Source organism: Sceloporus occidentalis, unplaced genomic scaffold (genome assembly GCF_023333645.1).
Source record: "Sceloporus occidentalis isolate IW3139 unplaced genomic scaffold, rSceOcc1.0.p SCAF_9, whole genome shotgun sequence".
NCBI classification, from domain to species: domain Eukaryota; kingdom Metazoa; phylum Chordata; class Lepidosauria; order Squamata; family Phrynosomatidae; genus Sceloporus; species Sceloporus occidentalis.
The window spans coordinates 10,652,361-10,715,500 of record NW_028316989.1 but is presented as its reverse complement, the minus strand read 5'-3'; the positions used below and the strand labels follow the sequence as shown (position 1 = coordinate 10,715,500).

The following is a 63,140-nucleotide window of genomic DNA, read 5'->3' as shown; positions in this document are numbered from 1 at the left end:
AGTTCCATGAGGTGGGACTTCTGGCAAGGAATGGGTTGCACTTGCACCTCACACCAGCTTGCAGAAACATTTTTGCCAGTAGTCTCCAAAATTTGATCAGGAGGGCTTTAAACTGAGTTATGTGGGGGAGGGAGACAGTATTTTGGAAGGCAGGAGTACATCAAGGGCTGGAGATAATAGTCAAACTGTTATACAGGGAAGAAGACAAATAGTGCAAGGACCCAGCAGTGGGAGGGAAAAAAACTTTACACAGGCAGCAAGTGGGGAGGACCTATGGTCTTAGATGTCTCTACACTAATGCACAGAGCATGGGAAATAAGCAAGATCAACTTGAACTTCTAGCACAACAAAGCAAATATGATAAAATAGGTATAACTGGAATCTGGTAGGATGAGTCTCATGATTGGGATGTAGGAATAGAAAGGTATACATTTTTAAAGCAAAACTGGCCAAACAGGAAAGGAGGAGGAATAGCATTATATGCCAGTGATGTATATACCTGCAGGGATGCAGGACTTTAATCCTGGAAACTAGGTGGAGAGCATCTGGGTAACAATTAAAGGGGAGGGAAACAACAGGGATGTTATTGTGGGAGTCTACTACAGACCCCCAAGTCAGACTGAGGAACTGGATGGTGCCTTTCTAGAACAGATGACCACACATTCAGAAAGGAGAGATGTAGTAGTGATGGGTGACTTCAACTATCCTGATATTTGCTCAGAATTGAACTCAGCCAAGATCTAGCAAATTCCTCACTTGCCTGGAAGACAATTTTGTTATCCAAAAGGTGGAAGAGGCAACAATGAGATGAGCTATTTTAGATCTGATCCTAAACAGCAGGGATGACCTGGGTAATGGGGTGCAAGTGATGAGATCCATAGGTGGGAGTGACCATGTTCTCCTGGAGTTTGTTATATAGTGGAAGGGAGAAGCCAGGCATAGTTGGGCATGCATTCTAGACTTTAAGAAAGTTGGTTTCAGTAAATTTAGGGAAATACTGGGGGTGATCCTATGGTCAGGGATACTGAAAATGAAGGGAGTTCAGGACAGATGGGAGTTTCTCAAAAGGGAGATACTGAAGGCACAATTTCAGACTGTTTCAGTGAGGAGGAACAATGGGAAGCGTCTCACGAATCCAGGTGGATGACTAAAGAATGTTTAACTGAGCTAAGTTTTAAACGGAACATGTATAAGAAATGGAAAAAGGAGGAATCACCAAAGAATAATTCAAACAAATAGATAGCTAGCATGAGTAGGGGTAAAATCAGAAAAGCTAAAGTGCAAAATGATCTTAGGCTTGCTGCAGATGTTAAGAACAATAAAAACAACTTTTGGGGGTATGTCCGCAGCAAAAGGAAGGATATGGTAGGTTCACTGCATGGCAAAGATGGAGAAATGCTAACAAGGGACAGAGAAAAGGCAGAACTACTCAACACCTTCTTCAGTCTTCTCAGAAAAGAAAAAAGGGTGCTCAATCTGAGGAAAATGAAACAGAGGACACAACAGGGGAAACACCGCACAGAGTAAGTAAAGAGGTAGTACAGGGATATCTGTTTAATCTAAATGAATTTAAGTCTCCTGGACCAGATGGACTACATCCAAGAGTATTAAAAGAACTGGCGAATGTAATATTGGAGCCATTGGCAATAATCTTTGAGAACTCCTGGAGAACAGGAGAAGTCCCAGCAGACTGGAGGAGGGCAAACATTGTCACCATCTTCAAAAAGGAAAAAAAAGAGGATCCCAACAATTATCGTCCAGTTAGTCTGACATCAATACCAGGAAAGATTCTAGAGCAGATCATTAAACAGAGAGTCCGTGAACATTTAGAAGGGAATGCATAATTGTTAGCATAATAAAATGTTGGGGTGTGGAGTTCCTACATGAGCTCAAACTGACCTCCCAGGTGGGTCCGCCATTATTGGTAGGCGAGGAGACCAGGTAGGCAGCCTGGACCCCATGGCATCATCCTCACAGGACCCCTGAAAACAACAACCTCGGATTTTCCCGAAAGGTGGTTTGAGAGTTGCTAATAGGAGAGCCATCACTGCCAAAGCTAAGACAATACAAAATGTTTGTCCATGGTCCCACACTTGATGGGCCGGTGACCAACTCAACGACCCACCCATCTACCTGTTTCTCTCCCCTGCCCCCCGATTGTTTCAGACCCAACTGTATTGACAATGCGGCCACCCTATACCTCTCAGCTTAACAATGCCCAGGCAATCAAACACCTTTGTCTAGGCTTCGGCCAAGCAATTAAGCATCTCCCCAGAGGCTAGATTTCGCCTATAAGAACCTTTGGATTTGCTCAAGTGTGCTACTTTCGGAATGTAGTTGGCTTCACGCCACTCTGAACCCTTGATTTTAGCTCCAGCCCTGCCATTCCCTTTTCCCACTCAGGCGGCCGTGTCTCATCCAGCACCTCACCCATCTACATTGGATCCTGGAGAAGCCTACTGGAGTAAGTATACCATTAGTCCTGCTTCTCATCTTTTCCCATTTTCCCCTCCTTTATTTCCTTCAAGTCTCGAGTGTGTGCGTGCGCGCATGCATGTGTGCATATCGCTGTGTGTTTTCCCCCTTTTAATAAAACTCAGACCTTAATTGAAAAAGGCCGTCTCTGCGATATTTCTTAAGGGATTCATTTGGTCCTTCCGTAAATAATTTGGGAATCGATCTCTAGGAGTCCTTGGGAGGCCCCTCTCATTAATTTGAGCTAATTAAAAATTCCCTTAATTAGAAACTTCCTAACATGATGCATGATCACTAAAAGTCAACATGGGCTTCTCAAAAACAAGTCATGCCAGTCTAATCTTATTTCTTTTTTTGATAAAATGACCAGCTCAGTAGATGAAGGAAATGCTGTGGACATAGCATATCTTCATTTCAGTAATGCCTTTGGCAAGGTTTCCCATGACATTTGAAGGGGTGTCATACTGAGGATAGAGCAAGCTTGTTTTGGACCTCTCCAGAGAATAGGACCCTGAACAATGGATGCAAGCTACAGGAAAAGAGGTTCCACCTAAATGTTAGGAGGAACTTCGTTTCAGTAATTGCTTTTCGACAGTGGAACACACTCCCTTGGAGTGTAAAGTCTCCTCCTTTGGAGGTTTTTAAACAGAGGCTTGATGGCCATTTCTTGCAGGTGCTTTTTCAATCCCTGCATGGCAGGCGTTGGACTAAATGGCCCTTGTGGTCTCTTCCAACTCTACGATCAACAGCCACTGCATTTGTGAGGATCTGTGTAATTCCAGTTTAATCATCTATTAGTGTAGGCTTTTCAGGCAGATCATTCCTGATAATTTCCACGTTTGGTCACTGTTTCCTTTAAAGTAAGGCTCCAAGTTGTCCCTGGTTTGCACAGAATGTCCCTTTCAAAGAACATGGTGCCCCCTCAAGATAGGCACAGCTGCTCCATTACTGTGTGTCCGATCTTTGACACGTGGCTGCGGCTGCCTTATTTAGTCTTAAACACCCCTTCCGTTTTCTTAAAAGATACTATATAATTTAATTTCTCAATTGCTCACTGGAGACTTGAATCAAAGAGCACCATGTTATGCAGAATGGCTACGCTGTTCTTTCTCTTGGGACTCCTCCTTGCATCCTGGCCAGAGTTGCAGGATATCCCTCGCTGGAAAGTTGAAGGTGAGAGTTTTGTTTTAACCATCGCTCCTGTTCCTATGCTGATGCCGACGACTGGATTGCAAGTATCTATTCTTCTGTAGGGACTGAAGATTTCTTTCAGAAGATCAACCAACATTTTGTGGGGGTATATGCACTTTTAAGACAATCTTTTCAAGCCATAATGTGAAAGAAGTTGCACAGAGGGGCAAAACAAGGCTCTTGGCTTCAAGTTGTGTTGTTTTCTGTATGTTTCTCTACTTGTCCATAACTCAGTTTCTCCCATGAATCTTGAGGCACTGGAGTAAATATGGGTGAAAGGAATGTTGTATTTCTTGTTCAAATAACTATTTAATCTCTGCCTATATTTTCAAAGAGAGGATGAAAATAAAAAGGTTTTGAAGACTGAGATCTTACATTGAGGAAGCCCTTCTATATATTCAGTTGGAATCTCATCCCTTTTACAGGGCTGGGGCATGAAATGCGTAAAATATTGTAGCCCTGTATCATCATCATCATCATCATCATCATCATCATCATCATCATCATCATCATCATCCTCAGTATTTTCAGTGCTGAGATGGCATAATGCAATCTAGTTTAGGTCATGTCAGCTGGCATGGTCATTTTGAATGCAACTATCCATGCAGCATTTTGAGTTGTAAGAAAAACTGAAAATCTCTGAAGGTGACACTTTCAGTCCAATTACCAAGATCCAAGGGATCTTTGATCATCTCTAACCCCTTTCAGGAATCCATTTGACTAGAATAAAGGTGAATTAAGTGGGAGATGACATCTCAGTAGGATGCTTTCCCTCTTATCTCACCAGCCTAAATACATTTAGTCCTCAGTATGACATTATAGCTAACGTAAACTGATTTTCTTTCTTGTGTTCCCCCCACCTACAAATCCAGGAGCTCTGCCTAACATTTGCATACTCCCCAAGCAAGAGGGATTTTGTAGTGGGAAAGTACCCAGGTATTACTATGACTTCAACAAAAAGGTCTGTGAAGAATTTCTTTATAGTGGCTGTCAAGGCAATTCAAATCGTTTTAAGAGTGCTGAAGAATGCACTAAGACATGCAAAGAATAACAGGTAAGAGAGCTTAATCTCAATGCAATGACGGAATATTGTTGTGAGTGTTGCAAGGCTTCTGATCAGACAGAAAGAAAATATGGTTTAGTAACACACAGTATAGTATTTTTCAAGCCATGTTAATCTCTTGCAACATAAAAAGGAGGAGGAGGGAGAAAAAAAGAAATATGTCTGTACCTTTAAGACTAACTGGTTTTATTTTAGCATGAACAGTCATTGATATAAAACCACTTCTTCAGATACAGCACTGAGTGGTATTAAGGCCTCAGGTATAAAGCATATTTTTACAGTTGTGTGTGGGACAGAATGTAATAGGATCCATAAAGATACAAATCATGTCCCTTCCCCCTGAATTTTCAAAGGGCTGGGTGAGGTGACACAGGTCTTTCAGATCTTCACAGTGATCACTGAGTGTTGATGTGTGAAAACAATAAATCTGCTTACCAAAAGTCATTTCGCCTGCGTTCAAAACCCTCTCTGAGAAAATTGCTTTTGTTATATGTGCAGTAATGAGGATTCTCGGATTAATATCTGTAATGTGAGCCACGAAGCCCATTGTCTTTGTTCGTACCTCTGCTAATGGATTGGAATCTGTGAATATTGCAACAAAATTTTAACGCTGTCAATCAAGCTGTCGTCAGTAGAGGGTTTTCTCCTGTTTCTTACAATTAACAGTTTTAGGAACACATTTGGGGATTTGAAGGGGATCCCTCAAAAATTTATCCTTAAGATTGTCTAACTCCCCACCATTGTATGTTTTCTGGCACCTTTACTGTCAGGATGTTCCCCCTAATGTTGAGGTGGAATCTCTTTTCCTGGAACAATGGATGCAAGCTATAGGAAAGGTGATTCCACCTCAACATTAGGAGGAACTTCCTTACAGTAAGAGCTATTTGACAGAGGAACACACTCCTTCCTTGGAGTGTAATGGAGTCTCCTTCCTTGGAGGTCTTTAAACAGAGGCTGGATGGCCATCTGTCAAAGGGGATGCTTTGATGGAGAGTTCCTGCATGGCAGGATGGAGTTGGATTGGATGGCCCTTGCAGTCTCTTCCAACTCTATGATTCTGTGATTCTGATTTTAAACTTTACAGTCTTTGTTTTATTGACTTTTTGGTCTTGTCTTTACAGAGAAATACCGAACCATTCAGAACCCCATTGACCTAACATTGAAACCCACTAAACATGTCACAAATCCTATGGATCAGAAGAACCAAATTAAGCAACGATTCAGCGGCATTATTCTTTCCTAGAATCATCAGCATGTATTTCAATAAACCCATTTCTTCAGCAGTATCACATGGACTATGTTTCTTTATTGGTGTTGCTATCACAAGTAGGCCCTGCAATAAAGTTACACATTTGTTATCAACCTAATACTTTGAGGAGGGTTTTTTTTCATCACTGTGGGCCTAGTTTTCCTTTTGTCTAATTACTGTATGTTGAGGTTGAGCTGATTTATATTAGCTTTCTGGTTGTTTCCATTGTCGAAATGGGTTGTGTATTATTGAAGAACATAGTTTCCCTTTGAAACAGACAAAATAACTCAAACATGTTCCTGGATAGGAGAGTTTAGGGTCAGTCCATATCATCAGATTTAACCTGACAGGATGGATTTCTTCTGTCCATATGCAATTTGAAAATCCAAAGGCATATTAATGTCTCTTATACAACTGCCCCCCTCCAATAATTGCCATATTAATCCATATGAAGCCCCCAGAGCTCAGAGTGTAGTGTGTGTGGTTAAAAGAACTACATTTCCCAGCATGCTCTCTGCAGCCCAGCCGTTGCCTTGTAGGCCTGTGAGGCCAAAGGCTCAGGGACTACATTTCCCAGAAGGCGCTTGCTCAGTGGGCCATTTAAGGACTTGTTTGTTTGTGCTTCAGAGCAAAGGGTTCTGGAGGGAAGGCCCTCCTCCTGACTCGGGTTCCAGGAGGTAAGCTTCCATAGGATTCAATCCCTGTTCGGTTTTGTTATTACACTTGTCCCTCCATATCCAAGACCCCCCTGAATACGGGGAAACTGCTGATAACAAAAGCACCATGTTTTTACCTGAGAGGACGCCTCTCTAGGAATCTCCAGGTCCTCCAGCGCAACTCTATGGTCAACGTGCGACAGACACTGACCATAGAGTCGCACCGGAGGAGCTCCAAAGGCCTAGGAGAGTAGCCTCTCTAGGAATCTCTAGGTCTTTCAGTGCAACCTTTAGTTAAGGTCGACCATAGAGTTTGCAGTGAAGGACCTAGAGATTCCTAGAGAGGACATATTAATCAAATACGTGAATAGTCAGATCCGCAAAAGTCAAAGCCGCAAATATGGAGGGATGAGGGTATATTTGTTTGGTGTTATTGTTTTAGTTTTATTGTGTGTGTCTTTTTATTCCATAGCTTTGAGTCAGACAAAGAGTTAAAGCGGGGCCAAAGCGGGCGTCTCCATGGCAACCGCAACCGCTGTTTCTTCCCTCCCTCCTCGTCCTCTTTATGGTTCTCTTTACTGCGCATGCGCCGTTTCCCTCGACGTGACGGGCGGGAGCGCGCATGCGCGTGTTCTCTCGGAAGGAGAAAGGCCCCTCAATCTGGCTCTATCTTGGAGATGCTACTTTCTTCATCGCAGTCCTGAAGGGAGGCAGGCTGCGCATGCGCAGTGGTTTCTGGGGCTGCTGCTTATTCAGCTCAGTCAGCAGCAGCCAAGGCCAGTCTGGGTCAGACTCCGAGGACCTTGGCCTGGCAAGTACACAGCCCTTTGTTGTTGTTGTGTTTGTGTGTGTCTCTGTGAGTGTGATAGAGAGGGGGGACCTCTTTCCATTGACACTTATTCTGATTCATCCTGCCTCTTTGGGATTTGGAAACCTATGCCTTCTTATGCCAGATCTGATCCCTCTGCCATATTGACAGGCCCTTTGAAACCCAATCAGGACCAAACTTTGCTCCTCCAGGAGTTTTGGACTCCATTTCCCAGAAGCCCTAGCCACCTCGGCCGACAGCCAGGAATTCTGGGAGCTGAAGTCCAAAACGTGTAGGGCCAGAGTTTGGGGATTTGGCTGCTTTAAACCTTGAGATCCCTCATTGCAAATAGTAATTGTGAGCTGCGTATCTTAGGCACTGAATGCGAATTATTTTAATACTGCAAATAGTTTAATTTAATTTTAATGCTTTCTTTTTGCATGTTTTTAATTGTATTCCTTTAAATTGTGAGCTACTTTGAGTATGATCAGTTAAACAGTTTTAACAACCGTTTGTAAACTGTGTTTTAAGCATCTTCAACGCAATACAAGCTTAAACACAAAGACACACTCCACATGGTTTTATTGCTCCTATAACTGTTTTTCCCCTTCTTTCCCTCCTACCAGACTCCACCAGTTCCCCATCTCTTCACAATGAGACGGATCTGGGTTCATATCTTCCCTTCAGCCTGTAGTTGATATTGCTAGATGTGGAGGAAATGCTGGAGTAGAGATGGCAGATAGTATCAAGATCTTCCTTAATGATCTCATCAGAGTAAGTGTTCCACCTTGTTTGGGTTCTTGCAAACTGACAAAGCACCCATCAGTTAGAATAGCCTTTAGTTTGTTACTCCAGACACAACTTGTCACAGTTGCTCATGTTGCTCAGAGGTGTATGTTGTTCTAACCTCTTGTTATACTGACTGTGCTTTTTTGGCCATTACAGAAGGAGATAGTCAACAGCTACTTGTGCAGTGACCCCTTCCCATGCAACAGGGCCTTTCAGTGCTAGATCCACTGCCACAGTCAATGAACAACAAGGGAAGGGGGTACCTTGGAAGTGTCTAGCCGCCGTTCTGCAGCTGGGAGAAAATAACAGATATCATTCTCCCATTTCTGTAGTGAGTCGTTTTGGGTTTCTGCAAATTGGTTTTGGGAGTGTACTCTGGCACTGAAAAGGTCCATTGTGTTCAGAGTAGAAGGGGAAACCCAGTGGAAGTACATTGGTAAAACTTTATGGTCCACCAGTACAAATAAGGATCTCAGTCACTGTGATCACAGTAAAGCTGAAACCGTTGACGCCTGTAAGCATACCTCTTCCATGCTGCACCAGTATAGCCTTGCTGAGTGAGGTTCTGCCTGTGCGGGGGCTGCTCCTCAGCAGCAAGGAGCAGAGTAGTTCTGTAGTTATTGCCCCGTGGCTTCAAACTGTACTGGTTTTTAGGGAACTTTATTTATTTGTTTGTTTGCTTATACCCTGCTCTTCAGCCAAGGCTATCAGAGTGGCTTACAAATTGTTAATCAGACATTTCCCTGCCCTCAGGCTTACAATCTAAAGAGACAAGAGACAAAAGAAGAAGGAAATGGCAGTGGGGAAGGGGGAAAAGTCCAGCAGATCTTCTCTCCCTCTGAGGCCTGGACTAAGGCAGATGGACTGGAGGAAGGGCCCTTCTTCTTACTCTGGTTAGGCCCAATTAGGGAAGGTGTTGGGCCTACCTTTCTCTCCCTCAGAGGCCAGGATGGAGTTGGATGCCTTCTGGGAAGGGCTCAGTTCCTTTAGGGATGGCTTAAGATGGTTTTAAATAAAATCGACACAATAAAATTAATTGATGTGTTTAAAAAAAACAACCAGGTTACTACCAGGTATGCAAACCTAGGCCCTCTTAGTATGCATGCCTTGTTTCAGGGGTTTAGGTTTTGTAGTCTTGGAACGGTGGTTCAGACACTCTCTTTCCTGTACACAATACAACTTTACTATTATAGAATTGTATAAGGAATTAAACCAAGCAGGGGAGAATCCTGTGGATAAAATAGAGAAGCATGCGGAAGAATCAATAAGCCTGGAAAAAGCGTTGTTATTCCTTTTGACTTATGTCAGTCACAATCCCCCGTAGGTGTATTGAATTTCCACTTGGTGCCCTTTTTGTGTCTATAGGGAATTAAAGATTCCATATGGGGGATTTGTACCATCTGCAAGCTGGATGCTCGGATCCAGCAGAAAAGGGAAGAGCAACGAAAAAGAAGAGCAAGCAGTGTACTTGCCCAACGAAGAGCACAGAGCGAAGAGAGGAAGCAGGAGAAGTGAGTGTGGGAGCATCTTTGCGGCCAAGTCATCCCTTTTTTCCTCTCCCCTTTTCTTTTTACCAAGATATACATTGACATTATGATTTCAACATATTTATTTGGATTTCTTTCCTCACTTGAGAGAGAATAGGGTTTAAAACTGTGAGATACCCTCATACATTTCCATTTTCCCCCCCTAGTGAACCCCGGATAGTAAGCCGAATATTTCAGTGTTGCGCATGGAATGGCGGTGTATTCTGGGTGAGTGACTTTTTGTAAATGTGTAAACACCATTGAAATGTTACACTGCTTCTTTGGATGTGACTTGCTTGCAGTACTAATCTGGGAAATGTTGCAAAAAGAGAAACAAACCAGTGAGTGCCTTAAATCTGCATGTCTAATGGGAAGAAAGATTCAAAATTAAATAGCCTGTCATTTGATATGGCCAACCGCCAATGTATTAACAACCCAAATCAGATTTTTTCTTCTTCTTTTAATTGATCCTGATTTAGTAATGACACCTGCTTAATTCTTGTTCTGCACTGTTGCCAATGCTCAATCAAGGCCAGCAGCCTGTTTGGCCATGCAGAAAATGGCTATGATTTACTGGTTGGTCTCAGTTTTTGTATTTGAGAATCATAACCTTAATAACTTTTCATCTTTGAATCTGTTTCTTAGTATTCATCAAATGCATCTATACATATAATTCTAGTTATGGTCTTGAGTTGAGCACTGCTGAGCAGAATATATTACCTGTAGCTGGTGTAATGGATGTTTCATAGCATTGATTGTTGTTGGCTCTAATCTACCCTTTACTTTGGCTACATTTAGAGGAAAATGTTGTTAGAACATTCCTACTGGTACACTGTATTTAATGTGCAGGTATTTCACATGAGCTTTATGTTGAAATGAATGCTTACTTTTCTTTGATACCATTCATGAAGAATGTCCAGATCTCAGTGTATGTAGTATGTGCCTTTCAGCATAAGCTTTTATCGCACAATATTGCTATTTTTGCTTTGTTTACAAGGAAGTACCTTCTAGATCCCATGGTTGCATGCACACTTTGTGCACAGGCAATGTAAGTGGAAGGATAATAAAGCTAGTATATAGTATCTCAGGGTTTCCAGAAAATAGTGGCACAAGAATTGAGAAAAGTCAGGTCTTCCTAGGATGGCATACATGCTATTATGCTCTGATTTTAGTGCAGACGTTGGATTTTTCAGAGAGGAAACTGTGATGTTTTGAAGATGTTTTAAGATATAATCACACATTTGGACAATTTTTGAATTAGACAATTGATATTGGCGTTTAAACTGGAAAGTATAGTGGGGCCTCATTTTCCACAGACTTGCCATCTGCAGATTTAAACATCCGTGGATGGCAAGCCTCCAGTTGTCCACAGTGGCAGTGGGTGCATTATCTATATGTTCATTAGGGACATCCCAATTGTCCTCACTGGTGGTGCACGCACATAGCAGGACTAGAGATCTTGTAAATTTGGTATCTGCGAGGGGTCTGGAACGGATCCCCTGTGGATACCAAGGTCCCACTGTATAAAGTAGATAAAGAGAGAAGATGAGGATCTAAATGTCTGTATGTTTGGTTGTTCTTTAATGGTTGGATGGCTGAGTTGATCGCCTGTTCTTACCAAAGTCAAGCTGGGTTTCAGTTTAGGGTAGAACCCCATGTGTCAGCACATGACAGTATTATTTGCTTTCTATGTTCTTTTAAATCATTATTTTTATGAATTCATATGGAGATCCATGCAAGGGACATTTTCAGTCATTTTAGTAAGGTGCACACCCATAGTGTTGTACATATTGCTATACATTTTCTTCTTGTGCGGACATCTCTATAAGGAAGGAAATAATATACATGTGAGAAGATCAGTGGATTTGTGCATGGTGGGAAAATTAACAAAATCTTCCTTGAGGTTTCAGGATTGTAGGTAAAAAGCTGTTAGAATGTGTCTTAGATTGTGTGACTACAATATATGAGCATAACTAAACTGCAGTACTTTTCTTCTTGTTTCCTCTTTTTAGCTTAGTCTGTTCTTGTTCTACCGGGTATTCATACCTGTTCTTCAGTCGGCAACAGCACATATAATTGGTAAGTTCTTAAGTGTTAAGTTGTTTAACCTCCTTTGTCAGTCAGGTGATTCCTTGGGTCTCACCTAGCTAGTTTGCAATTTTGGATTATTGGTTAGTTGTATGATTACTTCAGACTGTGAAAGGGATCTAGGAGTCCTAGTAGACCACAAGCTGAGCATGAGTCAACATTGTGATGAAGCAGCTAAAAAGACCAATGCTGTTTTAGGCTGCATCAATGGAAGTATAGTGTCTAGATCAAGGGAAGTAATAGTGCCATTCTATTCTGCCTTAGTCAGGCCTCAGCTGGAATACTGTGTCCATTTCTGGGCAGCACAATTCAAAAAGGATGCTGACAAGCTGGAGCATGTCCAGGTGAATGGCCTGGAAACCATGCCTTATGAGGAAAGACTTAGGGAGCTGGTTATGTTTAGCATGGAGAAGAGACGTTTAAGAGGCGATAGCCCTGTTTAAGTATTTTAAGCGGTGTCACATTGAGGATGGAGCAAGCCTGTTTTCTGCTGCTTCAGAGGTTAGAACAGGTATTTGATATATAATCCATAACAGGATGGTTTTTATGGAGCAGGTGGGGTTTAGTTATGTTTTTAACATTTGTATAATTTTATGTGATTTTATATTGTTTGTAGCTGATTTTAATTGTTTTATAGAGTGAAATTTCTTTTACTTTTTTGAATAGGAGTTCAGACGATCACAAGTCTAGTATGCATGTTACTAATGAAACTCTTGTCTCTGTTTGGAAGGTGACCCCTCTTTACATGGTGATGTCTGGTCATGGTTGGAGTTTATCCTCACGTCCATCTTCAGTGCCCTTTGGGTTCTTCCCCTCTTTGTTCTCAGTAAAGTGGTCAATGCCATCTGGTTTCAGGTAAGTGATCACGATAGGACAGTGTGCTTTAATCTACATTAATGCATATTAACTCACAGCTGAACTTTCTGAGCACTTTTTAAAGGCAGCCCCTCGCAGAGTGCATTACAGTAATTCATACTGGATGCAACCAAGGCATGTAGCACCGTGGCCAGATCTGACTTCTCCAGGAACGGATGCAGTTGGCATGCTAGCTTCAACTATGCAAAAGCATTTCTGGTCACCGCTGAAACCTGGGCCTCCAGGATCAGCGCTGAATCCAGATGTGCCCCCAAACTATGAAGCTGAGTTTTATCATCAGCATACACGTGACACCTTACTCCAAAACTCCGGACAACCTCTCCCAGTGTTTTTATGTAGATGTTAAAAAGCATAGGAGACAAGACTGAACACGTTGAGGGACCCCACAGGCCGATGGCCAAGGAGAAATCCTCCAGCACCACCTTCTGAGAGTGTTCCTCCAAGAAAGAAGAGAGCCACTGTAAAAGAGTATCCCCCAAGCCCCATCCCAGAGAAGCGACTCAGAATACCATGGTAGCAAAAGCTGCTGAGAGGTCCAGTAGAACCAACAGGGATACACGTCCCCATCCAGTTCCCTGCATAGGTCATCAACCAAAGTATTTTCTGTCCCATAACCAGGCCTTAAACCAGACTGACATTGATCTAGATAATCTGTTTCATCCAGGAACTCCTTGTGCTTCGAAAGCAGTCTTCAGTTTTTCATTTTTTTAAAGACTCAAAATAGCATCTTGGAAATCAGCTTTTCATAGAAAAGAACACAAGTAGCACTACTATGCCTTCCTAATGGAATGTTTTCTTTGGTGTCTGCATTTTTAACAATAGCAGGTAATTAAAAAAGAATGGTGCAAATGTGAAGCCATTCTTAATCAGTTTTGCACAATTCTTTTAGAATTATCCTGTATTTTTATCCAATATGATTTATCTTGTACGATTTGTTCCTTCTTAGACCTATATTGTGATGGCAGGGGATCTTAAATAATAAAAGAGTTAACTCTGGCTTTACAGAGGACTACTGTAACAAACACTGACTTGTATTTCAGGATATTGCCGATCTGGCATTTGAAGTGTCAGGAAGGAAGCCCCAGCCTTTCCCCAGTGTCAGTAAAATCATTGCTGATATGTTGTTTAACCTCTTACTGCAAGCTCTCTTTCTCATCCAGGTAAGAGCCATTCAGGCTACATTAAGACTTCTAAGAGTAATAGAAAATGCAATATAAAGGTCATTTACATCAGTGGCTCTTAACTCCAGATGTTTTGGACTCCAACTGTGTTGGAGTGGGACATATGTGATCTGAAGTCCAAAACAGCTAGAGGACCACTGATCTAGCCTTCTGTTTTGTGGTAAAGCAGAATTAAGCAGCCCTTTAAAGAATTTGGACTGTAGGATGTGCAAAACAGAGAGCCCTGCAGAAAGATAAAGGCAGAAAGAATAATTCCAGATGACTCAAGGGGAAGGGATCTATGCTCCATGCGTCATTAGCCAATATGACCTAGGTGGCAATTCATTTCCAATCATAAACATTATGATGATCAGCTAGCTCCTGTACTTGAATGAAAAACACTTCTGCAGAGACATTTTAAGGAAATATTAAATGCAAGCTTTGTGATATGCACAAAAGGTGGCAATAGGCCAAGTTCCATTGCTAACAAGCAGCTGATATAACGTTGGAGGGAAAATGATGACAATGAACCTGTTTCACATAGCAGTTCTGATCAAACGTTATCATTTTCCAGATAATGAGTGGTGGTTGGGAGGAATATGAGAAAACAGGAAATGTCTCTTCATCGGTCAGGCTTTTGAGACTCATAAAAAGACCCATAAGGACTAATGAATAATTTTTGTGGGTTTTTCAAGTTATGTGGCCATGTTCTGGAAGAGTTTATTTCAGAACACGGCCACATAGCCTGAAAAAACTGCCAAAAACTATGGATGTCGGCCATGAAAGCCTTTGCCTTCACATTGCTAGTGAATAGTGATTGTGATCGAAAGAAAACCGCCTTTGAGGCACAGACACACACACACACCTTAAGATGATTGTTTCTTGCTCTTCACAGGGGATGATTGTAAGTTTATTTCCCATTGACATAATTGGCCAGCTGGTCAGCCTGCTTCATATGTCGCTGCTCTACTCTCTGTATTGTTTTGAATACCGTTGGTTTAACAAAGGTTAGTGATTCTCATCCTTTCCAAGGCTTCCACATGAAGATTGCAACATATATTGAGTGTCTGGATTTTCTTCAAAGATATTGTTTTTTAAAAATTGTCTGGTCCTTACCGACTTCTGTTGTGAGATTTTTGTTTTATGTTGATTTCATCTGTGTAGCAGCATTGGGTGAATGATATGGAGAAGTCTTGACACTGCCAGGCACACTATTTCTTTTGAGCTGTGACACTGCTATGCATATTTGCTGCATAATTTTAAATCACAGATGAAATAGGGTTGTGGATAATCTGGGGGGAGCTTCCATCTCTCTGAGTATGTTACAAAGACTTGTAGAAGTATAGAATGAAATAACTCTGCTTCTGCTTGGATTCTGTTAAGGTTTGTTTTGTTTTTTTGTCTTGACAGGAATTGAAATGCATCAACGGTTATCCAACATAGAAAGGAACTGGCCCTATTACTTTGGATTTGGTTTACCACTAGCCTTTCTCACTGCAATGCAGTCTTCTTATATTATCAGGTGACTAGAGACATTATTCCCCCCCCCCCCTCCGGCCCCTTCTGTTAGATTAACAAGGAAAGGTAAGCACCACTTTAACAAAAATGCATAAGAATGTATTGAGGAGGAAGATGTGAGCTTAGTGGAAAGGAAATTATGTAAATAGTAATAAAACATGGTAAGGGAGGAATGGGAAAGAGAAAACTTCAGTTCAGGAAAAGTATAAGCAAGATTTGTTTTCCCCATGCAGCACCAGTAAAACAAAGAAAGAACACACACACACACACACACACACACACACATATATATGGGAAATGCTTTTATTTTTCCAGCTAAAAGGGTATGAAAAGGTCTGCACATTTTTGAGATCTGAAATATTACGCCCTGTTTCCAGGTGGAAAATAAGGAAGGTTAGGGAAGAATATATTCCAATTGAATATATACACAGACTGACAGAAGAAAGTTTGGAAGACATCTTGGTTCTTTCAGCATAGCTGGACTGTCTGTTTCAGCTTTGCTGGAGGTGCTGGCACCTCCTTCAGCATACAGTGCCCTAGCATCCCTGGCAGTATCATCTTCCTCTCCCAATTTGCAAAGCCCAGCTTTACCATGGTCCCTATTAATTATTCTTGGGTGAAGTAAGTTGGTGTTACTTAAGCACTTTGTTGTGGAATAAGAATCATATGTCTCAGATTATTCTTTTTTTTTAATCATTAGAAGACCTGTGGCAAAACACACAAAACAGGATTAAATTCACTTGGGTGTTAGGAAAGTAACTTAAAGTTTTTGCTAGCAATTTGTTCCTTTCTGGTGCTAGCTTTTACAATGTGGGTACTTGGTATAATGCTAATTGTTCATAGACCCTACTGTCTTGGGTGCACAGCAAGACTTACATTAGTAATTGTGTTAAAGTTGCTGTTGTATCTTGGTAGTACTCTCCGTTGTGGACATTGTGGTAATAGAATAAACTCTTATAGAACATGGCCACATAGCCTGAAAAACCCACAAAAAACTATGGATGCCGGCCATGAAAGCCTTCGACTTCACATACTCTTAGGCTGATTACATCTTCTGTTTCTTTTTAGCGGCTGCCTGTTTTCCATTCTTTTCCCTCTGTTTATCATCAGCGCCAATGAAGCAAAGACACCAGGAAAAGCATAGTATGTATTCCTCCCACTTTAATAGGGAGAATTGTGTAACATTGCATTGAAAAATAATCAGGATTAAAACAGAAGATTATGTAATAATTTTTTTTAAAGCGCAGCATGGATGAAAAATAAATGGGGGGGGGGCGGAATTAGTTGCATTATATTGCAGATTATTTCCTATTCATTTTTTTAATGGGGAGAAAAGGAAAATATAATAATCAAATAAAGGAGATGACTTAGTGGGACAAGTGGGGTTTTGGATTGATGGAGTCAAAGGTGGAAAAGAGTAAATGAAGTTAGAGAAACGAATGTGATATTCCACATTACAGGTATTGGATATTAAAATGTTTGTTTATAGTCATCGGAGGGAGATGAGAGACGGGGAAGGCGTTGAAATGTATGTGCTGTAAAAATAAAAATATTTAGTTATGATTTATTAGAAAACTCATATGGTATTATTGAGCTTAATAGTTATCTACCCATCCATCCATCCATATTAAAGTTACTCTCTTAGGTGCTACAAGATCCCTTTGCATGCACTGAGTGTTAGAATTTGTGTGGCATAAGGCTAACACACCTTTTCTGTTACTGTAGATAAAAAAAACACCTCTGAATGAGAAGCTAATAGTTGTGTTCTTTGTGTTCCAGCCACTTCCAGTTGCGTCTCTTTTCCTTGGTGGTCTTCCTTAGCAACAAACTATTTCATAAGACGGTTTATCTCCAGTCTACGCTGAGCAGCTCTTCTTCATCTGATCGACTGCCCTCACCACATTCATCACCTGCCAGACAAAAGGCTGCTTTGGTGCACTGAACCATAACCAAAGCAAGGGGGGCTGGGGGAAAGAAGGGCACCGTCCCTGGCTGTTATGTGTGTGTTCCCGTGATCCAGGGAAGGGCAGTAAGCAGTCTGCCAAAGGAACCTCTCTTCCAATCACTGTCATAAGCTCCTGTGGGACATTAATTTTGAATAACAGGACTATGTGAAGAAAAGAAATGTGGGTGGGTGGGTGGGGGGAGCAGTAGAGCCTGGGTTTTTAACATCTCTTGTCAGTTTTTAAAAGCCAGGTTCTGTGCTTGTTTTTCTAGTGTGTAATGGACCTGTGCCTGTACTGATTTTGTATACCCCTCTCCTGTGCCATTTCCCCCTGCTTCCCAGAATGAATGGTTGTGTGTTTTTTTTGTAATGCATATTTTGTCGTAGCTTTGTGATGATGCTAATGGGGTCTTTATGGTGAACTACACCACAAGTGTTGGGTTTTGTCAATGATCATAGGTTTTTTTTTTTTGTATATTTTAACTCAGGTCAGGATTTTGTAATCCCTGTTGTGTTTCAAATGAAAAGTGGCTCTAGCAGCATGGTCAAGGTACAGAATGGAGGGAACTCCATTCCTAGTATCTGGTGATATCAGTGCAGTCCTTGTTGCAACCGAAGGACCTGGCTAGGTGCCTCTTCTAGCTCTTTGTGCCAGAAGAGACCCACTTTTGATGGCTAACCATAACAACAGAATGTATGGATTTTTGTTTTTTAAACTACATCCTTGGAGCTTTTACAAAAGTTCTTTCTGAACTTTCAAAGGGAAATGAGAAAACGTACGGGTACGGTCAGGCGCCGAAGCGAAAACGTGTTGAATCTGTGTGCGGAGTTGTAAGATTTGCAGTATAACGTTTTGGTCTTGGAACAAGGAGATGAAAAATTAGTGTCTTTATAGATCCTAGTTGTGGTTGAATTAAAAACAGTTGCAGTTCCAAAGGATATCCATGGAAAAAACCAAGACAGAACTGTATTGGTTTTCTACAGGACTTCTTGCACAGAGCTTGAAAGAGGCCATTGACTTTCTGAGTCTCTGTCTAATGGATTTACCTTTGTAGCAAACAAGACTGGTTTGAGTCAAGGTTAACCAATAGCTTCAATCAGGACCTGACATGCAACTGTTGCCCTAGCCAAGTTAGAACGATGTACACCGAAGTGCTCCTCTGTGATTCTAATCGAAGCTGAAACTAACCCATCAGCACAAGATATGTGACCTTTGTGTGCGTCTGTCTGTCTGTGTGTATATGCGTGACTGTGTATGCACAAAGGGAGCATACCCCTTGGTTTTAGACAGTGTTCCTCATGCATGTCAAACTTCTGTAGGGCTGAGAACTATGAAATTTGAGGTCAGTCTACATACAACCCTTTTCTCTAGTATTTTCACACTGAAATATTAAAGTGGAAAACAAAATCCTAACAAGTTGTGCTTGTGTGACTGAGTTGTGAAGCCGGTTTTAGTCGGGGGCTAGGAGTGGGGAGGACTTAAGTTTGCCCTGGATTGTAATTAATGATGTAACTTTCTTCCACTTGTGATTCATGCCTTTGTACATTCACAGACTGCTGCCATAAGGGTGACACCTACCGCATATACTCAACTATAAGTCGCCTTCATGTATAAGTCGAGGGCATGTTTGAGGACTGAAATTATGGATTTTGCTATGGATAAGTCAATGGTAAAATTTAGGGGGCACATAGCAAAGGATCTAAAGGATGAAGCAAAGCAAAACAATGCCAAAGAGCTTACAGAATCCCCCCACACATAACTATTTGTGCTTACTCTTAAGACCGGATGGATGAGAAAGTAGAAGGGTCAATGCTTCACATGTTATACTCTTGCTTTTCTCCAGGAGACGGTTCCTTCTTATAAATAAGACTTAAGATACAGTACTTAAATGGACCCATGGATAAGTCGACTCTGGTTTTTTTTATGCGTGAGTGTATACAGTATGTGCAAGAAGGAGTTAGCGGTGAGCGACCGAACTCTGAGGTGTGCGAAAAGCCAGAATGTATTTAGTGAAAAGCAAAGCCTCAGAATGCTGCCACAAAGTGTTGACTGAATAGGAATAATACATTATAATAATACATTTTATTTATAGACCGCTATTCCGCAATGATCATAGCGGTGTACAGTACAAAAATGCAATGCAATACAATACAATACAATACAATCTCTCTCCTTCAAGATGGTGGCTGAAGGGAGGTCTTTTCTTCTTCCAGGCAGGCCTGGTGGTGCTAGCCTGCCTCTCTCTCCCTTAAGATGGTGGCTGAAGGGAAGAAGCAACAAGCCATCTGTGGTGGCAAATGGAGCAGCCAGAAAGAGAGGGAGGAAACGCAGTGGCAGGATGGCTTTTCCAGCCACTGAGAGAGGTGCCTCTCTTAGGGGCATTGGCCTAAGCTATTTAGGCACATTTATATGCAGTGCGGGAGGGAGACCCAGGTTTTAGAATCACAGAGTTGGAAGAGACCCCAAAAAAGGCCCTGATAGAGCCCAACCCCATCCTGCCATGCAGGAACTCTCCATCAAAGCATCCCTTTTGACAGAGGGCCATCCAGCCTCTGTTTAAAGCCTTCCAAGGAAGGAGACTCCATTACTCTCCAAGGGATCAAGGGTCTAAGGTTGATCTTCCCTTGACCGATGGATATTTTGGCTGGCGATGTTTCCCATTCGTTCTTAGCCATCCTGACTCTGGCCCAGTGAACGCTTCTACTGACACTTGAGACACTGAGAAGGCTGCAAACAGGGAAGTGTTCCTTCATAAACCAGTGGTCCCTCCCCAAACGGTGCCCTTTAAGAGATTGTGGGACTTCAACTCCCAGAAGCCTCAGCCATGTTGGCCAATAGTCTGGGGTTCTGGGAGCTGAAGTCCAAAGTCGTTGCCCCTTTCCCAGAGGGACCGTCTGCAGCAAAACCAGCCATTGGGCGACACGTGACGCCGCAAAGCCACGCCCCCATTCAGCCATTGGGCGCCGCGCCGTCCCACGTGACGCGCAAAGCCACGCCCCCTCTTACTGCAGCGTCTGCTCTCATTCCCCAGAGCGACACGTCACTGCTCGCTTTCTCAACCAAGCTTGACGCCTCCCTCGAGACAACCGCCCCGCGTGGTTCAACTTCCCACCAATCGAGGACGCGGAGGTGGGTCAATCGCTTGACAGGCACGACCCTCCTCCAGTAGCCTTTCGGAAACGGCTTTTTTTAAAAAAATTGACGGACGTAAAACTCCCCCAATAGTATTCCGAATAGCGGGACCGGAGTAGGCGGGCCGACGCAGCTTGAGGGAGTGGGTGCGCGTGGAGCGGATGGCTGAGGGAGCGGGGCGGAGAGCGACGTCGGAGGCCCAGGTAAGGCGGCGCGAGTGGCCCGTCCACGCTGCGGGAATAATCCGGTTTGGCACCGCTTTAACTCTTTCTGGCTCAAGGCTGTGGAATTCTGGGAGTTGGAGTTTGTTGCGGGGGCCTACAATTCCCCAATTCCCAAAGCAGTGGTTTTGGACTTCATCTCCCAGAAGCCTCAGCCACGTTGGCCAATAGCCTGGGATTCTGGGAGCTGGAGTCCAAAGCCCCCTGAAAAGAGCACGCTTTGGGGGACTCTGTTCCCTAGCAGTGAGCCATGGCAGTTAAAGCGGTGTCGATGCGGATTGTTTCTGCAGCGTGGCATCCCTGCTTCCTCCTCTGGGAGCCCCAAGTGCTGCTGAGAAGGAGTTTGTGCTGAAGGCTGTGTGATCTAAACCATCTCTTTCTTCTTTTAGGTTTCTATCCCCGCGGAGCTTTCTTCGGAGCAGGAGTGGGCAGCCGTGGCCCTCCAGACGCCGCTGGGTCGCAGCCCCTGCCTTTGCCCCTCGGTTTGTGGCCCTTCTTGGCTGTCCTCCGGCAGCATCTGCTTCAAAGGGCGAAAAAGGGCTTCCGAATGTGCTGCGCTTAGTCACTCGAAGCCTAAAGACATCGGTCCAAGACGCACGGCAGACGCAGCCCAGATTGAGAACGCTTCCACTGCCCTGGCTCAGTGCTAGGGAATTCTGGGAACTGAGATGTTTAGCCTTCTCCGTTGGAGAACTACAATTCCCAGGATTCCCTAGCCCTGAGCCATGGCAGTTACAGCGGTCCCAAGAGGGATGATTTCTGCAGTGTGTTTTGAACCTAAGATCCATGACCTACAGGACGCTGTTTCATTGCAGACAGTATAAGCAAGTCATGTTTCTCTTCTCAGAAGGACCTGCAGTGTGAAAATGGCTCCATATGCTAGATGTTGGTGTCACTATTTTCCTGAGGGGAGTCGGAAGGAAAGATAATTTAGTGGCTACCTTGCAAGAAAACACTTACTGCATATATACTCAACTATATATATGTCGAGGGCAAATTTGGGGGCCAAAATGATGGATTTTGCTATGACCCGTGGATAAGTCAAGGGTATATAGCAAAGGATCTAAAGGATGAAGCAAAGCAAAACAGTGTCAAAGAGCTTACAAAACTCCTGCAGACATAACACTTTGCGCTTACTCTTAAGGCTGGATGGATGGGAGAGTAGAGGGAGTCTGTACTTCACATATTATACTCTTGCTTTCCACCAGGAGATGGTTCCTTCTTTTAAACATGAGTTAAGAAACAGTTCTTACATTGACCCATGCATAAGTCAAGTCAGTCTTTTGGGGGTCAATTCCTAGACCTACATTTCTAGACTTATACAGGAATGTATACAGTAAGCTATGGCTGGGGATGTGGGAGCAGCTGGGTGAACAGTGACTGAGATGCTTCTCATTCATGCTCAGCAGCAAAGGCCAGTGTGGGCAAGAGGCCTCTTGGTTGCTCCTCAGCCTTTGTCGCTGCTTCAAAGGTAACTAGGTGCAAAAGGAGAAGCTTCTCCCCAGCGAGGAAGGACTCTCAATCCTCCTTTGTTGGGACAGGGAGTGGTGCAGCCAATGTCTTTGTAGGGGTTTTATAGAGGGCACATGCTCTGGACTGGAGACTGGCATGGGCAGGGAAAGGGAGAGATGTTGGCTACAGGAACCGCTCCAAGACAGACTCTTTCCAAGCATCGACTCTGTTTTGCCTGGAGAAGAGAAGGTTTAAAGGTCAACATGATAGCCACGTTTAAATGTTTCTAAGAGCTGTCATATTGAGCATAGAGCAAGCTTGCTTTCTTCTGCTCCAGAGAATAGAACATGGGGCAATGGACTCAAGCTACAAGAAAAAAAGATTCACCTCAACATTAGGAAGAAAGTCTTTAAGTGGAGCAGCATAGCTGGAAGCTGGACTAGATGGCCCTTGTGGTCTCTTCCAACTTGATGATTTGTCGATCAAGAGCTTGATTGACGGGATGAATCCTCTCTTATCAGCAAAGACATATCCTGTGTGGAAATAGCTGTTGTTACGTAATGGATATGGTTTTGAATCAAAGCTGGAAGAGACCGCTAGGGCCATCTAGTCCAACTTCCTGCCATGCAGGAATACATAAAGCACTCCCAACAGATGGCAATCCAGCCTCCGCTTAAAAATCTTCAGATGCCACTACTCTCCAAGGCAGCATGCTCCACTGTCAAGAAGTTCTTCCTAATGTTGAGGTGGGATCTTTTTTCTTGCAACTTGAGTCCATTGCTTTTGGGGTTTGGTTCCATGACCCTCCCTGGATACAAATATCTGTGGATGCTCAAATTTCATTGAGTACAGTGGCATAGTAAAATGGTGTCACTTATATAAAATGGCAAAATCAACGTTTGCTTTTGGGAATGTATATATATTTAAAATATTTTTCAAACTGTGGATGCTTGAATCTGTGGATAAAAAAAGTCTGTGGATAAGGTGGGCTGACTGTATTAGATTTCTAGAACCTTATATGGGTAGATATAAGGGGAAGTGTCATTTGAATGGCTGCCTAAAGTAGTGACATTTAGACTGGTCCTGAGCTTTTTGTGGCTTAGGTAATTATCAATTTTTGCTTGCAGTGATTTCTTGCAGTGTAATTGTAAAGACTGTGAAGATTTGGTTGCACAAGTACTGATTTTTAAAACTGCGTTTCTCCTTTTTTGTTTTCCTTCCAGGTGTTTAAGTACTGTTTGCTGAATTTACCAAAATGACCAAATTAGGCTTCCTCCGCTTGTCCTATGAAAAGCAGGACACCCTCCTTAAGCTCCTCATTCTTTCAATGGCAGCTGTGCTATGTAAGTTTAATGTCCTAGTTGTGGAGGGTTATGTATGGGTATAACTATTACCTGTAGTTCTTTTGGTTCATCTTAGATCTTGGCTCTTAGATTTTATCCCTCTACACTGAAGACTTATACAACCCTTGTATGATGACTATAACATTTTCCAGCATACTAAATTTATTTGCAGTGAGGAAAAAAACATTGGAGTCATATAATTCATGCAAGTATGTAAATATGCCTTCCTTTTTCTCTTGCAGCTTTCTCTACAAGACTCTTTTCAGTACTGAGATTTGAGAGTGTTATTCATGAATTTGATCCGTAAGTATCCCTCTTGCTTCTTTTAGCCTGATTTGATTTGAGATATCATCTATTGATGCTCTCAGGCACAGATTTTATTTTATTTAGTTTTTGCATTTATGACCCAACTTTCTACCCAAAGGGGATCCAAGGTGGCTTACAATAATTTTAAAAAGATTAAACTAAAACATTAATTTACAAAAAAAGGCAAATAAATGCCTCAAAAGATTTGATACATAAATATCCCTGAAATATTTTGTGGGGAGCTCAAGGGGGCTTTAGGGGCTACACTTAGGTATCTCATGGCCTGCACTTTGCTCACTCCTTCCTTGCAGCATGTTAAAAGATGACAAAAGAAATTATTTTCTTCTACATATATCATTGAAAACCTTCCTAGATAAATGTTTATGGGGTAATTGTCAATGGATTTGACTAGTCAGATCTATCTGAATACATTAGAGAATGTATTTTTAAATTGAAATATGATAGAAATAGTGTTTTCCAAAGTATTATAGTTTATTTCTATAGCACTGTAAATGTATTGGAGTACATCTAAAGCTGTGAGACCCGGTGGAATCACATTTTTCAAAATTAATGGTCTGCGGGAAAATGCTGAAGGGATATGTGAGGAGCTTTAGGTGTAATGTCCATTATGATATAGGGAGCATGTATAATACAATGTAGTATGTACTAGTTTGCTAAATAGTGCATAATAACTCATTGGAAATGGACAACACATCTTCTCTGCTTGTTCACAGAAAAGAGTGGATATTTAGGCAAATATTTGTTTATGATTTGGAGTGTTTGCAAAAGGATCAAATATGGATGCCATTTCCTGATCCGAAAAATTGTTTGGCAGCCAAGTTGGCGCTAATGTGTGCATTAATTTGGCAGTACTTTCACACAAGCACTTTAACAGAAGTCACAGACTGTAATATGAAGAGCTGCAAATAGTAGAGTTGAACTAAATAAGTTGTGTTTCTGTTGATATCAAAGGTATTTTAACTACCGCACAACTCGCTTCCTGGCAGAAGAGGGCTTCTACAAGTTTCACAACTGGTTTGATGATAGAGCATGGTATCCGTTGGGGAGGATCATTGGTGGAACTATTTATCCAGGTGAAATTACGCTGGCTCTTGAATGTGGAGGCACAGTATGTTGTAACACTATAAAATATGTTATATGGATGGAAGCTCCTGGATGATGGTCAGAGTGATTGAAGAATTTTTACTGTGTGGCTTCAGGTTTGATTCCCTGGTGACACAGTGGTTAAATAAATTAATAAATGCTGGTACTGCAGTCACAACACTATGAGTTTGAACCCACAGGGCTCCAGGTTGACTCAGCCTTCCATCATTTCATAGCAGTAAAATGAATACCCAGCTTGTTGGGAGCAATTGCTAACATACTGTAAACAGCTTATAGTGTGCTTAGTTCACTATTAAGTGGTATAGAAATATAAAATGCTATTGATATTTATTGAGACCCTACCATAGGGTTTTCTTGGTAAGATTTATTCAACATAGGTTTGCCATTGCTTTCCTGTAAGATCGAGAGCATGTGACTTGCCTAAGGTAACCCACTGTGTTTTCATGGTAAGGTTTTGAACTCTGTTCTCCCAGAGTTCTAGTCCAACAGTCAAAGCATATGCCATGCTGGCTGTTGGACTGAGGAGTGCTGATCTTTGTTATAAGTCATATTGCAGCCAATCAGAATGGCCATAGTCTTGCATTAAGTTCATTTACATTTTAAAAATCTATCAATATCTGAGAGCTGTAATTGAAGATGAACACTATCCCCTATCCCAGGTGGGTGAGGTTTAGCTGATGTCTGTCAAGTCAGTGGCATCACTGGGCAGATGTGCACCATACCAGGTGACACCCCAGAGGAGGGGTGATGGTGGGGTCCTTCACCTGTTGCGGTGAACATCCCTGGCCTGGCTCTGTCTCCAAAGAGGGAGCTGAGGTGACGGCAAGGGTGGCAGCGGGGTGAGAGCGCAGCTTCTACTGGCCCCACTTTGTCCCCAAGGAGGGAGGCAAAACAGCGGTGAGGGTGGCAGGTGAGCAAGGCAGCAGGAGGACAGGGTTGGAAAGCCTGCCTCAGCAGCCCCCCTCCCCCCAAATACTGCATGTCACCAAGCCTGGTTGTGCCACTGTGTCCTGTCCCACATCTGTTTAATTCTGTTGTTTTGCTTCTGGAAAATTAGTGACTTCTCAGGAATAGCAGCTCTGTTTCCCTTTATCTCAGGTTTAATGATCACATCAGCAGCGATCTATCATGTTCTACACTTCTTCCACATTACAATTGACATCAGAAATGTGTGTGTATTCCTGGCTCCCCTTTTCTCCTCCTTCACTACTATAGTAACATACCATCTCACCAAAGAGCTCAAGGTAAAAAGGAGAACAAATTTGTGCTTCACTGCAAAAAGGTTTGGACTGGTGGTGTTAATTTCTAGTCCTTGCTGTTTATTTAATCTGATGATCAGTTCTTAAACAATTTAGGAGGCAGTTAATTTTGTATATGTGGCTGTTGGGATTAATGATAAATCAGTAATGTTTCACAAAAGTTTTATCTTTTGCCACAAGAAAATCCACATTCAATTTTTGCCATTCTCTGGATGTTAAATGAATAAAGGAAAGAGCAACTGTCTGTTAGTTTGTGATGGGATAATGTCTCTTTAGTACTTTAACTACTAAGACAAGGCACATTTGGGTGGTTCAGTTAGAAAGATCATGCCCTTTCATTTTGTTGTTTGTTTGAAATTAGAAAAACAGACATGTCTTGTATCTCGGCCTTTTTGTTACTGGAAGAGGTTTTATACTTTTTGTATAAACACTCCCCCCCAGTACATGCAAACCCTTGCCACATAATACATAAAACTGAGATTAGTTGGATTATCTTACCATCGTGTCTTAAATGTGATAATATTCACATCTATGTAATGTTTATTTTTTCCTATAGATATTGGTAACAATTTGATCATTAACGTATGTCTTCTTTTTTTCTGGACAGGATGCAGGGGCAGGTCTCCTGGCAGCTGCAATGATTGCTGTGGTGCCAGGGTACATCTCTCGTTCTGTTGCTGGCTCCTATGACAATGAAGGTAAGATCATTGTTTAATGTGCCTTGCATTTTGCCAACTAGGAATTGCATGATGGTTTTTCTTCATATGGACACTGGAGTTAAAGAAGCATTAATATTTTGCGATAGTGGAGGGAAATAGGCTTGGTTGCTCTTCCCCACACATACAGGAAGGATTTTTTTACCATTATGGTTTGCCTGGAGTGCCATCTAGGTCTGGTAGAGGAACCTTCACTATACTTGTCTCAGTTCTGACTTTTTGCATACCTACTTATAGCTGGTCACTCTTCTGCTTATCCATTGATCTCTGTCCTTTTTTATTTCATCTTTCTACTGAATCTCTTCATCCACCATAGTAGGAAATCACAGTCAAAGCATCCCTGACAGATGGCCATCCAGCCTCTGTTTAAAGAGTCTCATTCTTTGGCGGTCTTTAAACAGAGGCTGGATGGCCATCTCTTAGGGGTGTTTTGTGATTTCTTGCATGGCAGGAGGTTGGACTGGATGGCCCTTATGGTCTCTTCCAACTCTATGATTCTATGATCCTTTTATTGTCCTTTTTTAAATTCAGATAGGCTTTTAAAACAAAGATTTTAAAAAACATGCTAGGAGATGCTGTACTGTTTTAATGGTGCTTTTAAGAGCTTTTTTTAAAAAATTACTCTTTTAATATGTGATGTGTTTTAGTATTGTAATAGTTTAATTCCTTTTTTAATGTTTTCTATGTTTTTATTTGTATCATTCAAGAGCAGCCATAATGGTTGTACAGGGCAGAGGGAGATATGGAAAGGGAATCAATATTACAAACAAATGGGAACACACAACATCTTTCCTGGAACAGCTCCACTGGTTGCCAGTCTGTTTCTGGGCATGATCAAAGTGCTAGTTATGACTTTTAAAGCCCCTCATGGTTCAGATTCAGGTTATTTGAAGGGCCATATCTCCCTTCTGAATCAGTCTGCGTACTGAGATCTGCTGGAGAGGCCTTTCTCTCTGTCCCTCCATCCTCACAGGTAGATATGGTAAAAACACAGAAGAGGCCTTTTCAGTGGTTACCCCCAGGCTCTAAAACCCTTTCCAGAGAAGTTAGACTGGGACTCTCCCTACTTTCATTTCACTGACAAGCAAAGACGTTTCTATTCCCACATGTATTTCATGTGTAATGATATAAGATCCGTTTTCCACAATGCTTTGGATATTGTTAATCACTGTTGGTCTGTGTCTGTGTTTTAATATATGCTTTAACCTTGTTTTAATTTTTTAAAATTCTTTTTGACTTCTGTATTTTGTAGATTTGTTGCAATACTTTTTAATTATTGAATCCCAGTCTGAGGGAAAGGCAGGCAATATATATAAATATAATAACTATAATTATAATTTTAAATTGTGACCTGCTTTGAGTTCCCAATTTTGAGGGGACCTATGGTAAAATGATATATTATAGTAGCTAGAAAGAAACAAGTGAAATTGTCAGAAGGACTTGGACATATTATGTTTTGCTTACCTATGTTAAAAACCTAGAGCATTGTAATTTATCTGTTCCAAAATATACTAAGTTTGACTCATGTAACTATTTTTTCCAGGTATTGCCATATTCTGTATGCTTCTGACTTACTACATGTGGATCAAAGCAGTGAAAACAGGCTCCATCTATTGGGCAGCCATGTGTGCACTTGCCTATTTCTACATGGTAAATAATAATTTTGGCTAGTGCCTTGAATTTCTTTATCATTTGTCAGAAGTATTAAACAGCTGATTGCCATGTCACATTAAATTTAGGCTGTAAACATCTATCAAGTCTCAATGTTTTGTACTCTTCTTACTACTGTAATGTAGCTTCACTATCACTTCTTAATCGTTTTGTAAAGGATTTTGTAAATGGTACTGTTTCAGAAATATTGTTCATAGGTTTTTGGATATAAGGATGAATTGGTGCCATGACATTCATGAACCAGGAAATCCTCATTCAGTCACAAGCAAATAAGATGGACTGAGTATCAGTATTGGTCTTTTAGTCTTAGGCCCAGAACACATGGGCCAAATAAATTGGCCTCCGGCCACTTTGGGGGTGTAGTGTTTAAATGGCGCACACTCCCACAGTGGACAGAAGGCACTCCAAGCCTTTGCTAAGGTGGCAAAAGCCAGACTTTTTAGGAGTGGATTAAATCTGCCTCTGCCAGTGGCCCGTTTGGGACCGCAGTGGCAGCCTACTTCAAGAGTAGGTTGTGCAGTTGCTGTGGTCCCAGCCCTATTGCAGTCAGAGTGGTCTCTGGCTGCTAATTCCAGGCCATCTGTTCTGGACCTTAGTTCTGTGATATTAGGTAGAGTTACTAGATATTTACCATTGGTTCAGAATGCTTTTGAGTAGTCTCTTCTATTATAAGTAGTGCAAGGTTGTATTTTAAGATGGTGGAACTTCAGTGTGATAGGGACTTCTCTGGACGTCTCAGAAGCAAAACTAGTTTGCATCATGGGATCAGCAAGCTCTTTGTGTTGGTTGCTGCCAGCATTCCCATAAATGAGATCTGGGTCTTTGTTATGTTTTGAAAAGTAAATATTTTATCTCTTTTATCATCATTCAGGTTTCTTCATGGGGAGGTTATGTGTTTTTGATTAACCTCATTCCCCTTCATGTCTTGGTGCTGATGCTCACTGGACGATTCTCCCACCGGATATATGTGGCTTATTGCACTGTCTATTGTTTAGGAACCATCTTATCAATGCAGATCTCTTTTGTTGGCTTCCAGGTGAGAAATCTGAGGTTCTGGCAGAGATTAGGGAAGGAAAGGAGGAACCAGTGGTTTTGATTTTGAGCAAATCACTTTGCTAGAAAGAAACTGTGAAAGGAAAAAAAAAAATAAGCACAGCCTTCAACTAACATTTCTCATTTAGCAGAAAAATATTATTTTATTCTAACATTCTAATAAAATGATTTTCATTTGCTAAAACAACCATATTATCTTATTATTATACTAGCCACAGAACAACATGGCCTTTCTGGGCTTTTTCAGATCCTTAGGGTTTATCTAAACCATGCAGTCCAAAATGCAGTAACAAATGGAAGAGGGGCCAGTAGATGGAACTTTGTGTTTATCAAATCTTTGTACAGGTACTTAGGGTTGAAACAGACTGCAGAAATAATCCAGTTTGAAACTTTTAACAGCCTTGGTTCAATGCTAGGGAATTATGGGAACTGTAGTTTTGTAAGACATTTAGCCTTCTCTGTTAGAGAGCTCTGGTGCCACAACAAACTACAGTTTGTTCCCTAGACCTGAGCCAGGGCAGTTAAAGCGGTTCCAAGCTCTATTATTTCTGCAGTTTGTTTCAGCTCTGCTGTCACCTGCTACTGATAATTCTTTATGGCCAAAGATTGGTTTATGTGAGACTCTTGGCCAGAGGGGAAAATGTTCAATTGTTATGAAATGCAAATTAATTATACTTACCTATTCTTTTCTGCAGCCTGTCTTGTCATCTGAACACATGGCTGCCTTGGGTGTATTTGGCCTATGTCAGATTCATGCCTTTGTAGATTATCTGCGCAGCAAACTGAACCCTCAGCAGTTTGAGATTCTCTTCAGGAGTGTGATTTCTCTAGTTGGATTTGTCCTTTTATCAATAGGAGCTGTCCTTATGCTGACAGGTATTGTGATGCTGATGCCACTAAGATGTACACTGGTTGATTTCTTTTTATTGTTTGATAGGGATATTTTGATATGATGGACTAGGAATAAACTTTCTCTTGATGGGAAAAGTTTCCTTGCTTTTGTTAAGAATCATTCATGGGATGGCACAGAGGAACAGTCTGTTACAATTGGGTTATTTCCCCATGCCAACTGGATCTGCAGGAACCCGCATTCTTTTAATTTACAACGCGGGCTCTTGCAGATCCAGTTGGCCCAATTGTAACAGATTGTTCCTCCACTAAGAAAAGCAAATTTGTGGATGATGACATTCAAAGTCATCTTCCTGGTGGCAATAACACCAGCAAGGAGAGTGTCAGATGGCTGTGTTCTCTGTTAATCCAGACTTCAGTAGGTTCAAGTACTCACTATGGAACCAACTTTTTTTCCAAAGTGCATGTTCCAAGAGTGGTTCAGAGGTTATTTATCTGCAAATTTCTGTCCAAATCCATTCTTCCTGGAGGATCAAAGATGGCATGGAAGGAGAGCAGTTAAGATTTATTTAAGAAGAACAAAACAGTTTAGGCACACAGAATCTTTATTTGTGTCCTGCAGTCCAAGGACTTTAGGCCAGAGAGCACTAAAAACAGAAATTAGTAGATGTTACAGGCTTACATTTTCCTATGCTATTACTAGGAGAAGAAACCATGGTCTAGAAATGTGTATCCTTACTCCACAAAATCAGCTTCTCCCGCACAGCTCTATGGTCAATGTCTGACAGAGTTGCACTGGAGGACCTAGAGATTCCTAGAGAGAACATATTAATCAAACCCGCAAATAATCAAATCCTCATAACTCAAAACCTCAGATGTGGAATGCCAGCTGTAATTAATTATGTAGATTGTAAATGCGACATTATGAAAATTTGGTAAGATACCCCCAAATATTTCGATTCTGCCTGTAATATCTCTTTATGAGTTTGGATTTCTTTTATCTCCCTGACAGGAAAAATTTCCCCATGGACTGGCCGCTTCTACTCACTCCTTGATCCTTCCTATGCAAAGAATAATATACCCATCATTGCTTCAGTCTCTGAGCACCAGCCTACTACATGGTCATCTTATTATTTTGATCTTCAGCTTCTTGTTTTCATGTTCCCAGGTTTGTGTATCATACTGAGTACAGTACCATAGCTGAATTTTCCTTTCCAGTAGCAGAAGCTTTATTTATAAACTTCAGGGGAAGAATGGGCTTTTTACAAAAAGACCTTCCTCTTAACCAGACAAACTGTAGCAGCTCACTCATCTCTCCTTCTCTTACAGTTGGTCTGTATTACTGTTTCAGTAATCTGTCTGATGCCCGCATTTTTATCATCATGTATGGTGTGACCAGCATGTACTTCTCTGCTGTGATGGTGAGTAATAAAGTGTTGGCTTAATATGAGATTGACTAGTTGTACAGAGTATAAAGTAAAACACAGGCATTATTGTGTTTTACCCCGTCAGATAAAAGAACATTACTTCAGAAGGACTGATACTGTTTTCTTGTGGTGGAGATCAGTAATCTACTCACACTATATATTCTGACTACTTTCTCAATTTCAGACATCATTGAATGAGAAGTATATTTAGTGCTTCATACTGAGTAAAGGAAAAATTAAGCCAGATGCATTTTCTTTAAATTGTTACCCATTTACTCAGTCTATTAAGGATAAAAACAGAGAGACTAGCATTCTAGATAAATACAGGGTAGAATGGCAAAAGTAAGTGCAGTTTGAAGGAGGTGGGCCAATTTGGATAATTTGAACCGTTCTATCTTATTACAGATTCTACTACTATAATTTTGTATTTTACATGCTAGTGGGAAGCCTGGACAAGATTTACACCATTCTTTTCTTTCACTTTTTGTTGTTATAGAATTAATTGCTGGGGGGAGGGGATATTGCTAAGTTTGCTTGATATAATGCTTTACAATTTAATAAAGTATTAAACAATTTTTAAAAAGTATATTTAATGCTGAGTGACATGGAGACTGCTGTTTGTGACTTTTCCCCCATAGACTGATTTTTACCTCCAGTTGTTATTTCTGTACACAGTGACCAAATTCTTAAAGTATTGCTATCTTACAGAAAACTTGCAGGGGTAGCTGTGTTGGGCATTTAGTAAATTCAAACAAAAATCCACTATCTTACAGGTTCGTCTCATGCTGGTACTGGCCCCTGTTATGTGTATTCTGTCTGGTATTGGAGTGTCTCAAGTGTTATCAACTTATATGAAAAATTTAGATATCAGCCGACCAGACAAGAAGTCAAAAAAGCAACAGGACTCTACTTACCCCATCAAAAATGAAGTGAGTCTCAGTGTGAGGTCAGTTGTGGTTATTAAATTATGAGTGTGGGGCTTAAATTTAGAGAAATGATTCGTTCCTATAGAACAGTGGTCCCCAAACGTGTTTGGGCTACCACCCCCTTTCCCTTAGGTGACAACTCTACCCCACCCTCCAACGTGTATTGATGTTAGGTCTACTGTACATTAAAATCAACCAGTCTTGGTTGCTGCTTCCTTTGCCACTTGATGACCATGGGAGCAACAGCCAAGTAACCTATACCGGCCTTGTGGCGGAGGTATCACTAGGTGATATGGATGGTATGGGTCACACTGAGTGACACCATAAGTGGGTGACACTATGACCACCACCCTAGCAATGCTACTATTGCTCCCTAAATGTCCTTTGGAAGATATGGGTGTAGTGTTAACATACCTTGTAAGACAAGCTCAGCAAAAGAGAGGTGCCCAGATAGTGGGGGCAAATGAGGCCTCTTCTTTCTTTGCCCACTTAGAGTCAAACATCTTCTGAGAGAAGGGGAGAAGACATGGCAAGACTTTCTGGGTTCCTTTGACCTCCTGGTGTGGCCTGATCTCATCTATGAAAGAGAGAGAAGTGGGCAGGAGAATCAGGAACTGAGTGAATGTGAGGAAGGCTGCTGTCTGCCATTGACACCAGAGCCCCCAGCTTTGGAAGGGGGTGCAGGAGGAATTTAGGGATTCTTCCTCCTTTTAACTCCCAAAGCAGAAGGCTATTGGTTAGTTCTGTGTCCTGCTTTGGTAGCTGGATCCTGCTGTCTCTCATTGACACACCAGCCTTCTACTTTGGGAATTAGGTGGAGGAGGAATCCCTGGATTTTTCCTGCATCCCACTGGCAAAGCTGGAGACTGCTGTCTCCCATTTCTATCAACAGCCTTTTGCTTTGGAAGTTAGGAGGAAGAATCCAGGGATTCCTCCTGCACCCCACAAAAGAAGCTGGAGTCTCTTGTGTGAATGGGAGACAAAAGCTCCAGCTTCAAGAGTTAGTATGATGAAGAAGTATTTTAGAAGTTATTTGTGTCACACCTATTGCCATTACATTCAGTGACAGATGGAATTATGAAGGTGCAACATTCGTACAAAGAACATTACTGATAATTCTGTATTGTCTAGTAGAGGAGGAGGTCAATAGGGATGACACCATGAGTTATTGCACCAGCTGACACCAATCCTAGTGACACCACTGCCTTCCAGCAAAGGCCAGTGTGGGTAAGGCTGCTCAGTTGCTGGTCCCAAAGTGACCAGGTGCAAAGGGAGAAACTTCTCCCTGGTGAGGAAAGACACTCAATCCTTCTTTCTCGGAGGGGATAGTGTATGTGTAGGGGATTTACAGAGGCTCTGCAGACTGGCAAGGATGGGGAAAGGGAGAGATTTTAACTACTGGAGCCGATCTATGGCAAAGGACTCTTTCCAAGAATTGACCCCAGGTACTCCTCCCACTCCTTCCCCAGATACATGCCTTCCCCACACAGCTTCAAGTGTTCACAACCCCATCCACAAATGTTGTTTTTACTGTTGCCTCTTCTCTCTGCCTGTCTGATGAAGAAAAACAGAAATAGCAGTGCAACTCTGACCTACCAGGGTCCCAAATTTGAAAGCTTTTTGCTGCCACTTCTTCCCTACTGCCGCTACTATTAATTTCCCAGCCACTCACCACTCCTTGCTGCCCCGTTTCCCTCACTGCCACCCTGGATCTTTCAACTGCCACCGGGGGGGGGGGGGGGGGCATGCCACCCACTTTGGGAATCACTCTCTAGTAAAGAAAGGTGGGAATTACAATAAAACAATCCCTGAACCAGTAGTTCCCAACCTTAGGTCCCCAGATATTGCTGCACTTCAACTCCTAGAGTGTTATTTCAACATCAGCTAGGGATCTAAATTGTTACAAATTGGATAACTACTGAATTACAGTCCTCCCTCCGTTCGCACAGTTTTGGAACCCGCGTCCCTCACTTATGTGCAAGGGACAAACGGAAGGAAAAATAATGGTGTGTGTGCCCAAGGTGCACGCATACATGCTTGAATATAGGTGAAACCCCATTTTTGTGAGGGGGTCTGGAACGGATCCCCCATGAAAAAGAAGGGGTGACTGTAATGCTAAATACTTAACCTTTAACAAGATGGAGATTTTTAGCAAAAGCAATAACTTCTATGCTAGCTTGCTTTCATGGTTATTGTTGCTTTCCTAGGTTGCCAGTGGCATGATCCTAGTCATGGCTTTTTTCTTGATCACCTACACTTTCCATTCAACTTGGGTAACCAGTGAAGCCTATTCTTCCCCCTCCATAGTGCTGTCTGCTCGTGGTGGAGATGGCAGTAGAATCATATTTGATGACTTCAGAGAGGCTTACTACTGGCTTCGTCACAATACACCAGAGGTAAATCTCTGCATAGTTGGTTACTATCACTGTACAGTGACTGAGTAGACACATATTTTACAATAGCTTTTTTGCCTTTATCATGTTCTTAATATGAAACCTAGATGTTGGCCATTATTTATATTCCTTTTCCTAAATCAGTTGGGTTTTTTTAGGTAGCTGAAAAAAAAATGACTCTACTGAAGTCAACAGTATTTAAATTAACAATTCTGTTAACATATTGTGTAGTAGCAGCAGATATAAGCAATAAAATAATTAAAGAAGGAGCCTGGTAAATGATAAGGGGAGGGTGGGGTCCCAGAAACACTGTGTTGCAACCCAAAAAGCCCTGTTTCTCATTGCCACCAATATAATTTCAGAAGACAAGAGCATTATGTTTAGAGCCTCTGAAGAAGGTCTTGATATCCAGGCATGTTCACTTAAATTTTATATTTAAGGTATCTGCATATATTAGCTTTCTGATTTTTCAAAAAATATGAGATGCTAAATTTTCCATTATTTCCTACAGTATTTACTCATCTATAAGTCTAAAAATTTATGCTCCAAAATTGACCCCAAAATCCCACATCGACATGGGTCACAATGGAAATGTGATGGCAGCTCCTTCAGACTTCCCCATGCTGTGCTATGTGCCATGAGGAGTTTATTTCTCTCTGAAGCCAAGCAGAAAGAGTCCTGGATGATTGATGGATATTGTTGTTTAAGAGCCCATCTCCCGCCCCTGTGTTTGGCTGAAACGAAAGCTGAAATGATGAAGCAAAAAGCATCAGTGAGAGTCTCTCTTGCCATATGCACACATAGACTCACTGAAGGAGCTTTCAAGTTTTACCCTTGACCTATCCACAGGTCATGGCAAAATCCATAATTTTGGCCCCAAAACCTGACCTCAACTTATTCATGAAGTTGACTTATAGTTGAATATATATATGGTAATTAATATGCATTCATTTGTGGATCAGTGCCCTTTTTGTGATGTTGGCTAATATTTGTAGCTCTGTCAGCTGTCAGGATATATGCTGTCTCTAAGTATCATGGTTTGGAGGAACAAAAACACTTGATGTCAGCAACACCTCCATAACGATTTTCTAATTAATGAGATGAAACTTACATATCCATGCAGATGTGAGGAGTAAAAGCAAACTAATTCTTCCCCACATCTATTATTTACAGACAATAATATAATAATTAGAAATTGTCTAACATTAAAAAAAAACTGTACAGAAATTAAACATTAAATTAGCTTCTTGCCCACTGGCTCACAAATCTGATAAAAATGGTACAAAAATAAAAAGAGGTGTGTCCAGTGATGTTGGGAAATTGAAACAAGGATATTCCAGTAGTTGAAACCAGGGTGATCTTTCTAGTAAGGAGGAAGCAAGTTCTCCACAGCTGTGAGGCCAAGGTAGTCCTCCCCTTGCCATGATGTTCGTGTGAGGCAAGAGGTGCTTCTTGATGCCTTGGTTTGATGGCAGAAGCTACAGTGTGATTCCTTTCAGTTGCACAATGCCTGTCTTCTTGGGGAGTCTTTTAAATTCTTCAAAAACATGTCTTTTTGAAACTATTAGTTTATGCAATATCAAGTATCATGTGGAGATTCTCTGGCCCTAGGCAGAATAGTGTGATAAATGTTCATAGCTAACATAATTTATCTGCATGTGTATTAGACCTGTTACATTTTCATTATACTTAATCAAAACCTTGCTTCATTCCTAAAAAAGGTTCACATCATCACTAAAGAGACAAGTTTAGGATGCCTATCCCGAAAAAAACTATAACATTCAGATTTTCCTTTTACCATCACAATTTAATTCAAGTGCATTCAGTGCCTTTTCGGTGTGTTAGTTTTGAAAAAATATATTGATTGCCTTTTCTTATTTAAACCCAGGATGCAAAAGTTATGTCCTGGTGGGATTATGGGTATCAGATAACAGCCATGGCAAATCGAACAATTCTAGTGGATAACAACACATGGAATAATACCCACATCTCCAGAGTTGGTCAGGTAGGTAAATTCTCATTTTCTTGGTCCCATTTGTAGTGAACCATGAAATCATGTTGAGTTCTCGGAAATTCACTTTTTATGCCTTGCATAAATGGATCATGATGTTGACTGAAGGGATTTTGATCTTTAAATTTCTTAATGATAATTAATCAAAAGAGTGATAAATGTGCAGAGAATTTATAAGTTACTATTTAATTTTCAGGCCATGGCATCTACAGAAGAACGGGCTTATGAGATTATGAGGGAGCTGGATGTCAGTTATGTATTGGTAATTTTTGGAGGCCTCACTGGATACTCCTCAGATGGTAAACTCAAACTTCTATTATGCAGATTCTACATTCCTCAATAGAACTTGCATTGTTTAATGTTACATCCTTACTTCATTGTCATGCTTATATTCTCCACTGATCTGTGATAAGGCAAAGAGCAAATTTGCATGCCCTGCAGTCAATAGATCCCAGTAATGCCCTAGATAACCCCTGTTAATCAAGAGTGATATATGACACTTTTATTTGTATCATGGGATTAGTCTGACAAAAGTGTTCTTCTTTTAAGAACTTTGATGTACAATACTAATGTATTAAAACATTTTAATTAATTAATAATAAACTAATAAAATGTATTCACTGTATTCTAATCTGTTTGATTTGTAAGGAGATTATTTAATCCTTTTGCTTCTTGTTCCTTAGATATTAACAAATTTTTATGGATGGTACGAATTGGAGGGAGTACAGATACTGGCAAGCACATAAAGGAGCATGATTACTACACACCGACCGGAGAGTTCCGTGTGGACAGGGAGGGCTCTCCTGTGCTACTTAACTGCCTTATGTACAAGATGTGCTACTACCGCTTTGGACAAGTCTACACAGAAGCCAGTGAGTGGTTTTTATCTACATGTAATCCCTGGTTCTCCCAGTATCTGGTTTTCTGTCTAACACAGGATCAGAGTTTGTAGCCCAGTAGGACTGTGATGCTGGTGGTGAAACTTGCCATAAATTAAAAGACGTTTACTTTGCTTCTCCTCACTTCCTTTTGTGCATTATACTTCAGATGGTTTTGCTATATACTGAAGAGGTGGGCTAAAAAGCAGTATATGCTAGTTTACAGATTTTTATTACAACTCATCCCCCCCCCCCCCTGGGTTGACATAATAGTGAGAGGGCATCACAGAAACTTCTTTTAATCATTTTATTCTTTCCCTATATCTAGAGCGTCCTCCAGGTTATGACAGAGTACGGAATGCTGAGATTGGTAACAAAGACTTTGAGCTGGATGTATTGGAGGAAGCATACACCACAGAACATTGGCTAGTCCGAATATACAAAGTAAGCAAAAACTAGGTCCTGTCAGCTGCCTAAATGTGATGGGGAGAGGTAGCTACACCTGAAGCAAGTACAGATTGGCTGCCTTGTTGGGAAAAAAGACTACAACTTTGAGGCATGTTTATCCAATCTGCAGCATATTAGGCAGCAGGAGGATTTCTTGAACAACAGAGCAGACTCCTGGTTGAGAAACACAGGGGATGGCAGTGGAAAAGAGGTTAATTCCCATATGCAGGAGGTAGACAGTTGAAGGAACATGATGCATAGAAGCAGAAAGATCAAAGATCATCCTGTGAGTCTGGAGTGGCAGAATCAGTTGAAGTTCTCTCCTTTATCAGTGATGACAAGGGGCAGCAAGAAGAACAGCAGTGTTAGTCCTCAGAGAATGTGCATGAGACCTTGGAAGGTTCAGCACATCGAATGGCTTCTCCCAAATCTCAGAGGAGGGATGTGGTGGTGATAGGAGATTTCCTGCTGAGGGGTACAGAATCAGTAGCTTGTTGGCCTGACAAGATGTCTTGAAAGGTATGCTGTCTTTCTGGGACAAAAATTTGTGATGTAACGGAGAATCTGACAAGCCTTGTCAAGCTTACTGGCAATACCTCTTCCTTTTGGTTCATGTAGGATCCAATGACACTGCAAGGCATAGCCTTCAGAATATCATTAGGGATTATGAGGCTCTGGGTAGGAAGCTGAAGTACCTGGATGCACAGGTTGTCATTTTATCCCTCCTTGGAGGTCTTTAAACAGAGGCTAGATGGCCATCTGTTGGGGATGCTGTGATTGAGAGCTCCTGCATGGCTGAATAGGGTTGGGTTGGATGGCCCTTGTGGTCTCTTCCAACTCTATGATTCTGTGGGTCAAATGATACTGTGGTTTAAATATTATTCACTAGTAACATGTTTCCCTACAGTATTGGAAATTTTGGAGAAAAAGAACAAGCAGAGAGTGTTTATCTTGGTCCTAAATAAAAAGAATTATTGGTTAATTGCTGGCACAGCATTCATCTAGAAGGCCCAGATGGGTTTTTAAAAAATTAATTAGGGATCTTATCCCTACTGAAAATGAAATGCAAAAAACTAAGGTGGTTAATTTTCTCTTAACAGGTAAAGGATTTGGATAATCGTGGATTGTCAAGAACGTAACTTGCCTTCAGGTGTATCATAATAAGCACTGATCGAGCCTTTGCCTGTGAAGCAGATGATTTTTTTTATACTGTTTGTCAGTAAGGAATTGGGATACGTCCAGGAATTCCCGTCCTCATGCATTGGATATGTATTAGATGGAATGATTTTTATAAATGCAACCCAGCTACCAAATTCAAAATAGTAGCTTTATGGTAGATAATTAAAAAAGGGGATGGAAAAAGTGTGTGTATTTGTTTATTTCCCCCTGTCCCTTCATTGTGGTTAATAGTAACAGTGCTGAATAAGTAGATGTTTTTTAAGATTGACATGGGTTTGCGTCAGCAACTGAATCATTCTCCTGTCTATCTCTTATATCCATCCAAGCTGCCTTACTTTCCTACTTACTCTACCTATGTAAATGAGTTGAGAGCTTGTTTTGTTGTTTTATCTCCTTCTTTCTGGTTTATGGTGGCCCTAAGGCAAACCTGTCATGGGCTTTACTTGGTAAAATTTGTTCAGGGGGAGTTTGCCTTTTTCTGAGGTTGCGACAGTGTGACATGCGCAAGGTCACCCAGTGGCTGAGAGGAGCATCTCCATAGTTTTAGTCCAGCACTCAAACCACTACACCATGCTGTCTCTCTCTATTCGCTATATCAAGAAGGAAACTTCCCTCAGTTCACCGGAGGAAAGCAATTTCCCCTGTATTCTATGTGGTGTTTTCTTACCATTGATATCACAGGATGTTCTGTATTGAACATCAACAAATGATAATAAGTTTTGTTTTCTGCTGCTGCTAACTTGTGGGAAGGGGGCAGAGAGCATGAACATGTGTTGAGTATAATATGTTAGTTATGGAGCAAAGCTACTGCTCGAAAAATAAAAGCCAGTCTTACATATTACAAATAACCACAGACCTTAAATATACCTTCATCTGTATGATGGAGCGCTTCCTGTCTCCACTCGGAATGGAGTTCTCTGTACATTAAAATAAATGGACTTTTTACTCTTGCTCTGAACCCAAATTCTTGTGATTGTGACATAACATTCAATTTGGCCATGTTCTGCATCACAAAAAGAGTCGGTAAGAGGTCTGTGGTGAGAAATGGTTTGTACAGAAAGCAGTCTTACAATTCAAAGCTACATTTATGGGCAAATGTGCTTAGTTTTATATAGTAAGTTGTCTAATCGGTGGTGGTTTTCAATCGTTAGCCTTTCAGATACTTTTTACTTCCACTCCCAGCATCCTTGACTATTGGCCATGCTAGCTGTGGCTTTTGAGAGTTTTGAGTTGAAATCCAAAACACCTAAAGCACTGTATATTGAAAAACATTGGTTTAAATCTTCTGCATATGCAATTTGAAGCTTATTTTCTTTTCTGATTTTATCTTCTCCATTATTATACTAACATAGTTGGGAATGTATTGGTGACTGCACTTCAGTCTTTACTTAGAAAAAGTGCTAACATACATTGACATGTACTCCCAGGTAAGTGAGTACACGTTAAGTCTCTTATCCAAAATGCTTAGGACCACAAGTATTTTGGATGTGTATTATTATTATTATTATTATTATTATTATTATTATTATTATTATTATTATTATTTTGAATACCTATATTTGTATACATAAGCAGATTGGACATGGGACTCAAGTCTGAAGACAAAATACATTTATGATTCATATACCCCTTATGAACATAGCCTGAAGGTAATTTTGTACAATACCTTAAATAATTTTGTACAGGAAACAAAGTTTTGTGTACATTGAACCATCAGAAAACAAAGTGTCACTGTCTCAGCCACTCATGAAAAAAATGTTTTTGGAAATCTGAATAAGGGAGTTCAACCTGTACAAGATCATAACCTTATACTAATGGAAAATGATATGAATACATATGCATGTGCAGACACTTGCCTGATTTCCCCCAAAGACAATGGTCCTATACAGACAGGACAAAATAAACCTGCTTTGGGTCACTTTGGAGGTATGCTGTTTAAATGATGCATGTGTCCTAAGAGTCCAGAAGCTGCGCCAAAGCCACACTCCAGTCCTAAGGGCTGGTGCACAGCTTTGGCGCAGCTTCCGGACTCAGGACACATGCATCATGTAAACAGCATACCTCCAAAGTAACCCGAAGCAGCTTTATTTTGGCCTGTCTGTATAGGGAGGACCGAAACACACTGCAGAAATAGTCCAGTCTAAAGCTGCTTAAAGTGCCCTGGCTGAGTGCTAGGGAATCCTGGGAATTGTAGTTTTGTGAGACATTTAGCCCTCTGTCAGAAATAATGATTTATTTTTATTCCACCTTTTCCTCATGGAATCAAAGCAGATTACAAAAAGGACATTGGATACAAAAAAACAACAATCGTACAGTAAACATAAGCCAGAATACAAAACATAAACCTAGTGTCTAAAGCAAGGTGTGTGTGTGTGTGTGTGTGTGTGTGTGTGTGTGTGTATATATATATATATATATATATATATATATATGTGGTGTGTTCTTTGGACCAAAAGTGCTTCCAAACCAGATTATTTCTCCCAATTTTGTGTTGTTACTCCGCTTTTAACTGCTCTGGCTGCCCGCTCCCGTTGCACTCTGGGACTTGTAGTCCAGCGAGGCCTAAGAGCCGTATGGCTGAGTTCTAAACGCTCCTCGTTAAACTACAAATCCCACAATGCAACGGGAGGAGGCAGTTAAAGTGGAATAATGAATAAGATTTTAGGGAAGTGGCCTAATAGGCATGGCTTCCGAAGAGTCAGTCAGTCGCACAGTCCACACAATCATGTCCATAAATGCGCACTGAGGGGAAACTGGGAGTAGGGCTGAGGCCTAGTCGAGGCCCGTCTCCGCCTGAGGGGAGGAAGGGGAAGGCCCAAGGCGGCCCTCGGCGCCTCAAGGGACTTTTTAGAGCCAGCGCCGCCGCCGCCATGTTCCGCCATAATTTTCAAGGCCCAAGCCGGGGGCGGAGTTGGTGCCGCAATCCGGCCTCGGATTGCTCCGCTCCGGCGCCTCCTCCTCTGGTTTCCCGGCTCCTCCTCTTGCTCTCTTCGCTTTTGAGCGGGAAGCGGAGGTTCCTGAGGGGCCGGAGGGTTAGAGGAAGCCGGGAAGGTGAGCCAAGGGGAGTTTTTTAGTCACGGTGGAGAAATAGTTTGAGTTTAAGTGCTATCATGGCTCAATGCTGTGGGATTCTGGGAACTGTAGTTTGTTGTGGGGCCCAGAGCGGAGCAGAGCTCCGCTCTGGGCCCCACAACAAACTACAGTTCCCAGAATCCCACAGCATTGAGCCATGGCGCTTAAAACCCAAACTATTTCTCCACTGTGAATACAACAGCTCTTGCTATTAGGGAATTCTTCCTCTTTTCCTGGAGCTTGCATCCATTGCTCCTGGTCCTTTTCTCTGGAGCAGCAGAAAACAAGCTTGCTCCCTCCTCAATATGACTTCCCTTCAAGTATTTAAACAGGGCTATCATACTGAGGAGGGAGCAAGCTTGTTTTCTGCTGCTCCAGAGACTAGGACCAGGAACAATGGATGCAAGCTCCAGGAAAAGAGATTCCAGCTCAACATTAGGAGGAACGTCCTGAGAGTAAGGGCTGTTCAACAGTGGAACACACTCCCTCAATGGAGGATGATAGAGCCTCCTTCTTTGGAGGTCTTTAAACAGAGGCTGGATGGCCATCTGTTGGGGGTGCTTAGATTGAGAGTTCCTGCATGGCAGGATGGGTTTGGACTGGATCAAGGCCCTTTTTGGGGTCTCTTCCAACTCTAGGATTCTATGAAACTCGTAGTCCAGCAGTCAAAGGCATAGAGTAGCACTTTTCTAAGAGGCAGCATGGTGTAGTGCAATAATAATAATAATAATAATAGTATTTAAGTATTGAACTAATTCTCTGGGAGACCAGGGTTTGAATTTTTCCTCAGTCATGGAAACCCACTGGAAAAACCTTGGGCAAGTCACACTCTCTCATCTCATCTCATCTCATCTCAAGGGAGGATTAAAGGCAAACCACTTCAAGAACAGATTTTGCCAAGAAAACACCATGATAGGTTTGAGAGCACACAACAACAACAACAACAACAACAGGCAGTGTTTTATGTCCTCCCATCTGTAGAAATGTCATCCTCCCTAAGAGACCTGAGCAGTACTACAAGATTTCTAATTCTGGCTGAATGGTGTAGATACACACTTTAGCACTGTATTACATGTCCATCCTACTTGTATCCTTTATGCTCAGATTTAACAAATCGCAGTACAGTGGGACCTTGTTATGCGCTGGGGTTTGGTTCCAAGATCCCCCGTGCATAACAAAATCCGTGGATGCTCAAGTCCCATTAAATATAATGACATAGCAAAGTGGTGTCCCTTATACAAAATGGAAAATCAAGGTTTGATATTTGAAAGTTAGTGTAGTGTTTATTGGCCATCCTTCTGTAGAAGGTTTAGAGCAGCGTATCTGTTTAGATTAGAGAATGTGGCATTTCTTGCAGGCAGTTTGCTTGGGATTCTGTGTAGATTATTCTGCCAGAGGGAGAAGGCTTGCAAAGGAAGATCCTCTTCATGCCTACCATAGAAATGCAGTGGGCTAGTCAACATAAATTGCAGGCCTGTTACATTTGTTTGGGCTTAATTTTGAGTTTGTTTGAGGTTGATAAAGAAAGACAGACTCCTACTGATTATTCTTTGCTAAGTATGAAGTCCTACTGTTTAAGTACAGTTTTCCAGAGAACGTTGCTAAATGTTGCTCTGCTGCAAGAAGTATTTACTATGGTCTTGACTGAAAAAGGGGGGATTTCAATGTCAAGGTAAGTTCTGATAGCCATATGTTTATGTGTCTTGATTTCTCTAATCCCCCTCCCCTTTTCTTTTAATCTGTAGAGTGTGTGGTGTTTGTCAACATGGCAGTGCCTTTTGTAGAAGATTGGGACTTGGTGCAAACACTTGGAGAAGGTGCATATGGAGAGTGAGTATATGCAGCTTAAGTAACAGCGTTTAACACAGCTTGTGGAGGACTTGGCTCTAGGCTGAGGACTTGGATGATGTTTTCCTGAAACGGATGACCAAACATTGGGAAAGGGAAGATGTAGTAATAATGAGGGTTTTCAAATATTCTGATATTTGTTGGAAGTCAAACTCTGCCAAGAATATACGATCCAACAAATTCCTCACTTGTCTTGCAGTCACTTTCAAGGTGGAAGAGGCAACAAGAGGATCAGCTATTTTAGATCCGATCCTAACCAACAGGGATGACCTGGTTAATGGGGTGGAAGTAGTGGGATCTGTACTATATTTTCCTGGAGTTTGAAACCTGTGTTGACTTTTTGTGATTATGGCATTGCCTTCTAGATGTTCACAGACTCTCTGTTTAATGATCTGATCTAGAATCTTGCCTGGTATTGATGTCAGACTAACTGGACGATAGTTGTTGGGATCCTGCTGTTTTCTAGAGGGAAAGGTTATACTGTGGACTGCAGGCAAAGTTTAGAGTAACTTTAACAATGGCCCCATACAGACTGGCCAAAATAAAGCTGCTTTGGGTCACTTTGGAGATATGCTGTTTTAATTATGCATGTGTCTTAAGAGGCCAGAAGCCACGCCAAAGCCACACTCCAGTCCTAAGGAGTGCAGCATAGCTTTGGTGCAGCTTCTGGCCTCTTAGGATGCAGACATCATTAAAACAGCATACTTCCAAAGTGACCCGAAGCAGCTTTATTTTAGCCTGTCTGTATGAGCCCAATAATTTCTGAGGTAGAAATGCTTTCTGAAATCCTGCTTTCCGTCTCCCCTCCTCCCCCCAGAGTTCAACTGGCAGTGAACCGGCGCACCGAAGAAGCCGTTGCGGTCAAAATTGTTGACATGAAACGTGCTATTGAATGCCCAGAACAGATTAAGAAGGAAATCTGCATCAACAAAATGTTAAATCACGAGAACGTAGTCAAGTTCTATGGACATCGACGGGAAGGCACTGTTCAGTATCTCTTCCTGGAATACTGCAGTGGAGGGGAGCTATTTGATCGAATAGGTACAGAAGATTTTTTTGTTTGTTTTCCCATTATTTAGTAATTTCCTTAAAAATTTCCACTGCTCACTCCTTTCCATCTTTAATTTCTGCTCCAAGAAATTGGTATCTCCCAATAATTTGTGTTTGCAGTGGTATTCTGCTTTTATTCTCTAGAAAAGATTATTCTAAAGGCACATTACATCTTTTTTTATGTGACTGCTGAAACTGAACAAGATTTTTGGTCCAAGTGTGTTTGTCCTTCTGTATGGTATTGTAATTCTTCATGTGCGACATTGCTGTTTACACTATTAAAGAAATAAAAAAACAACAGATTTAAACATGTTCTAAACCGTTTTAGTCATGTTTATAAAGCTCAAAATAGGAGTTCTATAAATGTATAAATTGTAAAATTATGAATAATTGAATATAATTGCGTATATTGTATACTTATATAGCCAGTTATACAATATATACTACACTACATAATAATACCTCGTATGCACTAATACTGTAATACAAATTTTGGATTTGGGAGTAACCTTTTTAAAAAAACTTAGGGGAATTAATACTTTTTTATTTGTTTTTAAGCAAAAGATCATCGATTTATGATACAGGAAACTTTTTTTTAAGTTCAACTTTCCTATGCCTAATGTATACTCCTATTACAGCGTACCTGAGTTTTAAATGTTTGAGCTTGGTTATTGTAACCTTTCAGGGACTTGTAAATATATTGGAAAAAAAGGGGCAAAGCAGATGGCTGGCAAAGCACGGCCTGAGGCCGCTCCAGCCACAAGTGGATCGGATCTGTGGCAACCCCTCCGAAAGCGGGCCACAGCCACAGGACCTAAGTTGTGCGACCAGAAGCCAGATTATCTTGGCTCCTTTTTGCTCCAGTGTAAAGGACCAGAGCACAACCTTGGCTTCTAGCCATGTCGGAGGCATGTGGCATATAAATGGCGTGTCTCCAAAGGGCCAGAAGCCACTTTATTTGGCCCATGTGTTTCCATGGATTCAAAGTAGCCTGAAGCCAATGCTGGGGAATGTGTGGCCTGCGTGCCATTCATCTTTTTGTCATGTGGTGAAGAATCATGGGCCTTGCAGTCATGCAACATCTGAAGGGTCATACATTCACTTGGCCTTGTGAATGGCTTTCAACTAAAATCATCTTATGTATTTCAAAGAATTCAGGTATTGAGACTATAATGTTTTTTTCTCTTTTCTCATCCCTCCATATCCATGGATCTTGCATCCTTGGATTCAACCATCCACTGCTTAAAAGTATTTTTTTTTTAAATACAAAAAGGAAACCTTGGTTTTGCCATTTTATAGATTTTGGTATCCATGGGGGTCCTGAAACCAAACTCCAGTGCATACCAAGGGCCCACTATAAATGTTACTGTGATGCATAATTTATACTATGCGTTGAAGTCATATTTATTTTAGAGTACATAACCAAAATGTTCTAGTAGGTGAAGCAAGTTATTAATAATGTTTCTTCCATTAGCTACTGAATGACAATATGATGTCTTTGTATAGAACCTGACATAGGGATGCCTGAAGCAGAAGCACAGAGATTTTTCCACCAGCTTATAGCTGGTGTGGTAAGTTTCTTTATGCTGCATTTTCAAAATCCAAAATAAAAAATAAAATTTGAAAAAGGGAACATTAATAGATTATATCATTTTTTTAAAGGTCTACCTACACAGTCTAGGAGTAACACATCGCGATATTAAGCCTGAGAACCTGTTGCTGGATGAAAGAGGTAAGAGAGAAGTGTTTCAGAGTATGTGTGTTCGCTTTTAAGTTGCCTGTTGACTTATAGTAAACCCATGAATTTAATAGGATTTTTTTAGCCAAGAAGTACTCAGAAGTTGCCATTGCCTTCCTTTGAAATTTAGGCAACAGTGCCTGGTATTCATTGGCCATCTCTCATTGAAGTATTAATAGGACTGGCCCTGTTTAGCTTCCAAGATCAGATGGGTTCTGATGCCTTCAGGGTATTTAGGCCTAGCTCTAATGGGAGCCAGTGTGGTGTAGTGGTTTGAGTGTTGGACCATAACTCTGGAAATAAGGGTTCAAATCCCCACTCAACTATGGAAACTCACTGAGCGAATTTGGATAAGTCACACTCTCAGCCTCAGAGGAAGGCAAAGGCAAACAGCCTCTGAGCAAATCTTACCATGAAAGCTGCATGATAGGTTCACATTAGAGTCACCACAAGTTGGAGATAATTTAAAACCACACAACAACTACAGCTACTTCTAATAACTTGAAAATCTGCAGTCTGTACAAAAAAGTAGAAACATTTAACACCTGTCCCCAACAGAATCCAGATACAATCTTTCTAGTTTAGAATTTGGTTCTTTGTAGTAACTCACTAGTAGGCAATTTGGCAGAGCATGCGTGCCGTGAGCCTGCGTGCCATTCATCTTTTTGTCATGTGGCTTCAGCATAAGCTGAAAGCGATGTATAGTGTGCCTTTGTATGATGCGGGCACACTGTATAAAGTAGACATAGTTATATAAATATTTACAGTATGTGAAATTGTTGTGGTTCCTGCAGTTCACTTATGGAAAGGCAGTAATAGCCAGAGATATTTAAGGCCAAAACTGAAGGAGAAAAGCAGATGTTGATTGGAAGGGCGTTTCAGTACTTTGGGGCCACCACCAAGTAGGTTCTGCCTTGTGTACTTGGCAACTGAACAAATTTCCCCAGCAGGTACATGAACATTAATATTTCTGCATATCTGTTCTTAGAAGCATGTTATTGCTTCTACAAGCAATCTTGTTGCCTCACTCAGCCACATGGATGATTTATCTCTGTTACAGTGTGCATGCGATTAAATCAATTTTACTTTAATGTACTTTAAACAAAAATGGTGAAGATGATCAATGGCATATTTTCTGCTTGTGTTTGCTTAGATAATCTCAAAATATCTGACTTTGGGCTAGCAACTGTATTTAAATACAATGGACGTGAGCGATTGTTGAACAAGATATGTGGCACTCTTCCATATGTTGCCCCTGAGGTCCTTAAAAGAAAAGAATTCCATGCTGAGCCAGTTGATGTTTGGTCTTGTGGAATAGTACTCACTGCAATGTTGGCTGGAGGTAAGAGCTTCTACTGAGGCTTTAGTTCACTTGTAACATAAAACAAAGGAATTCAGGATACCAGCAATATAATTTGCAATGGATCTTGTATGTTATCTTTTGGGAATTCAGGACATTTATTTAGAACTCTGACCTGCCCTCAAGGCTTGTTATTATTTTGTTTATTTTAATTTATCTTTTCTTTGGTGTGAGTGGAATAATACTCCCAGAAGCTATTTGGAAGCAACCTGCCAACAAGTTTGTAAAGTAATAGAGCGATCTGGCAATAGAGCTATCTGGAAACAAAGGAGGATGCCCATTGGCATTTTCTACAGTGGGTAATAGACATTTGAAGTGGACTGAATGATCACTAATCATTCCCTTCTTTTCTGCTAGAATTACCATGGGATCAGCCTGTTGATACTTGCCAAGAATACTGTGACTGGAAAGAACAGAAATCATATCTTTCACCATGGAAGAAGATTGATTCATTGCCACTGGGTATTTCAACTGGTTGATTCATCTTACATCTGTTCTGTGGCTTAAAAGATTTCTGGTGAAACTGGAGTGTTCTTGTTTTTTCCTGTGTGCGGGTCATATGTGCATCAAGAACATGGAATTGCCAAGATTTCTTCTAAAAAATATTAAGTAATTAATTGAAATAGGACACCTCAGTTTAGCTATAAATTATATTACTGTGTGGACTACTAAAGTTGTTGGGCTTGTATTAAAAATATTTCTTGTTTCTTTGCAGCTTTGCTTATCAAAATATTAACGGAGAAACCCGCATCAAGAGTGACTATAGCAGACATTATAAAAGACAAGTGGTACACAAAACCTTTACAGAAAGGTAAATTTCTTTAATATATAGCTGTACCTCTTTCAAATATTGTCACATCTTCAAACACTTTCAATGATGTCACGCATCTACATCCTGTGTCCTTGATATATCCATTATTCGACAAACCCAGATATACATCCTTCCAGTACTGTGATTTTTAGTGGGAACACAATCTTAATGAAATTTCTGATAAAGAAAATAGGTCCCAATTTGCTTTTATGCAGTTTGGGTATAGATATTGATGATCATTGTGATAATTTTGGAGACATTGAGGTTATTTCATTTTCTCCCAGTCTGCATAGTTGATCCAGCCATTAATTAATTTTGCATGAATATCCTTGAGTTTATTCTTGAGCTACTAATACCAAAATTGTTTGATACCATCACCCTCGCCCCCTTCCTCTAGAGGAAGATTAATTTCTTCTGCTAATCTGCCCCAAATTTTAATGTATTCCTATTGGATAGTTTAAAATTCTTTGATGTTTAATCTCTTTTTATGAGTTGATCACTGTTTTTATGATTGGGGGGAGGGTTGGGGTCTTGGGGTTTTTAAATTGTAATTTTTAATTGTTTGATGTTTTATTTATACTGTTGGAATCCGCTTTGATTCCTTCAGGGAAAAGCGGAATACAAATTATTATTACTATTATTATTATTATTAATGTCAGTATATTCAAGTAGAGATGGAGGATAATGAGAATGGTGTTGGATAAGAGCAGAGTCAGAAGGCTTCCCCCCAATACACACACACACATACACACAGAGAGAAGGAGGGTGTTAACATTTGGGTGTATCTAAAGGGGACTTGCATGTTTAACTTCTTCTGGCACTTACAAAAGAGACAATAATAAACTTGCAAATGGCATGGATAGCCTGTTGCCCAGCATTCAGAAACAGCATTTTACTCAGCCTATGACAGTGAATGTCTAAAAATTATTTTCAAAGCAATGGTGACAGCATATCTTTCTCTGCAGGCATAAAACGATCTCGCGTCTCTTCGGGGGGACTTTCTGATTCACCAGGAGGTTTTTCTAAGCACATTCGATCGGATATGGACTTCTCTCCAATGAAAGGCACATACAGGTGAAATGTATTTGGCTTTGTGGTCTTCAGCTGATATTTTATCTTGATAGCATCTGGTTTTATTCCTTCCTCTGGACTGTGATGTACACATGGAGGTCTGTAGTTCTTTCTCCTGTGCTGGCATTCCCTGAAGCATGTCTTAAGTGCAAGCAGAAAGAGTTTGTGACACTTTGTAGAATGTACCATAGGACTGTTATACCTGATATAATGTAGTTACACCTACATCCTTTCCTGCCTCTTACCAGGAAAGGATGTAGGTCTAATTATATTATATCAGGTATAACAGTTATATTATATGAGGTATATTATATCAGGTATAACAATGAATTGCTGCCTGTGTGCTAACAAACTAGAAGCAAAACCACCGAGGTGATGACAGGCACAGAAATGCTACATACGGTTGCATTTATTGCCTGTAGTGGTTAGAGTGTTGGAAAGGGCCTTTGGGGGTTCATGTTTTAATTACCGCTGAGCAGAAATCTCATTAGAAACAAGGATGACTAAACTGAGGCTGTCATACTTCAGATATTCCATGCGATTGGAAAATATGATAATGCTTGATAAAGTGGAAGGGAGTAGAAAAAGAGGGAGACCTTGCTATAGGTAAACTGACTCAATTAAGGGAGCCACAGCACTGACCGTGCAAGTCTTGAGCAGGATAGTTGATGACCAGGGCTCTTGGTGGTCTCTTGTTCATAGGATCACCATAAGTTGAAGTTGACTTGACGGCAAATAACAAAAAGAGCATTAACTTTGAAGTTCAGTGAGTGATCATTTGCCAGTAACACTCTCATCTTGTCTTGCCTCACACGGATGTTGTCGGAAGAAGGAGGGCAATGCACATTGCCTTGAAATTGAAGGAAAAATGGGATGCAACTGTAAATATTAAACAGATTTAACATACTACACTGACATTCTTATTTAGTAACTTTGGTGCACTTCTCAGAAAGGTTGGTCAGTGCCTTTAAGGACTATCCATCTCTTCTTTATTAGAAAGTACATCTTCTGTTCAGCTTTGAGCAAATAATAGACTTAGATCTTAAATGAGATTTTAATGCACATACTTAATATCAGAGTCAATAATTGTTCTCTTCTAAGTGTTTAATTCAGTTTGATGCTGTTTGCATATGTAAGAATATTAAATAGTAACAGATATTGTGATCTTGAACATGTTTGTCTGGGAATAGTTCCCATTGAATTAGTTGGGACTTATGTCTGAATAGATATGTACAGGACTGTGCTAAAAGGTGCAACAAGACTGTTGTTTTGTTGCCACAGTTTAACACAGTTGTCTCTCTGGAAAACAGAAACCTTCTGTTTGTATGCTGTTTTTATTCTCTAGTTGTGGTTTCAATAATAATCCAGGTGCATTTCTAGATATCTGAATATATTAGCCTCTTCCTGAGTTACAAAGTAATGATGGAAATGGGATATAAATTGAATAGATAAATAAGCAGGAGACTGTCTAATTGTCATGAACAACTTGAATGTCTGAAGTACACTTATAATACTATAGCCTAGATGAGTAGCTTTATCCCTTCAAAGTAAATAGTGCCAGAAAATGTGGCATTGTGATACATTAGTAATATTTATTTTCATTTGTTTTCATTGTTGCAGTGAGGAAAAAAGGACTTATTCCAATTCCCAGCCAGAACCTGGCACTGGCCTATCCTTTTGGGACAGTAGTCCTGCCAGTATTGACAAGCTGGTACAAGGAATCAGCTTCTCCCAGCCAGCTTGCCCTGAAAACATGCTGCTGAACAGCCAGTTACTTGGCACACCAGGATCTTCCCAGGTAAGGTTGTGCTGTTAACAGTGGCTTTTCTATTGAACCATTAACTTGTTGCTGCTGTTGAACTTTGTACTGGCATGATAGCTTTTGTTTCATTTCTTAAATCCCATTTTCCCCCCCCCCCCTCTTCTTTTATAAATATGACATACTTGGTCCAGGCAGAAACCATATTAGTTTTCTGTGACTTTTTCAGGCTATGTGGCCGTGTTCTGGAAGAATTGCCTGCATCTTCAGAGGGCCACAGATGCAGCCAAAATGTCAGGAACATGGCAAAAAACCACAGAAAACTCTAGATGCCAGCCATGAAAGCCTTCAATTTCACACAGAAACCATGTTTATTCTTTATTTACAAATATTTATAAACTGCTTGCATCAGAAAATTCAGTATAGTATACAATATTAATAAAGCACACATGTGAAAAAATACATAAAATCAATATATAGTATTTACATTATCTGTAAAGAACATGCAGACTGAACTGTACCTGGAAGGTTTGCAAATTATATCAGATAAAAGAGTACTCCACAGTGGGTGCCACTCTTCTAAGTGGTCTGATTCTGTTGAGGTTCTAACAATTTTTGCCTTGTGTTTTAAAATCATCTTTGTTTGAAAGGAATACTTTTAATATTTCTGTCTCTAATTGACTTTTGGCACCTTTCTCATCTCTCAGAATCCATGGCAGCGCTTGGTGAAGAGAATGACCAGGTTCTTTTTGAAGTTAGATGCTGATCAGTCGTACGAGATTTTGAAGGAGGTTTGTGATAAGATGGGCTATATCTGGAAGAAAGGCTGCACGAATCAGGTATAATGGAGGAGATTATTATGGTGAAATTTATTAATTTATATCTTGTTTTTTCACAAAAACCTGGACTCAAGGCAGCATACAAAAAATTAAACACAGATAAAAGCTTAAGTAAAAATATTCAAAAAAGTTATTGTTAAAGTGTTCTTTAGCTGTCTTTAGACTTATAATCATTTAAAACAAATCCATAAAAGACAAGGGATAAAAAAATCAGCACAGCAGGATGGCATTAAAAGGTGTTGCAATCCATTTTAACTTGCTGACAGCAGAGCCATCCTTGCCTTTCTACAGAAGGAGTTCCAAAATCTGAGAGAAGCCATGGAGAACGTTCTCTCCTGTGTTCCCATAAAATGTTCCTAGTAAGGTGGACTGGGAGAACGGCCTCCCTTGATTATTATAGAGACCAAGCATTCTCATTTAGAAAGATACTGTCTTTCAAATAGTCTAGACCCAAGTTTTATAACCCATCACTAGCACTTTGAATTGTACCTAGAAACTGACCCAACACCAGTGGAGCTGTTGCAAAAAGAGAGTCATACCTGTAGATGTACTTTTTAAGCTTGGAGACACATTTACTTAGCAGGGATCATTCCCTTTATTGAATGTAAGGTCTTTTGTGAAGACCTTTAGTCAGGAATATTTCTTATTTGGTTGCTAATCTTCTTTGGAGAAAAATAGTTTTACCACTGTTCCACACTTTTTAAGGAGTAAATCATATTAAATGATTTGAGACTGACTTCTGATATAGTTAAATTGAATTCTAAACCTATTCCCCAGTAACATATTATTTTTTTCCTTCCGAGGTCACTATATCAACAACAGATAGGCGAAACAATAAACTGATTTTCAAAGCAAACTTAGTGGAAATGGATGAAAAAATTCTCGTGGACTTCCGTCTCTCTAAGGTATACCAAAAATTAAGTAACAAATTTCATTCCAAGAAAATTGGAAACACTTTTTTGTGGCTAACTGTCTCGGCAGCAGTTTATGTGGTTTATTTTCATATGCATTCAGTTTTTCTTTTCATGTAGTAATTGTGCTCATGCACTGGACAAGCATAAGCAAACTTAAGCCTATAAAATGTTGTCTTCTGTGAAGCTTGCTGGTTTTTTCCCCCTTAAATATAAGATGCCTCAGTATTTGTTTCTTTATTTGAAAAAGCATACCAAGGTATTATCGCCTATAATCTCTTTTTACTATACTCCTAATTTATATATACTTTTTAGTGTGTGTGTGTGTATTATTTACACCTAATTTATATTAGTGCTACTTTGCTTTTTAAAATTCATTTTATTCATTATAAATCAGTTTAATTTTCATTTAGATTAATCAGTTTTCCCCACTCTTACTTTTTATATCATGACCAGTCCACATAAACTGATGTAAAGACCATCAATCAATCCAACTGTAACGTTCTGAACTACTTGTTGCCAAACATCCATCTGATAATGCTGCTTCTTCCCCTCTCTTGTATCTATAGATGTTATGGCTGATATTTGGATCTCTGTATTCACATTTCTTTTGATGCATTTTCTCTCTCTATGTAGGGTGATGGTTTGGAGTTCAAGAGGCATTTCCTGAAGATCAAGGGGAAACTGACTGATGTTGTTAGTGCACAGAAGTTGTGGCTCCCAGTCACCTGATTACTGTATTCTGAGAGCTGATCCATTTTGACTCTGCCAAGGAACAGTTATTCCTGACATGCCCTGACTTTTAGACATTTCAGTGGAAATCTATTTTGGTTTCCAAGTGACCGTTGTACAAACACTCCATATATGATAATGGGTAGTGACTGTTGCGAAGTCACACTTTGGAAAAGACTTGCTAGCATACCTCTCCATTAAATGTGATCATGAGAATTGCCAGTGGCTTAGCTTCATTCTAGGTTTTGGCTTGATTTCTTTTTTGAAGTGACTAAAATATGTAAGTCATCCTGACCCTGTTTTCTCCTTTTTTTCAAAGTGCAAACAATGACACAATAAAACAAACAGAACATGTGGGTAAGTGGGGAGCCACCCAGTAGCATTTATTTGGTTGTTTTTAAATCTAAGAAATAGCTTATTTTATCTGAATGTGGCTGAGGCCATTGGAATAGAAGTAGAAGGAGGTCCTTAACAAATCACTTTCTTTAGCCGATTACTGTTTCTCTGTTAAGGGTTCCTGAACGAAGCAATTCAGTTCTTGAGTTTTGCTTTAGCTTTTATTTACCTCTCTCTAAAGAAAGTATAAAATGCAGTGAGCCATTTTTAATACTGTTCAATCTTGTTTCAAATGTTTTCAGGGATTAGCTCTTCCTCCTCATCCCCCTCCCAACATACATCTATTCACATTCATTGCACCTCTGAAATAGAAACATGCAATGAAGTGGGAATGATTAGCAACTTGTCCCATGTCACACTTTCCTTTCCTCACTCCCATACAGGTGCCAGGTATGCCTCAATAATGTGTTAGTCCTTGAACAGATGACAACCATGTGCCTTAACTAATGATTATGTTGCATGTACCATTGTAGATTGAGTAAAAAGTAAGTTGAGACAGAAGTAAAAAGTTGAGACTGTAACCTTGTTTCTGACCATGTGCCTGACTGACCTTATTTTATACTGTATTTAGAAAAATGTGAATTTTTAAAATGTTTGTAAAAGAAAAATAATAATAAAGTGTCTTTTCAAAATGAAAGCAAGCAAGTAACTGTTAGATTGTATTCTATTAATGTATTGCATCACCATGCATCTTACCTTGTTGACTGAAAAAGTGGCGAATACTAGAAGTTGACATTTATTGCAAAATTGCTTTGGGAAATAACTGCAAAGCGAGATCCCTTTGGGAACAAACTGGTGGGAGACATGTCTGGGAATTCTGCTTACATGCAGTTTCAGGGACACATACCTTAAAAGTAGCCTAAGGCAATGGCCTATCTGGCCAGTTAACAAAGGCTTCAATGGTTGGTCCCAGGAAACTACAAGGGATTCCAGGCTGGTTGATGGTTTTACCAAAAGCAACAGTGGGATTGATATGGCTTGGGAAGGACAGATGGAGAAATGGAGCAAGGCTCACAATAAGGGGTAGGCAGAGAGGCTGTCTTATTGCTTTAAATGGAAAGCGCTTCTTTGTCTCAGGTTTCAAGAGGAAATGCAGAATGTTTGGGGCCAGGATGAAGCACTTTAGATTTGATAGTTTTGTTTACTTGGATGTTCACATGCCTAGGGAGATGACTCCTTTTTTTCTAGGATCTTCTATTGTTCCTGAAAGGTCATTGATCTCAAAAACACCTATATCTCCAAATATGAGATATCAACATATGAGGACCCCAAAATGCACTGTGGGATACGCAGGGTTGCATAACAAACCCATTTCACAGCAGCTTCAGAGCAGGATATGTTGTCGAAACCACTATGGTCACTTTAGTGAATGATCTTCATCTGAGCATTGACACGTGGAGTGTGCTTTTGGACCTTTCAGCAGCATTCAATATCATTGACCATGGAGGCATGAAGGTGCTATCACCAAAATATACGTCTCCGTGCCTTTAAAAACCATCACAGCTAAGGATAGTGTGTTTCTACTAAATGCCTGGAAGAGGTAATGGGCTGGATGAGGAAAAACAAATTGAAGTTGAATCCAGACTAAATGAAGGTGCTTACTGTTAAAGTTTTCACCCTGATTACACTTTCCCTGAAAGACTGTGTTGCAGCCTGGGAGTGCTTCTAGATCAATTGCTTGAAATGACAGCTCAGATAGATGCAATGGCCAGGAGTGCTTACTGCCATCTTCTGTTCTTATGCCAGCTGCACTCCTTCCTAGAGCTGGAGGACTTAAAGATGGTAGTGCACACACTGATAACCTCAAGGCTGAACTTTTGCATTGAGGTATTTGCTACCTCTGTACCAAGTTCGGAAATTTAAATTCGTTCAAAATTAAGCAGCCAAATTTGTTACTGGTACATCCAGGAGTGATCATATCACACCAATGTTAAAATCTCTCTACCGGTTGTCAGCTAGTTTCCAGGCAAAGTACAAAGTGTTGGTTATTATCTTTAAAGCCCTACAGGTGGGAGGTGGACAATGGCAGCATGACAGGCTGTACTTCACAGATGATGAAGGGATGAATGAAGAATGAGGTGTAGACCTCATTTTAGTAACAGTGAATGGGACGAAAAGAGATCACAGCAGACCCATTCCCAGTAAGAGATGTGAAAAGATGCCGCTCTGGGGGTCGGATCTCAGCCATGTTTCCTGCAGCCCTTTGTGGCATAACCATCACCACGTTTAAAACCAAGGACTAATGTTAACATGTAGCACCAACACAGAGACCCTTTTAAATTTGAGGTAGATACTCTTAATCAAGATCTAACATCTAAAACATTCTATCATATTGCACTTAAAAAACCAAAAACTATAAGGGAGAAAAAATGACAACACAATCTGTTTCTGCAACGCTTGGGAAGAGAAGCCAGAGGAGATGGAGAAATGTCCGAAATAACAAAACCAAACAAGTAAATATGTATTAGATCGTTGAGATATATGATACCAAAGTGAACAACAAAAAAGATAGGAAAAGATGAGATATGGTGCGGTGCTTCTTTCAGGACCTTTCTAAGCAGTATTACAATATTGACTGTTGAGAAGAAGGGTGGGATGGAGGGAAGGTGGGGGTAGGGGAGCAAAATAAAAACTAATCATTATGTCAATGTAAACTATTCAATAAAATTTAAATGATTAAAATTATAAAAAAAGAATGGAAACAAAAAATTTCACAGAAGGAAGAAAACGTGAAATTACTCATGCCTGCCTTCAAGATGAAACTTAGTGAAGCATTACATCCTCAAATAGCCTAAATAGCTCTCACTGTCCCTATACCACCAGTACTTCATTCATTTTAGCTAATGGTCACTCTTACAGTGTGCTGCTTTGATCACCCACATAATGACCTTTCCATAACCAGACACTGTTTTGATCAACAACTAAATCTCCATTATCTTTGGAGCATGAAAAGCACTTGACTCAACATGTTGATCAGTAGAACATGCCAGACCTTGTGAAACCTAATAGTGATTGTTTTCTGCACTTTGTTGTGGGAGGTACTTAGCAAGCATCTTATATTGCTGTCAGTGAAAGACTCAGTTCCTTTCATCCGGTTCATCCTGTTCAAGCTCTGCACACAAAGTGGTCCAACTTCTCATTACTTGGATTTAAAGAAGGGTGAGTATGTGAAAGTCATCCACAGGAAAGGTCAAATAAGTAATATTTGAAAGGGACAAAGTTGTGGCCCTGAGGCAGACTAGAAATCATTTCTGATGAAACTGAAGATATTGATTTAAATCTCATTAAAATATATTATGATCTGCAAATAACACAAAAACAGGTGGGAGGGAGACTCAGGCCTAGGCAAGAGAATACATGTCCCTCTTAGGAGGATACCCTGAGCTCCCAGTTGTGTTCAAGTCAAGAGATTGCTGTTTTAACCTATGCTCATTTTTCTCTAAGGGAATTGGGCTAAGACTCTGGAACATCAGGGTTTAAATCCCTGCTCAGCCATAGAAACCCATTGGATGACCTCAAGCAAGTTACACTGTCTCAGCCTTGGAGGATCTGGCAAACCACCTTTGTATAAATCTTGTCAAGAAAACCCTGTGATTAAGTTGCCATAAACTTGAGTTGACCTGAATAACAACAAAGTCCCTGAGAAGAGTATCACATCCCTTCTTGGAGCAGGTGAAGTTTCAGATCCACAAATGGGTATTGGAGACATTTAATAAGTGGATATTCACTTCTTCCCTGAAATAGTTCTTTTTTCCACCCCTCTCTACTGACCTTTTAGAATGAAAACTCAGGTGGATAAGAGTCTGGCTTTTGGCTTTTCAGTGATGCTCCTCTTCACAATAGGTAAGTCCTAAAAGCATGGATGGGGGAACAACTTGGAAATTGTTGCAACTCAGTTGGGGCACTCAGCTCAAGGGATCCATAGATCCATAGATACTGTGAAGGGCAACACTACCACTGACTTGGGATAAAGGGCATTCCATAAGACTTGAGCCTGAATTAACTTAGTGGAAATATGGCTGCATCCACACTGGAGAAGTATCCTGTTTTGGCACTATTTTCACTGTTTCTGGCTCAAGGCTATGGCATTCTGGGAGTTGGAGTTATTCTGGGAACTCCAACTCCCAGAATAAGGGGGGCCTTCAGAAGGCTTCAGAAAAGGAAAATGAAAAATGCTCCCACTTTCTTTCCCAAGCATCCAGTTAATACAAGTCCCCTCTCTGAAGCTGCCTTAGACTATGTAGTTAATATATTTAAAATACATAAAAACATCATACATTTTGCTATTTAAATAACCATTAATCTAACCAACAGCCTATGTTACCTGTTTGTTAAACCCATATAACCATTATGTATTTTCCTCTCCTCAGATAATGCAAACCAAGTTTTATACATCATATCAGCAAGCAGAAACAAAGCTTAAACATGCCATCCAACCTAGTAGTTTATACACAGCATCCACAACTATCAGGTTTGGATCAAATGCATATTATATAGCACACACAAGTCAGTTACACACCTGAAGTAAACCCTCCATTACATTCTTGCCACCCAACAGCATATTAGATAAAGCAAAACCTCAAAGTCATACCTTCCACTTGACCCCATACATATGATAATATCATACATCACAGTTGGATCAAACATAGGATACATAACAGGATTCTCCAGCACAATATCAGGGTGAGCCCAAGGCTAACACTGAAGGCCAATGAATCAGTTGTAGATTTAAAAATGAAATGGTGAGGTCCTAATAGTCTCTCTTCCTATTTGTCTCCCACAGTTGAAGGACTTATATGCTACAAGTGTCCTAAGGTGAAAGAAAACAATAAGTGTGAACAACGTGAAAGCTTATGTTACACAAATAACTTCTGCTTTGTTAGAAGAAATTCCAAAGGTATTTATTTTGGTCGGAGCATAAATGTACATACATTTACGTTTACAGTTTACATAAATTATTGTTGATATGGGGTTGCCCACATGAGGAGGGGGATATGACCCTTTGCGTATGTCCTGTGGCCCATTCACATTACGGAATTATAGCACTGTGATTTTACAAGGTTCCGTCCTATGCAACCCTACAATTTGCACTTTAGGGAGGCCCATATAGAATTCTAAGCCTGGCTGTAGTGCGTCACCTAGGATTCTATAGGATACAGCTTCAGCAGTTAAAGTGGAATCGTTATGCTATATTTAGGGTGCTGTCCTACAGTCACCAGAGATTAAATACCATTTATACAGTGAGACACATATAAAACCATGCTTTTAGTCCTTTTTGAATTGGAAGTAGGGTGGGGATCCTCAGGTAAACAGGGGATTTTGGGCATGGGAAGTATGCTATTGTCCCTAAACTGAACAGTCTTTCCTTGTACCTGCATGGTTTTTCCCCCCCATGTTTTTTTTTAAATTGATATTTATAAAAAAGATTACAAACCAGGAAGATTAATAAAAACAGGGGGAAAAAGATGAGAAACAAAAGCAAGTACAGACAGAAACAAAAGTGCAGGCATTAAAAACAACAGCAGATTCAGGGTGTAAAAGGGCAGCATTACATAGAAATGAGGGATGCGCTCAGAGCACAGAAACACCGCCTTCATGCCAAGATGTCCATCCAAAGGGAGCCATGTTACAAAGGAAGACCTTCTTCTTCTCCAACGCCATGGAGCTAAGATATAAGCAGAGACCATCGTTCTTCAAACAGCAGGGGAGGATTATAACCTCGCAACCTTCTAGACTGATCTGTGAGCTTATTCATGAGCCCCAAATCCCCAAATCGGGATCATATTGACCCTTCCAGTTTTCCAGGTCCTAGCAATCTTAGTTCTGGCTAACGCCAACAAAAATGTGATAATACCTTTATAACACAATTTCTTGTTTTCATTAGTAAACACTGAAAGCAGTGAAATTAACATATTATCCAACAATGGGATTTCCTCAGATATGTCGCCAATGAGCAATCACAAAACAAAGCGTGCTAAATGCACCGTTAAGGAAAACGTGTTCTGATAGACATCTTTTACCACTTGAAGGAGTCGATGTATTATCAGATGTGGACTATTAAGTATTCCATGCACAGACACATCTTTCATAATAACTATTCTCTCTCCCTTCCCCCTCTTCTTCTCCCTTCTTATAGCAGGAAACGCTGTCATATCAAAAGGCTGTACCAATACATGCCTGGGATATATGGTAGACGTACTTAGACACATAATAACATCAACTTGGTGCTGTTCCCGTTTTTACTGTAACCACTATAATCCATATAGGCGAGCTTCGGTTTTATAAACTCCCCTTGGATTTGTGAATTCCTCATTTCCAGAAGTATGATGACAATGGGATTTTCCTCCAGTTGGAGACATGTGGAAGACTAGTACATCTTTGAAGGTGAAATTGTGTCCCTTTATTGATCATCTTACAGGAGGTTTACAGTTGGGAAACATGGTCATCAAGCAAACTATCTGTAATTCAGCTAATTATTTTGGGGGGGGGGCAGGTCTGCAAAACATTTCCACTCATTTCCAATCTTCTATTTTTACGACTTTAATTTCTACACATATGTGTATATATGTGTAAATGAATAAATAAATGATAAAGAAAATGAACTGCCTGCAGATCAGATTAGTGGCACCAGGTCCCATTGAATTCATTGTGAAAAGTTAGCTATAACTCATACCTGTTTGACTTTAATGACTTTAACATCTTTCAAGTCCATGAAAAAATTGGGAAATGTTTAGAAACCCAAGTCTACACTTCTCTCCCCCTCACCCTGGATCTAGGTCATGAAACAAGGCTGCATGGTATCTCCTGCAGATATTGTTTCACCCATTTGTCCCGTTTTATCCCTTCCAATAGGGTGGTTTTCTCTAGACAGGCATCTTGTTTCTCTCTGTCTGTCCTCTAGTTGTCAGAACCATGTGGCACACTGAAAATGACATGGATGTGGCCACTATGTGGGACTGGAGCAGAGGTTACTACAGTTTAAGTGACAGGTGCGTGAGTCAACATTTGGTGAGCTGTGGATCATGGGAGATCTGATGCAACATGCACAGTCAGTAAGTGAAGTTGGCCAGCAATGCGTCATGGGTAGTATTCTGATGCAACAGGTACTGGGTATGAAACCAGCCAGGTTTCTTAGGTGGCATGGCTGTTACATGACTTTCAAGAAGACCACCTATATAAGGGAGAGAGTCACTATCTCCGTTGTTGGGTTGTTGTGGTCGGTGGTTGGCGAAGCACTTTGTTGGCTTGTATTGTAGTGACGGCTTCAATACAATTCAAGATGATTGTATAGTTTGTAACAAAGATTAAAAACCCTTGTGTTGAGTGAAGTCTTGCTGTTCGGAGATTCATTCCTGCAAGCTGGGAGCTCAAGGCTGCATCCTGTGTGGGAGGAAAATTTCTGTGCAGTCCAGAGCCACAGACTCCTCACAAGGACCATCTTCTAGGTGTCCTGTCTATGTGCATCAACTCTGCATTTGTGCACGCGAGATGCAGCTCGTTTGTATGCCCTAACACCTGGCTTGGAGTGAACACCATGTCTACTGACTTTGGTTTTTGACACTCATGTTGGGCCAACCTGGACAAAGCATCCGCCAAAAGGTCCCCCCCCCCCCCCGCAAGTATTTTATGATGAACATCAATTTGTAAAAGAACTCTGCCCATCTGATTTGTTGGGGGGTGTGTGTGAAAAGCCAAGGCATTTGCAGTGCCTTCAGGTTTCTATAGTCAGTCCACACTTCAAAAGGGCAGTTCGTGTCTTCCAATAAATGTCTCCAGTTGTCAAGAGCTTTCCAAATCGCCACCACCTTCTTTTTCCAACA

The 63,140-nt window shown here is 40.7% G+C and overlaps 3 protein-coding genes across 7 annotated transcripts; all 3 read left to right on the top strand.

Annotated features, from left to right (window-relative positions):
• The first annotated feature begins 6,571 nt into the window (after positions 1-6,571).
• LOC149306882 (etoposide-induced protein 2.4 homolog) lies at positions 6,572-18,761 on the top strand. 2 transcript variants are annotated; one of them, XM_089538079.1, is made up of 11 exons: positions 6,572-6,655; positions 8,069-8,216; positions 9,597-9,742; positions 9,925-9,985; positions 11,770-11,836; positions 12,576-12,700; positions 13,762-13,881; positions 14,777-14,888; positions 15,292-15,403; positions 16,468-16,542; positions 17,179-18,761. In XM_089538079.1, exons 2-11 carry the CDS (start codon positions 8,175-8,177, stop codon positions 17,339-17,341), a joined length of 1,023 nt encoding a protein of 340 aa, XP_089394205.1. In that variant the 5' UTR covers positions 6,572-6,655; positions 8,069-8,174; the 3' UTR covers positions 17,342-18,761. The 2 variants fall into 2 exon arrangements, with proteins under 2 accessions (XP_089394205.1, XP_089394206.1); XM_089538080.1 differs by lacking the exon at positions 6,572-6,655 and adding an exon at positions 7,294-7,449.
• Positions 18,762-20,594: 1,833 nt separating this feature from the next.
• On the top strand, positions 20,595-39,916 carry LOC149306881 (dolichyl-diphosphooligosaccharide--protein glycosyltransferase subunit STT3A). 2 transcript variants are annotated; one of them, XM_089537363.1, is made up of 19 exons: positions 20,595-20,680; positions 21,088-21,180; positions 23,374-23,493; positions 23,736-23,796; positions 24,772-24,893; positions 26,023-26,168; positions 26,791-26,881; positions 28,443-28,549; positions 29,442-29,606; positions 30,319-30,499; positions 31,485-31,640; positions 31,802-31,893; positions 32,673-32,828; positions 35,033-35,221; positions 37,107-37,223; positions 37,426-37,528; positions 37,913-38,101; positions 38,436-38,551; positions 39,655-39,916. In XM_089537363.1, exons 3-19 carry the CDS (start codon positions 23,406-23,408, stop codon positions 39,691-39,693), a joined length of 2,118 nt encoding a protein of 705 aa, XP_089393489.1. In that variant the 5' UTR covers positions 20,595-20,680; positions 21,088-21,180; positions 23,374-23,405; the 3' UTR covers positions 39,694-39,916. The 2 variants fall into 2 exon arrangements, with proteins under 2 accessions (XP_089393489.1, XP_089393490.1); XM_089537364.1 differs by lacking the exon at positions 21,088-21,180 and having other exon boundaries at positions 20,623-20,680.
• A 2,411-nt stretch (positions 39,917-42,327) lies between these two features.
• CHEK1 (checkpoint kinase 1) lies at positions 42,328-55,933 on the top strand. 3 transcript variants are annotated; one of them, XR_016282295.1, is made up of 13 exons: positions 42,328-42,784; positions 44,551-44,635; positions 45,471-45,694; positions 47,210-47,274; positions 47,366-47,435; positions 48,595-48,783; positions 49,159-49,263; positions 49,517-49,612; positions 50,578-50,686; positions 52,304-52,481; positions 53,150-53,281; positions 54,104-54,186; positions 54,829-54,916. XR_016282295.1 is itself a non-coding variant. In XM_089537767.1 (13 exons), exons 1-13 carry the CDS (start codon positions 42,469-42,471, stop codon positions 54,922-54,924), a joined length of 1,767 nt encoding a protein of 588 aa, XP_089393893.1. In that variant the 5' UTR covers positions 42,330-42,468; the 3' UTR covers positions 54,925-55,933. The 3 variants fall into 3 exon arrangements, 2 of the variants coding, with proteins under 2 accessions (XP_089393893.1, XP_089393894.1); XM_089537767.1 differs by having other exon boundaries at positions 42,330-42,784; positions 54,085-54,186; positions 54,829-55,933; XM_089537768.1 differs by lacking the exon at positions 42,328-42,784 and adding an exon at positions 43,196-43,721 and having other exon boundaries at positions 54,085-54,186; positions 54,829-55,933.
• Positions 55,934-63,140: the final 7,207 nt, after the last annotated feature.

Excerpts from the sequence above, each read along its gene's own strand:
- LOC149306881 (XM_089537363.1), top strand. The coding sequence starts at position 23,406 with ATGACCAAATTAGGCTTCCTCCGCTTGTCCTATGAAAAGCAGGACACC. Across the intron at positions 24,894-26,022 it reads TGGTGGAACTATTTATCCAG|GTTTAATGATCACATCAGCA; the intron begins GTGAAATTACGC and ends CCTTTATCTCAG. Across the intron at positions 31,894-32,672 it reads TGTACTTCTCTGCTGTGATG|GTTCGTCTCATGCTGGTACT; the intron begins GTGAGTAATAAA and ends ACTATCTTACAG.
- CHEK1 (XM_089537767.1), top strand. The coding sequence starts at position 42,469 with ATGCGCACTGAGGGGAAACTGGGAGTAGGGCTGAGGCCTAGTCGAGGC. Across the intron at positions 49,264-49,516 it reads GATTGATTCATTGCCACTGG|CTTTGCTTATCAAAATATTA; the intron begins GTATTTCAACTG and ends GTTTCTTTGCAG. Across the intron at positions 54,187-54,828 it reads TGGACTTCCGTCTCTCTAAG|GGTGATGGTTTGGAGTTCAA; the intron begins GTATACCAAAAA and ends CTCTCTATGTAG.
- LOC149306882 (XM_089538079.1), top strand. The coding sequence starts at position 8,175 with ATGGCAGATAGTATCAAGATCTTCCTTAATGATCTCATCAGA. Across the intron at positions 8,217-9,596 it reads TCCTTAATGATCTCATCAGA|GGAATTAAAGATTCCATATG; the intron begins GTAAGTGTTCCA and ends TTGTGTCTATAG. Across the intron at positions 9,743-9,924 it reads GAAGAGAGGAAGCAGGAGAA|TGAACCCCGGATAGTAAGCC; the intron begins GTGAGTGTGGGA and ends TTCCCCCCCTAG.